The 72,089-nt window shown below is 42.3% G+C and overlaps 1 protein-coding gene across 1 annotated transcript; it reads right to left on the bottom strand.

Moving 5' to 3' along the window:
* Positions 1-17,374: 17,374 nt before the first annotated feature.
* On the bottom strand, positions 17,375-70,597 carry CALB1 (calbindin 1). Its single transcript, XM_075270339.1, has 11 exons — positions 70,465-70,597; positions 70,167-70,243; positions 64,408-64,482; positions 37,143-37,223; positions 32,825-32,881; positions 32,011-32,088; positions 23,347-23,402; positions 21,630-21,669; positions 20,666-20,719; positions 18,360-18,431; positions 17,375-18,073 (listed from the first exon to the last, which is right to left on the bottom strand). Exons 1-11 carry the CDS (start codon positions 70,541-70,543, stop codon positions 17,960-17,962), a joined length of 783 nt encoding a protein of 260 aa, XP_075126440.1. The 5' UTR covers positions 70,544-70,597; the 3' UTR covers positions 17,375-17,959.
* Between the last annotated feature and the right edge of the window lie 1,492 nt (positions 70,598-72,089).

The raw sequence follows: 72,089 nt of genomic DNA, 5'->3' as shown, positions 1-72,089 counted from the left end.
CTGTCAGGGCTCCTGGGAACCTATCTATAAAACATAGTGTAGAACACTGTCAGGGCTCCTAGGAGCCTATCTATAAAACATAGTGTAGAATACTGTCAGGGCTCCTGGGAACCTATCTATAAAACATAGTGTAGAACACTGTCAGGGCTCCTAGGAGCCTATCTATAAAACATAGTGTAGAACACTGTCAGGGCTCCTAGGAACCTATCTATAAAACATAGTGTATAACACTGTCAGGGCTCCTGGGAACCTATCTATAAAACATAGTGTAGACCACTGTCAGGGCTCCTAGGAATCTATCTATAAAACATAGTGTAGAGCACTGTCAGGGCTCCTAGGAACCTATCTATAAAACATAGTGTAGAACACTGTCAGGGCTCCTAGGAACCTATCTCTATATTGAGATTTGCAATTGTACCACATCCTAACAGTTCAGTGGAGCCGCCCTAGTGGTACACATTGTGTTATACAGCAGACAAACTAAAGAGCACTGGATACAGCAAATATATAAAGTGCAGCACAACTTGCAATACATGTGGCTCACTGGTGTATCTTGTGTGTGTTACATACATAGAGACATGCACAGCATACACAACACAAGCACACATACTTCATTATTAACCACCTACTGACTGGCAGATTGTGGGACCTTATTCTGATTTGCATCTCTTGACCCCCTTTGTGGGTACAGCCAAGTGTAGATTGTTATGTTTTGGTGGCTTCCATGAATCTTAAAATTTACTATTGCTGTGTCCTGCAAAACTGCACAATTTAGATGTTATCTCCCAGTCTATGTGCTCTCATCTAGTGGTTAATAAAGTATGTCAGCAGTTTTTATTTTCCATTATGCCTCAAGATGCCGAGGAATTATTTTCTGTCCAGAACACCTGACTGCATCACTTAAGTTGACCAGAAGGTTATCTTGTTGATGTAATCTTCACTCTTACTTTCTGAAGTCTCATTGTGCATTATTTACAATTTTTTTTGATCTCCATAGAATTATATACACAGATTTCATTTTGTATCACTGCACATGATTTTTGGGATAAGTTGTATTTTTCAATGCCATCATTTTATAACATTTATAACTTATTGACTTCATTTTATGAACTGTTTTGGGGGGGTCAAAAAAAAATTAATGACTAATTAATGAATTAACTCCAATCAGTTACATCCGACATCTGCTGCGGATAAGGCTAGTTCAGCTCCTAAGAAGTGGCCATCACTTTGCCATCCATGTACGTGACTTTCCATTAAAGGGAATTTCTCAGAGCAATTTGAAACACTAAACCACCCACCGATCCCTATGGACTAGAGGTTTAGTGTCCCAAATAGCCGTGTTATAAAGTCATCCATGCCTGTAATAAAAATTTAAAAAAAACCTTTAGGCTATGGCCCCATGTTGCAGAAACGCACCTTTTTTTGTTGCAGTTTTTGCTGTGTTTTTTTGAGCCAAAGTCAAGATTGGCTACAAAAGTACTGAGCTATATATAGGAAGTTCTTTTCCTCCTACCTTCTACTCCATCCGCTCCTGGCTTTGGCTCAAAAAAACACAGCAAAATCTGCAAAAAAAAAAAAATCTACGTTTCTGCAGCCTTATACTCACCTATTGCCTGTACTCCTAGTGCCCAGCCAGTTTTGAGAAGTAGGCCTCGGCTTCAGAGGGCATGCCCTGTAACCTCTGGCACTTGTGCAGGGGCCGGTAACACCAAAGATGAGTCTGATAAGACGCCTCAGACTCATCTCTAGGTAAGTGTAAAGGTTTACTTTTTTTTAATTGCAGGTACAGATGGATTTATAACAGGGCGATTTTGGACCTAAAGTCCCTGTTCTATAAGGACCTATGGGTAGTTTAGTGTCCCAAATCGACCTGACAGGATCCCTTTAATGTTGCGGTCTCACGTTGCAGAAATGCAGCTTTTTTGTTGCAGATTTTGCTGCCTTGTTTTGAGCGAGTAGTGAATTGAACAGTAGGTAGAAGTATAAGTACTTTCTATATATCTCCCATTCCTATTGTAGCCATTCTTGGCTTTGACTCGAGAAACCACGGCAAATCTGCAACAATAAAATGCTGTGTTTCTGCAACGTAGGGCCTCAGCCTAAGGAGGTTTCTGCTTTGCAGGACGTGGTTAAAGCTAAACTAATGGGGTTGGATAGGCATTAGAAAAGCTGCTTCACCCATGACTTGTGTCAGTAGTAGTTCAAGGCATCAGTCCTCTGTGTCACTAAGCGTTCCATGCAGCTTATCCCGCCATGTTTTCTGTTTAGCCTCCCTCGGCCGTTCTCATCTCTCATATAAACTTTTGCATGTGACATGATATACGGTTTCTCCACCGGCAACATAAGTTATGTGAAGGTAAATAATCTTGGCCAGAATCCCGGCACTTATTATGTAAATTGTATTTTCTGTAAGTGAGCGAACGTACTGCGAGTAATTACAGAGAGATAATGACTTTCTGTAGATTGCCCTGACTATGAATCACAACATCAAGAACCGTTTTCCACAATCTGATTCATTACATTCATAAAGTAAGGACCATTGGTGGAGATTGCATCTCACATTAGCGTATCGGGGAGGGAACTGTCTAAACATCATTCTGATAGAAAACTTATAATTACAGAGACAGTCACATTACTAGGCCGAAACTCAGTCCAGCCTTCAACAAACAAATTGGTTTAGAATTTTGATGGGAATTAATGTGTCCTGTAATTTGTAACAACTCTGGTTATACGTAAGACATCAGAACTGGACTATAACCCTTTCCTGTCCCTAGGATTTATAGGACGGCCAAATTTAAAAGGAATCTATCAGGTCCATTTGGGACGCTAGGCCACCCGCAGGTCCTTATAGACCAGGAGTTTAGTGTCCAAATGCGCCCTGTTCTAAATCCATCTTTGCCCACATTTAGAAAAAAAAACCCAAACCTTCATTCTTACCTAGAAATGACTCCCATCGGACTCATTTCTGTCGCTACCGGCACCTGCGGAGTTCTTCAATGAAGCTGAGAACAATCACCCTGGCTTCACTACACAGGCACTGGATGTAGGGGCATGTGCATCGAAACTGAGATGTGCTCCTCTGGCTTCAGTGAAGAACTGCATCAGTGCAAGGGATACAGCGGCATGGTGTGTATAGAGCTTTTTTGTTTATTTCTATTGCGGGCATGGATAGCTTTATAATAGAGTGTTTTAGGGCACTAAAATCCTGGTCTATAAGGATCTGTGGGTGGTTTAATGTCCCAAATTGCCCTGACAGGTTCCCTTTAAGCAGCAACCAGGCATTTCAATAAATAAGAGCTATGACCCATAGAACTATGACCCCTAACAAGATGTGTGGTGTGAGATACCCAGCAAAATCTATATATTTACTTATTAGGACCTTTTTCAACTCTGGTAGTACCAGCCATCTTCTTTGGAGTGGTCTGTTGGGGGAGTAGTATACCATCCAGGGGTAGAAATAGACCTGACAGGCTGGTTAGAAGGGCCAGCTCTGTCCTGGGGAGCCCCTTGGACCCAGTACAGGTGGTGGGTGACAGAAGGATACTGTCCATGGTGAGCTCCATGCTGGAGAACAAATCCCACCCCATGTATGAGACCATGATAGCAGTACTATCTAAAATGATTGCAATGTTCTCCAGGCCTTTACTGTGGGGGATATTACTGTACAGCGCAGTAATATCCAGGGTTGCCCATCTATACTCCTCTTTCCATTGGGTAAGCATCCAGCTCGACATAAGACAGGTGAGTACCCCTTTCTTGAGCTTTATCACCAACAATCTCCAAGAAATCAGTGAACATTTGTTCTAAAAAACCCCTTTTTTCTTTTTAACTTTCCAATGTGGCTGTTAAGTTGTTCCCGGTATTTTTGTACATCTCAGCCTATACTGTGACTACTAATCATACACATACTGTACAATCCGGATACACATAACATTGGCGTGAGACGCTCCTGCCCTAAAATATATATACATTTTTTAATGTGACTGTTAATCCCCAGTAGTACATATAGCAATTTGAATTGTGTATACTTCAACCTGTAATGTGAATGTTGATCATTTATGCATTGCACCATCCAGATCCATAGAACATTGGCATGGGGTTTCTCTGCCCTTTTAATTATTTATTATTTTTTGTAATGTGACTGTTTGTTTTACATATACTGTAGAATCTGGACACTTCGCATATTGCCACGGACTGCCTTAACCTAATTATTTTGTAAGATCATAGATGGTGGACCCATTATGATCATATGAAACTGGATTAGTCTTTATTAGAGATGAGCGAGTAGTACTCGATCGAGTAGGTATTCGATCGAATACTACGGTATTCGAAATACTCGTACTCGATCGAGTACTACTCGCTGTTCGAAGTTAAGATTCGATGCAGAACCAGCATTGATTGTCAGAATGCTATACATTGCCAATCAACGCTGGTTCTTCTCCTACCTTTAGAAGTCTTCTCCATGCAGCTTCCCCGCGGCGTCTTCCGGCTCTGAATTCACTCTGCCAGGCATCGGGCCTGGGCAGAGATGACTGCGCATGTCTGCTTGTAGTGCGGGCATGCGCAGTCGGCTCTGCCCAGGCCCGAAGCCTAGCAGAGTGAATTCAATGCCAGAAGATGCCGCGGGAACGCTGCGCAGGGAGAAGAATCCAGCCCGACCCTCACTCATGGACTTGGTAAGTAGAATTTGATTGAATGTTGCGTACCCCTAAAACGAGCATTTCCCCACATAGACTATAATGAGGTTCGAAACCCGTTCGAACAGTCGAACAGTGTGCGGCTGTTCGAATCGGATTTCGAACCCCGAACATTTTAGTGTTCACTCATCTCTAGTCTTTATGTGTATGTACCATATTCATATAGGTATATACATACTTGTTATCTGGACAAATCTTCATCTTTCCATATTGGACATTTAAACGTAGACAATATATATACATTACATGATACACATAAAATGGGTAATGTTGTTGCGATGCATTCAATATTTGTATTTTGTTTTGCCTTGTTTTTTATGATGTAGCTTATACACTTGAAAATGGCGGAAGCCCGAAACGCGTAGTGTCTCTTCGAACATAAATAAAGAATACTTACCTTGACACCTGGCTGAGCGCGGTGATCCTTTTCGTTTCTGGTCCTCATTGACATGGGTAGTAAAATGAGTTGAAGCAGAACCTATAGCAAATGGACACACTGGTCCCTGACTTAGCAGTAACCATTGAGCTGCACACACAGCACGTTTTCCTTTGTACTATTTGCAGTGGAGAGGCTTCCATAACCTTTAAATGTGCATAACTTTTCAATACCAAAAAAACTCCAGTCTCTCCTCAATTTGCTGTGCTATTGTATCGGTGAGGCCAATACAGCAATGTTCTTCAATGTCAGCTGTTTCACCAAGTCAGTAACATTAATCATGTAGTTGACTCGGAGGTTAAGAACACTCCCTGCAATACAATGACACCGGGATTTATTTTCAGCCAATTTTAAGATTGGACTTGTTATTTTATCTAAAATGGGCACAGCGAACTGTCTGGCACACCGGTCTGCGATGGCGTTATTGATACGTACCCCACAGCATTATTGATACCTACACCAACCACCATAGTGAGCAAGTACCAGATCCAAGGGCAGGGTATGGTAATATGAAGATGTCAGCTTTGTCTCTTGTGCATAATAATCATTTTATGTAGATATAGCCCTGTTTAAGTTGAGACATAGGGAACTCATAGGGTTAATACATAGCCACCATAGCAAACATTCTGTGGGGTGTAAATACAGCGTTTTTGGGTGGTGTTCTTATTAAAGGGGATGTTTCAGGTGGAGAATTATCTGTATGAAGGAAGCAGCAGAAAAGGTAATATTACATGAAGACAGTGTAACGAATACGTGGCCTTGTAATACAAGGATTGGTACATTGGGAACCCATTGTGTATAGAGGTGCGAGAACCCCTAAATATTTGTTTTGTTTCAGGCTCGAACAAGTCAACTTGCCAGTTCATTTTGGTCCGAATTTATTTGTATAGAACCACAAGTGAAATTATTCTACTCTGGGTGTCTTCAGCTTATAGGAAGTGGAGGCCAAGAGGAAGTGTAAGAAAATGAGAAACCGTTATACGCGCCTTCCTGCACCTCTTTTTGGGCTTCTTTGAAGCATCTGTTGCTCTTCTGGGACCACTTCTGAAGACACCCCAGAGTATAATCATTTAATTTCTGGTTCACATGTGGCAAACACCAAACTTTTGGAAAAATTGTGTCAAATCTGGTTTGATCCAAACCAGTTCACTCATCTCTAGTTGTTTATAGGGGTCCTCCATCTTGGCTAGATAGTAGTTTTTTCATATATGTTATGTAAGACTTCACTCTCTTTGCCCAGTCATCTCACCATCTTCCAGAATGTAAAAGAAGTGGTAGATAATAGAGAAACAGCAGCCAAACCTGACATTTTTTAGCAGGACTATCCACCTATTTATACTGTATATGCAGGGTATTAAGCCAAATGTGCACATGCACATGTATGAGAGGTCAAGAAGAATACTTAAAGGGGTTGGCCACTTTCAGACCAATATTGACAAAGAAATGTACAATAAAAAGATATACAATTTTCCAACATACTTTCTGTATCAATTCCTCACTGTTTTCTAGATTTCGGCTTGCGGTCATTCATTCTGTTACTTCTAGAGGATAAAACTCTGACTATGGTCATGTGATTTACGGTCCATCGTCATGTGATTTACGGTCCATGGTCATGTGATTTACGGTCCATGGTCATGTGATTTACAGTCCATGGTCATGTGATGAGCACACAGGTGCCGCTCGTTATAGTCACAGCACAGTATTCAGACATTTGCCTGGTAATCAGCTGTGCACCTGTGCGCTCATCACATGACCATGGACCGTAAATCACATGACCATGGACCGTAAATCACATGACCATGGTCAGTTTTATATCCTCTAGAAGTAACAGAATGAATGACCGCAAGCAGAGATCTAGAAAACTGAGGAATTGATACAGAAAGTATGTTGGAAAATTGTATATCTTTTTATTGTATATTTGTTTGTCAATATTGGTCTGAAAGTGGCCGACCCTTTTAATTAGTTGACTTAAGGTTTGTGACTGATACATTGTAGTCTGTAACCATGGAAGCACATTGTAATCTGTAACCATTAGAGATGAGCGAGTACTGTTGGGATCAGCCCATCTGAACAGCACGCTCGCATAGAAATGAATGGACGTAGCCGGTACGAGGGGGGGTTAAGCGACCGGCCGCTGTCAAAGTGGAAGTACCAGGTGCTTCCATTCATTTCTATGGAGCGTGCTGTTCGGATCGGCCGATCCGAACAGTACTCACTCATCTCTAGTAACCATGGAAGCACATTGTAGTCTGTAACCATGAAGTACATAACTATGCATAAGATCTACATTCTTTATCATTTAATATTCAGTGGAGCAATAAAAAATTTGTTACCAAAATGACATAGACGGTAGAGCCCTAACACAATTGCAGTAACTGTGAATATATACAGATTTTTATAAAGCAAATCTATTTACTTTCTTAGCCTTCAAACTTTGTTTTCTTAAGGCTGCTTTCACATGGAGTAACATTCCGCTCATTCTGATATGTAAACACGTTTCAGAGTGGGGCGCTTCAAAACAGATCCCATTGACTTCAATGGGTGCCGTCTTACGCTCGCTACACAATGAAATTAATGGGTTATAAAGCCTCCCATTGATTTCAATGTGTAGCGCGTGTAAGACAGCACCCATTGAAGTCAATGGGATCTGTTTTGAAGCGCCTCACTCTGACACGTGTATACGTGTCAGAATGAGCGGAGCATTACTCCATGTGAAAGCAGCCTTAGGCTGTTTTTCCCCGTAAGAGAAGACTGCAGGACATTTCTCCAGTTTCACATTCAACCTAAGCACAGCCAGGGTGCATGTAGGCAGGACTGGTGACAATTGGCCTCACCTTTCAGTTTGCTTACTTTGAGCCGGAATTGTATGACACAATGGAAAATTTTTGGAATGTCTTTAAGCCTTTTCTTAGAAGCCACGCCCACATGTCTAGTAAGTCAGAAAAGTGTGGCTCATATTAGATGTGCCAAGTTCTACCAAGATGCCCCAAAAGTGTGTCCCGTTTACGCCAGTGTCTAGTCATAACCACAGTAGTACATCTGGGCTTCAGGCTACTAGGATAGGGTAACTTATATACATCAACATCAATAACAGTCCCAGAAACTTCTGCAGCTGATAATCCATTCTGTACATCTGAATTTGGCTGTAATATGTGAAGCCTCTGGGAATTATACCGTAAGCTTTGCAAGGCAGAGTCTTACAGGTGAAAACTTAATTTAGAATGATAAAATTCCTCTTTACACAAGACCTGTGGTACTAATTAAATATAATGTGCAGATTATTACTTTCCTGCACTCTCCAGGGCTCTGCAGAACATGGCCCCGTTTCTTCTCCTCCTTGCAGTATGCGGCATTAGCCAGCTTTGTAAGCTTTGAAACCAGGACAAGCCCCATTTATTTTTACACATTATAGTTTAAAGGGAGTCGGCCACCACCAAATTCTCTTCTAAGTCACCTATATGTTGTATAGGGGCAGTTAGTGACATAGTGAGCATAATGTTCTTGTGATAATGTGCAATCTTGCTTCTTTTAATCCATATGCAGATGAGCTATTCGGTGCACCTGGGGCATGGCCGCTCCTGCCAAAGCAACTGTTGTCCATCACCAGGCCTGAAAAACATCTTTCATCATCCTACAAGAATGCAGGTTTCTAGATTGATTTGGGGTGGACCTATAGATGGACCAATGCCTTGATCTATGGATATACTTATTGGTGGACCTATGGCAGACCTATGGATGAGACTGAATCAGTGGGTGGACCAGTGGATACATCTATGATTAGGGGTGAACCTATAGATGGACCAATGGCTTAATCTATGGATCCACCTATAACTAGTCTTTTTTTTAATGTAGATTATGAGCCCCATATAGGGCTCACAATGTACTTTTTTTCCCCCCTATCATTATGTCTTTGTAGTATGGGAGGAAATCCACGCAAACATGGGGAGAACATACAAACTCCTTGCAGATGTTGTTCCTGGCAGCGTTCAAACCCAGGACTCCAGCGCTGCAAGGCCACCGTATTGCTTCTGACTAGTCTATGTATACATTGACCTGATGATGGACCTCTGGATAAACTTATGGACAGACCTATGTCAAGACATATTGATGGACCTGTGGATAAATCTATGGTAGGGGTGGACCTATAGATGGACCAGTGGCTTAATCTATTGATGGACCTATGACTGGTCTATGTATGTACCTAGTGTATAGATCAGGGGTCCTCAAACTTTTTAAACAGTGGGCTGGAGGCAGAGCAGGTCGCACAGACATCGGGAGCGGTGCCCTCCAATAGGTAAAGTGAAGTGCGCTCCATGGCCTGGCCCGAGCTCCCCAGGAGCTTCATTATAAATGCACGCCTGCCGGTGTTGTCGGCGGGGCCAGACAGAAGTGCTTGGCGGGCCGCATGTGGCCCTCGGGCCGCAGTTTGAGGACCCCTGGTATAGATGGACCTGATGATGGACCTGTGGATAAACTTATGGAAAGACCTATGTCTAAACATATTGATGGACTCATGGAAGGATCTTTGACCTACAAAGCACATTGGTATTTATTAATAATGAGAAATAAGAAAACCAATAAGGGCTCGGGACATAGTTTAGCAATTATTTTAATGTGAGAACACAGATCGCATGGTGTAAAACATCAGTAGGATTATCATTGCAACCTGAGGATCAGTGCAAATTACGAAGGAAATAGATTTCTGACAGTCAGTTTCACACCCTTTATATGAGATGTCTATACTTGACATCTTCATTAATAGAATTGTACACATCTGGTGATGGTAAAGGACTAAGTTATATATTTTCCATTATTGTCCTGTTTTTCGGATAAACCCCTTTAATTCCTGGCTATACAGTGCTGTTCTTACTGTGTACGTGTTACTATATGATGTCAGATGTGTGACATAAGCAGTGGAGTAGAAAGTGCACTTATCAATATCGGGCCTATAGACTGTGTGGGGCAAATGATGGCCTATAGTTGTCCTTGGAGGCAAAGCCCATGCTATAAGGATCATAGTAGGTTATACCAGCACATAACCGCAATCTCTAATTCTGCAGTAATAGGAGAGCTAGGGGTTAAGCAGGGTTATATTTTATTAATATGTTGGTGACAGACATTTTCTGTGTTGTGCATCTGTTTGTCAATGTAATGAAGGCTCGGAGTTGTCCGGCGCTGACACCACTGTCTACATTCAGCTGTCCGTCTTTTATTCTAAAACTGGCAGGTTGTGCAGCTCTGTATAAGAACACGACATATGCTCGACAGGGCGCTGTCAACCTGTCATTCTGGGTTATGCACTACCCATAGATTGTGAACAGGGCCCAAATCCTCATAAAGTGCAATTAGACAAATACACGTAATAAAAGTAAATGGACAATACTTTGCACTTACCCACCTTGACCCACTTTTTATATTATTTTATTATAGTAATATTACTATATAGTCAGGGTTGTAGCTATAGCGGACAGAGGTAACAATCGCAACCGGGCCCTAGAGCCTAAGGGGGCCCAAAGGCCTCTCTGCAATATAAGAAGACACAATATAGATAACACATAGCAAGAGGGGGCCCAATATTTTGCATTGGGAGGCGCCAGGAGCTTCAGGTTACACCTCTGTGTATAGTAGCTATATTGTTTGACTTGTTCTTCAGCAAGTTCTGTTCACATTCAGACTCTTTTTATGTTATGTATGCCATCTACATTTACATGATATGCTGGGAAAGCTCCTGGTGCATACATTAAACATGGGCCTATCTATCACCAGACAGAGGCTGACATTTTGTGCTGTGCGCCCCCACCTGGCAGGTCCATGTCAGGGTTTTTTGTTTTATGCATTAGCAAAGCAGATTGTACTATTTCATACAGAGGTGATCAAAAACATGTTCACCAGACAGTATACTTTTTTTTCTTTTAACATAGGCGCCTATGCAAGACAAATCCTAACAGAAACCTTGGATGCACAAAGGTAATGCAGTGTGTAAGGAGCCTGCAATGAGAGAAGACATGGTCAGGGGCACCTATCAAGTTCTGCACCCCAGATTTCTGGAATCAAAAAGTTGCAAAATAGGGTAGACTGTAAGGATAGCATATCGAGCTGATGCATGCCAGATTTTAAAATGTTGCCTTCGATAAAAGTTGCAGAGATTGCCATAATCTCCCTTCAGTAAGGAGGTAGCATAGATAGTGGAGTAACATCTCAGCACAGAAGTGTAAGGCTTAGGGCTAAAGGGGTTATCCAGCTTCCAAAAATTATCTGCAAGTATATACACAGTATTGTTAAATCCTCCCTGTTCTCTTGTGAAGCTTTTACTTGGCTTTATTTTACTTGCTGCTCCTTGTATCACTGTTTGTGCATATGTGGACAAACTACATTTCCCATGATTCCTCTGCCTGCTCTCACTCTCTGTGTTTCCTACTCACAGGGGAGAGTGGTGAGCTTGCAAATCACAGCAGCATGTGACCTCAGATGTGGGAATGATTTATTACCTGTGATTTCATTGCAGTGGAGAATGGAAGGGTACACACACAGTGAGTGCAGGCAGATGAAGCATGGGAAATGTAGTTTGTCCACAGATTGACTACATGTAAATAACAGTGATGCAAGGAGCTGCAAGTAAAATAAAGCTAAGTAAAGGGTGCACAAGGGAACAGTGAAGATTTAGCACTGCTGCGGATGTTTTTTGCAGATAATTTTTGGAAGCTACATAACCTCTTTAAGTTAACATTTCCATTATTACAGTATGTTGTTCTCATCCGTCATAGGATGAGCGCAGTGGAACAACGCTGGGATGACTGATACAGCTGACATTGTAGTAAATGCAGACAGAGGGGGATCTGTCTACATCAGTCATTCCAGTGCTGTTAGGCCCGGATCCAGTGGCGTAACTAGGAATGGCGGGGCCCCGTGGCGAACTTTTGACATGGGGCCCCCCCCCGACACCGAAGATCTCGACCGAGTCCCTCCTACGCATTCCTGCGCGCTCTATTATGTTCCATAGTGGCCTCTGCACACAGTATTATACCCAATAGTGGCCCCTGCACACAGTATTATACCCAATAGTGGCCCCTGCACACAGTATTATACCCTATAGTGGCCCCTGCACACAGTATTATACCCCATAGTGGCCCCTGCACACAGTATTATACCCAATAGTGGCCCCTGCACACAGTATTATACCCAATAGTGGCCCCTGCACACAGTATTATACCCTATAGTGGCCCCTGCACACAGTATTATACCCCATAGTGGCCCCTGCACACAGTATTATACTCAATAGTGGCCCCTGCACACAGTATTATACCCAATAGTGGCCCCTGCACACAGTATTATGTCCCATAGTGGCCCCTGCACACAGTATTATACCCAATAGTGGCCCCTACAGGACTAAATACTGTCACGTCACCCGCTGACCGCTATACCAGGACAAATTGTGGATAAAAAATCTGGTCATGTGCATTACAATTTAGTAACTCCATGTGCCTCATAGTAATAGCAGTTAACCCCATCATCTCCCTCACATTACCCCTGTGTGCCTCACCATAAGAGTTACTGATATGTGAGAGACATGGAGGTAATAATAAAGTATCTTCATTACTATTACCCCCATATGTCTCACATATCAGTAACTCTTATGGTGAGGCACACAGGGGTAATGTGAGGGAGATGATGGGGTTAACTGCTATTACTATGAGGCACATGGAGTTACTAAAACACAAGTAATCCCCCCATATGCCTGACATTAATAAGTAACCCCAGTACGTACCTGTGTAGCTTTAGTTTCACTTTCCTTCTTCCTTTCTTCCTCCAGTGCAGACGGCAGGAGCTCGGCAGGGATAAGCCCCGCCTCCTCCTCTCATTGGTGGGCAGAGGACAGCAGAGAAAGGGAGGGGGGAGAGAGAGGGAGCATCCTGAAGCGCTGACAGGAGCCAGTCCTGCAGCTCCTGTGTCTCAGCCATTGCTGCAGCTTCGGGGCCCCCTGTTGGTGGAAAGTATTCCACCAACAGGGGGCCCCGATCATTATACTCGGGGGTCCGAAAAGACCTCGGAGTATAATGATAGCAGCGGTAGCGGCTGTCACCGGGCCCCTAATGTCCCGGGCCCTGTGGCAGCTACTACTGCTGCTATGGTGGTAGTTACGCCACTGCCCGGATCACATCTGCGTTTGGGCCATTCCTTTTGTCTATCTCAAGCAGCACTTTTCTCTCCGCATTTTTCATGCAGAAACCACACGGACTCCATTATAGTCTATGGGGTAACTGCTTTTTATATGCGAATAGGTTTCCATTCAGGGGGTCCCCATTCGGACTCTCCAAACGGAAACCCGAATGCAGATGTGAACCAGGCCTCAGGTCCATTGCTCTCAACCTTTAATGAATGAGAACAAAGGACTATAACATCAGGAACGTGAACGTGTTTGATAAATTTGGCATAAATTATGCACTACAGATTCCAGTAAAACTTACCCCAATTCTTGCAATATAAATTTTATTAGTAATGCTCAAAATACTAAAAGTCAAATCTGACTTCTATGTTAAATCTGATCCTTTACATGTAGAGTCAGAAATTCAATCTTCCCCTCGTGATGGGATAGAACAGGAGGAAGCCACTGATAGTGGAGAATCTGACAACACCAAGGAGATATCTCTGCAAACCCCAAACCATCCCTACACGTTTCGTTACCAGTGTCATGCTGAGAATCGACAGGGGCTCCGCAACATAAACTTAATAACTAAAAATCCATCTGCATCCAAACCAACCAGCGCTCATGACCGGGAGCGCTAAAAATCCATTCTACTTTAAGATATTATACTGCAGATTCCCTGTCGAGTCCCAGCATGACCAAGTGAAGCTGTGAAGTGAAGTTTGGTAATAATTTATTTACTTATTTGTACTTTTCTGGGCTTTTTTTGTGACAAATGTTTTTTTAAAGCGACAACAAGAAATGGAATGACATTGGTTGTCACCTTTGAAATAACTTCTCATAGCTGGATATGAGGAGACTGGAGAATGAACATGGTAAAGACTCCATTATATAGGGTGATAATGCCCCAAATGAGGATTGAAAGGAATGCTTGTTCCCGATAACTGTCTCCTTCCTCTCCCATGCAGTTTGCATTGACCCATGTATAGACTCGATCACTATGTCATACCGTCGATCTGTACTTGTTACACCTGAGTAAATGGTTCTAACAACACTCCATCATTCATTTCTGGAAAGCAATATCAAAGGTGATAGCCAATATGGTAGACAAATGGCAAGTAAATGAAACACTATGATCAAACATTGGCTACTGCTCTATGGTTTACCAATACATGGCATATTTTGCAGCAATATGGAGAATAATGCCAGTAGCAGACAGCTCTGTCCTCCATGTAGTGGCTGTACTGAGTTACTGCAGGTCAGTTCCCCTTGACTCTGAATGGCCACTGCACAAAGAACTGCTATATGCTTCCAGCTCTTTTATTTGTATAGCAACTGCTGAGAACAGCTGATCCGCGGGGGCCCTAGGTGTCGGACTGCCACCAATCTATGGTAAGAATAGGTCATCTATATAATTTGGCTGGAAAATCCCTTTAAGTTGTTGAGGCATTCTTACAGTAGGTAAAGCCAGGTCAAGAAATAAAGAACAGATGGAAGGGAGGATGACTACAGCACAGGTTCTGTTAGTTACCATGAAGACAATGAACACCCCCCCCCCCCCGACAGTACTTGTCCATAGCCCTGTAATGTCAGAGGGGGCGTTCCTTACCATCCAGTAATGACGCTGACCTGTGAAGAACTCCCCCTAGTACAAGTCTATGGAGAAGTACTGTCAGGAGGGGCGCTCCTCACAGCTCAGCTAGATTGTCAGGAACACCCTTCTAAGGGTGCATGCACACTACGTAACGCCGGGCGTGTATGAGAGCCGTACACGCCGGCATTACAGCAGACTGCCGAACACTTCCCATTCACTTCAATGGGAGCGCTCGTAACAGCGGCGTTTACGAGCGCTCCCATTGAAGTGAATGGGAAGTGCTCGGCAGCCCTGCTGTAACGCCGGCGTGTACGGCTCTCATACACGCCCGGCGTTACGTAGTGTGCATGCACCCTAACAGTGGGCAGAGATAGGTGACGAAACTAACGGCACCAGTATCTCCAGCCCCAGGCATATAATGGGAAAGCTGACAGTGCATTGAATTCAGCATTATATAAACCCGCATGTACAGGAGGATATGAAAGGTCCTCTTTAAAGAGAGTAGGATGATGTGTTATCCCCTGCTCCTAGATGACATGCCTATAGCTAGATCCATGGAGAGGTCTCAGCCACTTGGCCTACACTACTTAAGTAGTGTACCCTAATGACAACCCATCAATACTCTGATAGTGGAGAGTCCATATGAATTGTGGCTGGTGGGTGTTGACCACGTGAAGTTTAATGGATACCAACATGTCAATGGACACCATGGACACGAACAATGGACACCATGGACACCAACATGTCAATGGACATCTGTTTCCATCACTTTTGGCCACTATTTGCTGTGACTGGTCTACAGATCGCTTAGATTCATATCCCATTCATACAATCTGAATGATAACAGACCACACACTTTCCAATAAATGGTTTAATTATGCAATTTTTTAGTTAACTTCAAAAGAAAAGACCAAGGCAGCTTGCAGCTTGAAACTGTACAGTTTTTTATATTGTTCTCTTTGTCACTGGTCACAAGTGTATGTTTATTAGAAGATACATTGTTCATCTCATCTGTAGTTGTCAAAGGGGCTCTAGAGTATTAAGATTTCACATTTAGTGACCTGAACACTAAGGGTCATTGGTCAATCCACAGAATATCCATCCCATGTGGGCCTAACCCTAAAATGTATGATACTGAGTAATATAACTATGATGAAAAGTAAATCCCTGAAGTGAGATCTCAGGGGATGTGGTTGTACGGACATGGCGGTTTTATCTACACACCCAGCAGATTTTATAGATGTCTTGTATTAAAGGACCCTAAAGTCTATGCCCATGTGTTAACACTGTTTTGTTTATAGGTTTAATATTTTGTTTGGTTTCCTAATATATAATTATAGCAGAGAAACAGACAAGGCTTCAAAACGTCTGCAAAAAATACAAGTAAAATGATATAATTCTGTCTTCCTATATCCACCACTAGAGGGAGCTTTTTTATTGTGTTCAATGTGTAACAGTTTCCAGAAAGCTCCTAAGCTCCCCCTAGTGGTGATTACTGGTCGACAGAATTCTGATCTTTCAATTCATTTCTATCTCTGTATCATAAAAAAGGAGCTCTGATCCCCATAAAGATATATTACAGAAATTATCAGCACAGAATTGTGAACTAATTCAGATAGAAATGGTATTGAAATGGGTTTTCCTGGTTAAGTTAAAAACTAATTGGGGCCTGGATGGGGTAAAATATATATAAAAAATGGTGTTCATCTAAGTCTGGTCCTCAATTCAGGCGATGCCCCCTTTTTCCCTCCAGTCCACACACTGCCTAGGCTGGAAGTGCAGGGACTCGGGTGACAGCTGCAGCCAATCACTGAGTTTAATGCTTACATGTTGGATACCGGCAGTGATGTATCAGCAGTGACATCACCGGTATCCATCGCATGACCAATAAAGCCAGTGATAGGAATGATATGATATTTTCATTTTATTTTACCCCATCCAGGTCCCCAAGTTAGTTTTTAAATTATACCAGGAAAACCCCTTTAAGGGTGGAAACTTTTATGCCTACATTAGATCCATATGACAAGAGTGACAGTCACATGACCATTCAACCATGTTCCCTGAGATGAAATGACAGTGTAATACCGATCACTAAATACTATAGAGCCCCTTTACCATCCTCCATGCAGCACCTAGGTAGGTTGCTTTGCCTCTAAGTACCAATTTCCAGCAATAATATACATTCTGTCCCATCTCCACATTAGTCATTGTTAGGTTTGAGCGATCAGGATCGGAAAAGATCTGATTCCGATCGGCGATCGAGTAAATTTCACGATTATGATCAGAATTCCAATCCCGACCTTTTCCAGGTTGGAGTTTATCTCAAGATCGGCTCAACCCTATCCATGTATATATCATTAATGGGGTTGAGCGATCGGGATCGGGAAAGATCGGATCCCGATCGGCGATCGAGCACATTTCATGATCGGGATCGGCTGGAAAATGATTGGAAATCGGATTTTAAAAACGATCCTGAAATCTCAAGATCGGCTCAATCCTAGTCATTGTCTTTACGAAAGCAGATTGTTTAAAGGGCTATGCACCAAAGCCATAAAAGAAAGAAATTTCTACTGATACATACATACATGTGCCGAGATCATGCGCTAGTTATGACCCTGCCGTGAATTGTGCGTCCCCTTCCTCAGTATAGCCTTTAATAACTTGTGCGGCAGCTTTGCTGAGGCCATTTGGAGGCAGGGTTTGCTAGGACTTGTAGTTCCACAGGAGTGAGAGAGCAATGGGTAGCTTTGGCTCCGATTTCGTCAGTATTTAGAAGGATTTCTAGGGCTCTTTGCATGCGAAGAATACAAGAAAACCTATTCGGCACATAGCCCCCCCCCCACTACTTCTCTGCACAAACATACATTCTGTCTCGTACAAAGACATTCTTATGCTTCTCCCCCTGTTGTTACAAAAACTGTACATTACAAACAGTATAGAAACAAATAAAAAGGAAAAAAAAAGAATAATTTGCAGCACATTCTGGCTAATTCTCTATATGCAGTTAGATTTACAGATATAAAAGAAGTTTGATGTTCGAGCCTACGTCTCCTAGCGCCTGTCACATACACTTAGCAGAAGACACGTGGCTAGTTTTCGTCGGCACACAGGACTAGAGCCAGCTCCGTTCTGTACAGCTTCCCTCCGTCTGATAAGGCCATGATGCTTTTCTTGTAGCTTGGGATGTTGCTAATGTCTAGTTCCTATTTAAAGAAGAGATAATACCTTGTAATCCAATTTGGAAATCCACGTGACCCTCCCAATTTACAGCACTCAAATCCCTTGTCGCTTAGTTTGACACGACTGTAGGATTTTTTTCCTATATTGTCCTCATTGTGGGACTTGCATGCTTGCATGCTTGCATCCTTATGACTTTGGCTGAAGATTCGCCGTTCTTCCTTTTATATCCGCCTTTATAAATTAGCCAGATTTTTCAAATCTAATTTAAAACCAAATTATCCCCTTCCAAAAATAAAGTCGGAGATTTACCTTTTTATCCTTCTCGCAGAGATCTTTCAGTAAGGCGTCCAATTCATTTTCATCTATATAGCCACTGCCGTCCTGCGTGATAAATGGAAAGTCGTCAAGAGAAAGACTCGCATTTAATGTGCCGGGCTGCCGACTTCAAGAATACGATTCATGCAAATGAGCCAATGAATAATTTTTACTGACTTTTTTTTTTTTTTCTAATGAATTCTAAAGTTTAATGGAGTTTTCTTGTTTTATACAGTCTGGTGACCATCAGTGAGATGTAACCAGCATAAGGTAAGCAATAGGAAGAAGGTAACAATGGGGACTATGGAAATGCACTGAAATGTAATGCAACGTGCTAAAGAGATCAAGAATGTAGAAGCCGAGGGATAAGTCATCATAGGAAGATAGTATGGCCATGGCTGGATATAGGACTGTTAGTGAAATATGCAAATATTAGCATTATCCATACACTTTTACTTAGCACTATGCATGGTGCATCACTCTGTTATTCCTCCTGGAAATGTACGAATAATTGACAAAGAGGTGTTACTAGGTGGGGGCGTGTCTCTGCACAATCTGATGCTGTCCAATCAGAACTGGCAGTGTAAAAGTATAGGGAGGCATAAAGAGAATGGTAACACCCAGTTGTCAATTTATTCATACCTCTCCAAGAGGAATGCCACGATGCAATGTTGTAAGAAAATGTGTATGGGAAATATAAATATCAACTAAAACTTACACAGAACGATAGGTGACAGGTTATTTTATACAGAAACATATGTATATGGATATAAGATTCAGCCTTAAGCGCTAATATCACAGTTCTGGATAAAATAGGGATTTAGGGCTATGGTAAGACATTGGAGATCATCTTCTTGTATATGAACTCCATCACCTTTAAAGGAATAGAGGTTTAGCAAGACTAAGGGTAAGTTCAGACAATGCATTGCACCGGCATCCAGCCGCGCACTCCGCTCCGGATTAGGCCCAATGAAGGGAGTGTCTTCAGGCCGAATCGCGAGGCGAAATGGCCTGAAGAATGAGCATCTCACTTCTTTTTCCGGGAGCCGGAGCAAAACGGCTTCCAGAAAAAAGACCTGAACAGCTTCCATTGATTTCAATGGGAGCCGTCTTTTTGGTCAGGGTTTTGAGGCGGATACAGCCTCAAAATCCTGACCAAAAATCGCTGTGTGAGCTTACCCTTATCTTATGTTATCTTTTTTTTATTGACTCTTGTTGTGTTACAAGTTAATGTAATGTTTGCTACAACTGTACATGCAGCTCTGTACAACCGTTGCGGCTTTGCAAATTGCAGCATGTCCATTATATCTACGGAAATGCCGACGGATTTCCCGTAGATATAATGTTAAGAGAAAGTCTGCAGAGGAAAACTCTGTGAACTTTCTCTTAAAAGCACTGCAGAAAGAACCGCAATGTGTTCACGCGGCGGTTCTTCCCACAGTGCTTTAGTGCTGCAGATACGGCTCGTGGAGCCTTAGCCTAGAGGTTTTTATGGGCTAAAAATATTGATGACCTATCCTAAGGTCATCAATATTAGATTAGTAAGGGGATGACACTCAGCACCCCCATGCAAGTGAATGGTGTGCCTGTTCTCTGTGTTTTAGCAGATGGGAGTATTACAAATCAGCTCCCATTCACTTGCATGAGAGCGAAACTGCAGTGACTCCGTTCAACCAAACACCCCTGAGATAAGCTATAAGAAGCTCAGCTTTTCTTCACAGGCCAGTGATGTCATGTTCTTAGGATACATGACCAGTTTACAGCTCTGTTCCATGTGAATGATGTTGAGCTGCAAAACAAAGCAAAACCACTCTACAATGTACGCCCATAGGCCCAATTCACATCTTGTTTGGTGATTATATTCCCCTCTCTGCATGAAAAATGCGTAGAGAAAAGTCCTGCAAGCAGCACTTTTCTCTCCACATTTTTTGCGCGAAAACCACACAGACACCATTATAGTCTATTGCAGGGGTAGGGAACGTACGGCTCTCCAGCTGTTGCAAAACTACAACTCCCAGCATGAATACTGGCTCTGCTGTTCTGGGAACTCCCATGGAAGTGAATGGAGCATGATGGGAGTTGTAGTTTCACAGCAGCTGGAGAGCCGGAGGTTCCCGACCCCTGGTCTATTGGGTCTGTGGGTTTCCTAAGGTAACCGCTTTTTTAATGCGGATTCAGTTTGGGGTCCCCAAGCGGACTCCATGAACGGAAACCTGAGCGCAGATGTGAACAGGGACTCTACATCCTGCTGTGTAATGAAATCACAGGAAAAGTTTTATATTTTAAAACCAGACACATACCTTGTCATATAATTCAAAGGCTTTGTTAAATTCTTTGCCACACATCTTTACACCCTATAAGATAATAACAAGACTGTAATATATACTGTATTATCTATAGCTCATTCATTTATGGTCATAATATGAGCACAACGAAAAAAACAACTCATAGAGTCAAAGCTGTAGCCATGAATACACAATGAAACGCCGGGAAACAAAGAACAAGGCCAAAGAACAGCAATAACACAATATTTAGTAGTAACTGAAGCTAATACATGGAGAAGGAAACGGATTTCTTTAATAGGATATAGTACAAGGTTTCTTTTATTCACCTGTACTATTCATTTATGGTTTTTTAGAATAACTAGTATGCTTTACAAGATGTGGCCATCAAATAGATTGACGTGGATGACTAGGCATGGTGGGGGGCGCGTTGGGTAGATGCTGGGGCTCTATGTGTTTAGGGTAATATCAACTGAGCACTCAAACATGACCATGCTGATGAAGGGTAGGAGCAAAGTCACTTAAAGGTCCATCTATTCCCTTAAGACATTGACGGGATTTGAGAGACCCACCCCACCCTACCTCCCCATATAGCTGTCACCAACTAAGAGGAAGACGAGACTCCATGGACTGTTATACCCCAAACCACCCACCCCACCCCCCCATACCCACCACTCCCCTCCCGAATCCAACTCCACCCCCCCACTTTACTAGCTTTGGCAATGCCAAATATCTATTCGGACGTGCCAATAAAGCTTGTTTGATTTGATTTGATTTGAGAGAAGAAACCCAGTGCCAGAAAGAGAGTCTCTATGACATGTATGATAGATATACCAGGAACAATACGAAGCCTCAATGACTTGTTGTCAGTAATGTAAGGGCTAAAATGAAAACCAAGAAAATTCTTATAGATATGGATCTTATATCTGACAACCTGGAGCTGGCAGATTTTTATCAGAATGTATAGGAATCGAATTCTTACCTGAAATTTTAGAAGAAAGTTTTCTTGGACTGGCAGCAATCTTAGGGAAACAAACAAGGGTTTTATTACTAAAGACTAAAGCAATGCATGGACAGATATAAACCTTCATAATATTAGAACATATATAAAACTGATCCACTCTTATGTTTAGTGTCAGCCTGAGGGGACAGATCATAACAAAGGGATTATATCTTTGGTGATCTGTAGGGTTGAGATGTCAGGATCGATTTTAAAATCCGATTTCTGATCATTTTCCCGCCGATCCCGATCGTGAAATTTGCTCGATCGCCGATCGGGATCCAATCTTTCCCGAAGCTTCAACCCAAGTGATCTGTGAATCCCCGTGTCATTCTCCAACCCTGTGGCGCTGAACTACACGTAACACTGTATCAGTTTTTCCAGGATTGTTTCTTTCAGTATTATTATACAATGTTTCAACTGACATAAGTAAATCAATATTATTATATGTAATACACTGGTAAAACATTAAATAAAACACCCATACCATACCCACTGTGCCCCGTTACCAATGGATCAGCATAACCACGCATAAAGGGAGTCATTTCAGCAATAGCAGTATATGATGGAGTTGCTTATTTTATAATTCCTTAATATAATTTTTTCTCATGATTCACATTCAGACACCATAAGGTCTATTGTAACGTTAGTGCTTTTCTATGAAAAAGCAGAAGCAGTAAATTGAGGTGAGGCAAGCGTAGCTTTATACCACAGTCACATGGCCTGTTTGAAGCTCAGTCCCATTCAAGTGAATGGAGCTGAACTGCAATACCAAACACAGACACTATAGAATGTATGGCGCTATGCTTATTTGAGTGACACAGCTGACCATTGGAGGTGCTGGGTACAGATTTAAAGAATACACCTAATATTTCGCCTTGTCTGTGCATCCTCACACCAGTATAGCATTGCCAAATTAGTCTGTGGGTAATGGCATAAAATATCTTCCCTGGTTAATAGATTCAGTCTATGATTGAAAGTACAGAGAAAAGATATAAAGTGAGGTTACGACTGTCTGCTTCCCAGGGAACGCTTTTTGCTAATAATGCTGGACATGTAATTGCGTAAATAGTAGCAGATTTTCCGACCATAACCTCAGCTAATGCCTATCATAAGTACAGTTCTTACCTTAGTTTCACCCTGCGGCCAGGACTTAACCCTCTCCATGGCCTTACTATAACCTGCTACCTAAAGTGACATACTGGACTAAAGAACGTATACTGTGAAGTCATTATGTCACCGCTGTCAGTCCCTGTCTACAAGTCAACTATTTCTGTACAGTAATGACTAATGTAACTTTGTGTAATCCACCACTATTAATACCTAGTAAAGATTTCGATATGGTCTCTTATATAGGCTCTCTATTTTTGGATGTTATGAATAGGCCAAAAAACAAATGTGAACCAGTGCCTACAACTCAGTCTAACCCACCGGAGGATCCTCTGGTTTGGCGTAGGCTCTAACACAGTAATGTTCCACCATAGGACCCCCAAATTTGAAGGGTACTGTGGGCTTTTATCGGTGGGTTGGCCCCAGAAATCAATTTATCCCAACCACCGCATGCTGTCACAGGCAGCCCCAAATTGTCTACCCCAGATATTAGGAAGTTGTAGATAGAAGAGCTTTGAATATTGTACAAAATATATGCTGTCCTCCATTATACAGTGATAGAAGTGCAGTGACCGACTTGTAGACTTACCTTGCCATTTCTGTAAGCCCCAACTTCCCGTCATTATTTGAATCAAACATCCTAAGCTGCACAAAAAAGAAAAAACTTGGTTGAATCATACTTGTAAGACATGTATATCGGAAAATTGCTTGACGAATATTTGAAAAATTAAACCTGCCCATTGGGGTTGAGCGATCGGGATCAGGAAAGATCGGATCCCGATCGGCGATCGAGCAAATTTCACGATCTCGATCAGGATCGGCTGGAAAATGATCGAAAATCGGATTTTATAAATTATCCTGAAATCTCAAGATTGGCTCAACCCTATTCATGTATATATCATGAATAGGATTGAGCAATTGGTATCAGGAAAGAGCGGATCCCGATCGTCGATCGAGCAAATTTCACTTTCGGGATCGGCTGGAAAATGATCGAAAATCAGATTTTAAAAACGATCGTCTCGGACCTACTGCCCATGTATATTTATGAAAATAACCCATAGCGCCTAGTAAAATACAGACTACTATCTCATGAATCTTAGTGTGACCTACGGATCTGTTTGTTCTGGTATAGGGTCTTAGACCATCTGTCTTCTTGGCTCTATTACAGAGGTCACGTTTGGCCAAGCTCAGTGCATGTTATTGGGGGAATCTGTATTGATAGCTGTTTTTTCACCAATATTTTTCTAGTTTATAATGATACATTTAAGGTTGTTCCCGCCATCTTGGAGACCTAAGCACAGATCTTCTATGGATGTAGGCTTGGTCCAATCCGTCTGTCTCTTCATGTGGTCACATTAGTGTTAGGCCAGAAATAGTTGTATGGCCTAGTCTTAGGATACGGTAGAAAGGATGATGTCCAGCAATCAAATGCATCCAATAAAACTTAACCTTTAATCAAAAAACATATTACAATAAAAACAAGGGATGATGTATGCAAAAAATGTAACCACTATCGCGCATATAAAGCATCTGGAGGATGCGTTTCGGGGAAACTCGTCTCCTTTAAAGGGGTTTTCCTATATATATGACCATCTTTAAATCTGTTGACCATTAAAAGTTTAACGTTTTTGCAAAAGTAAATAATTAAACATTTTTTGAGTTTTAAAGATTTTCTCTAAGCATCTTAGTGGTGACATCTGTTGTCTTGATCGGATGTCAGTGGATATGACCGTGACTGTAGGAACTTTCTATGTCTGGGACTTGTCAGATACCCAGCCATGATATCCTTATTGTGGACAGCTTATCAGGCAGGGACACTACATATATGAGAAGATAATCCAGCCCCAATAAGGACATCATGGCTGTGTTTCTGGCAAGTCCCAGACCATAGAAAGTATTCATGGCCATATCCATTGACAACCGATCAAGGCAACAGACTAAGATGGTTAGAGGAAATCTGTAAAACACTGCAACATTTTTCATTACTTATATTTGTGAAAATGTTTAACTTTTAATAGTGTAAAAATGTGGATATGGTTATGTTCATGGGCAGTGGGCGCTGAGCTGCAGTACCAGTGTCTGGCCACTATACAGGGACTGCTCCCTCCTCCGTCCAATGTCAGTAGTGACTCCATACAGATGATCCATGCAGGGGCCACCTCCTGTACCCTTCTAGGCTATCTCAGTATTGCTTCATCGGTATAGAGCCAGAAAGATAAGTTCTTGCTCCTATAAGTGACTCCTGTTATTGATTTGGGAAATATTTTAGCCTTTACAGATTCTCCGTAAACCCCTAAAGTACCATCTAGGTGGCACAACCCTAAGACTGTCAGAGATTTGCGCCATTGATACATCTCTTCATTGTAGAAAGGAAAGTTCCAGACGAAGACGAACAAAGACGTGATAGTCTACTGAACTTGTTTTCTTTGTGCCATTGCTGTTGGTATTCGCTGCCACCAGGACACCGTCAGCTCATCATCAGATCATGATTTCAATGTGAATAGAGGCTTTGTGGAGGAAGCGACGCCGTACTTGGCTACATTCCGACAAGCAATGACTTTGAAGAGCGATGCTTTTTAACTCCCGTCACTCGCCACCCGAGAGGATGAGCTGCTTGTGAATAGTACTTAAAATAAAAACTTCATAATATCAATAAATGAAAGAGCTGGGCGCCTCCTTGCAGTAAAGCCCCATTGTATTCTCCAGCCACAGGCTGCTCATGTTTATGCAAGGAGCCCGTCTGGCTGCTAAGGAGCTGATAAAGCCCCTCATTATTACAACAGTTGGCCTGGGATTGAGGGGATCGCACGGGAGAACGGCGATCTTACCCCGCCAGACTGAACACCTTTATACCAGAATTGGATTTTTTCTTCACATGTAAATAAGTCAGAACATTCCTAATAAAATTTACGGCAATAAGAAAGTATTAAGCGCCAGGAAACTAGGTCTCTCACAAATCCAAAAAATGAATGGGTATTATGCTGTAAATGGAGCTCTTGTACTGAATACGCACAGGCCGGCGGATTCTCGAGTGAACTTTTCTTTCCAAATGACATGCATTTTACTCATTAAAAATTAGGACACTTAATAATAGCCGAGCTCGCCTTTCATAGAGGAATATCACAATCTATAATGACTTTGCCTTTGGAGCACAAAGCTTAAATAAAAAAGACATGTCTCCCTCTACACCTATTAAGTACTAGCACTTGGCAACTTCGCTCACTTCGCAATCACAACCTATAAATGTGCCGCTATAATTATACCAGATATCGTCTAATACATCATGTTAGAAGGATGACGGCCATTTCATGAGCAGATGATGGAAATGTGTCCGCCTGAAGTTTTCAATCTATCGTATATGTTCAGCATTTCCACCGCCATAATACATGACATCAGTAAGCAATATTGTATTGGCAACAATTTGTAGTTGTGGTCACATCTAGATTTAGTACCAACACACCATGTTCAAAAGGACACACAACCATGTGTTTCTTGCATCGTAGAAGTTACTTAAAGGGGTTTTCACATCTTATCAACTTATCCTGTAGCCATAAATGGGCAGAGCGATGGGGACTATAGGGAAGAATGGATGGAGGGAAAGGGGGTAGTCATATAAGCACACCTCACTCCATTCATTTCCCCGGGACCCCCATAGATCACTGACTGCTATACAGTCATTATTTCTGGTTGTCTCATTGATATGAATGAAATAGGGCACACGTGTCTGACCATCGCTCCATTCAGAATGGAGAGCAACACAAATCCAGTCTCAGGACTGGACCCCATCGATCTGCAACATACCCACAGGATAGTGTATAAGTTAGGAACAACTTGATGTTAGCTATTAAAGGGATGGGCAGGATAAGAAAAACATGGCTGCTTTCTTCTTTCAGGAAGTGACCTCATGTCCTTTGGCTACATGGCCATAGTACATTGCAATCTCATTAAAATGAATGGCCACACCACCCTGAACGCACCCCATCTCGTCTAAAATGAATGGGGATGAGCTACAGCATTGACATGTGACTAACATATGTGATGTCACTTTCTAAGAAGAAAACATTAGCCATGTTTTCTTATGCTGTACAACTAACAGTGCATTGTTGGGTTGCCAGTAAAGGGTTAATCAAAGAACCAAGGTCTATCCCACCTGTTAGGCATAGATTAACCCTTCACTGGCAACCCTACGTTGTGATTGGTTGCAATGGGCAACGAAGACAGGTTTTTTTGGTTATCGTAAACCTGCCCCTGTGAGTGCCAACATTTACCACTGACCACAGTTTCTGACTCTCTTTTCCCTGGCTACGGCTCTGTCCTTCTGGCTTAAAGGGAGTCTGTCAGCAGAACCCAAAAGATCAACCCAACTGCATGGATAGATACTGAATCAAATAGCGTTTTCCACTTATGAATCTTCTATTCCCAAGATATTGCCATTTTTGTCAATATGAAAATGAGCTCTTTAGTGCAATGAGGGTGTTGCTGCTTATCACTTTGGAGCAATGACAACCTCCTTATAAATCAGGCAGGTCTTCCCCTAGTGACAGGATTAGGAAGACCACCATTCATTACACCAGTCTTCATAAATGCGCCTCATAATATGTGTAATAGTGTTGGATATAATATAATAAGTATATATATGATACTCATAATGTAGCAGTGCTGAGTTTGTCATAATATCACAATGTTTTGTTATTGGTTTTACTCTGGATTATTCAGTAGATATTGCACAGACAATACAATATTAAATGACATGTTAGACTCTGCTACATCTGTTCTTATCTGTAGATAAGTGCATATTGCAGATAAGACCTAAAGACCTATATCCAGCACATGTACTTATCATATACATCGCATACTCATAGTCAGACTAATGAACATTGCACTGCATTGCTCATGTCCTTTCTGGCACGCTATCTGATGGAGATATACTCCACACCTTGTGTATACCGTACAGATACCACAGAGAGAAGGAAATCACAAAGACCTGGGAATCCTCCCAATTAAACGTTAATGAAGTAAAATGCAATACACAGAATTGTGGTTAATAAGGAGCCACTAGTGCTCTGAACAATGGTCCTGGGAAATATTACAATGATGGCCTGGATTAACCTGATTTTTCCTGTTATATACTGTACATAGGGGACTTGTCGTATAAATCAGCTGATGCTCATCATGTCATCATTTATCTTAACTCTATTATTCCATAATGTCTGGAGAACAAATGTGTAAGTGCCCAAATAATCTGTAGTATGTCCTTGGCGTGTGGTTGTAACCAGGAATGAATAATGGAAGGGGCCTGCATCACCTGGTGGGGGCTACATAATAGATCACAGTAAACCTCAGCGTGGGTCTAGTAGACCGTGACTGGGCCACCAAAATCAGATAGCCTCCTCCTTCTATCTAACAAAATGCTCATTAAAAATCAGCAAGTTTTGTCAAGTGCTATCTCTGAAGAGTTGTGTGCAGTCTTATGGCTGCTATCACCATTTCGGGTGCTTGCCCCTGGGTACCTGTTACTACGTCTGCAAGATGTGTCCTTTGTTAGACAAAACTTAGTTGAGCGTGTAATGCTGCAAAGTAAGGCTATTTTCAGAAATAGAAGTGTTAATAGTGGACTTTTGCCAATTAAGTGAATGTACAAAAGAGAAGCCTAAATCTCATCAATATTTGGTGTGACCTTTGCCCTTTGCCTTGCGTCAGTTCTTCTCCAGACAGTTTTTGGCAGAGCTCAGCAGGGAGGTTGTTCCCGCCATCTTGGAGACCACAGCACAGATCTTCTATGGATGTAGGCTTGGTCCAATCCTTCTGTCTCTTCATGTTGTCCCAGACAGACTGGATAATGATGAGATCAGGGCTCTGAGGGGGCCGGATCATCACTTTCAGGACTCCTCCTCCAAAGGGTAAAAAGTCACACCAAATATCGATGGGGATTTTTTTTTCTTATATTAACTTTACATATACTTAATTGACAAAAAGAAACTATTAAAGCATTCTTACTTTGCAGTCCTACTGTACATGTTTATGTCCTGTCTATAACTTTTGTGCCACACTTTGTAAACAAAGGATCAGGTGTGTTTAAATTCACATCTCTATAGTCTGGATGCTGCCTTAAGATTGCCTGCTGATCAGCTCCAAAATTCTGCTGACCCCACTTTCAGGCCATATGGACGTCATAGTGGAGGATCCACTACTCAGGATTCCCCCCTCTATGAGTCTGTAGGAGTGGCCTTAAGTGACTCTCATTCTTTTGGACTTAAAGGGATCCTATCATTAAAAGTCATTTTTTTGTCCCTAACACGTAAAAATAGCCTTAAGAAAGGTTATTCTTCCCCTACCTTTAGATGTCTTCTCCGGGCTGCCGTTCGGTATTTAATCTGTTTTTTGTCTATATGCGAATGAGTTCTCTCACATCACTGGGGGTGTCCCCAATGCTGTGAGAGAACTCTCGAGTGCCGCCTTCATCTTCTAAAGGAATGGCCTCTCCCTGTGTCTTTTTCTGGTGGTGGCTTCAAACTTCTAGTTCTAGGGCAAAGTCGACTGCGCATGCTCGCTGGACACAAGAAAATGGCTGCTTGCACAGTATTGTAAGCGGCCATTTTCCTTGTGGCCGGCAGGCATGCAAAGTCAGCTTTGCCCTAGGCCTGAGGCCTAGGAGTTTGAAGCCACTGCCGGAAGAAGACGCGTGAACAGTTCTGTTGCAGCATTGGGGATGCCCCCAGTGCTGTTTGAGTGCTGAAGCCCGCCCCCAGTGCCGCGAGAAAACTCATTTGCATACTGATGAAAACCAGATTATATACCGAACAGCGGCGTGCAGAAAACATCTAAAGGTAGGAGAAGGTAGCCTTTCTTAAGGCTATTCCTACATGTTAGGGACAAAAAAATTGACTTTTAATCATAGGATCTCTTTAAGCACTTCTTGTGTTACTACACTGTATATAGATGACTGTGCAACTTAAACTTATACTAATAATTAGACATTCTATCAAGCAATAATGGAGTGTCTGCAGAGAGAATCTCTCACTCTGGAGACCCAGCATGTCTGTACATTACATGGACTGGTAACTGACGTCAGTGGACACTGTGTGTCAATATGGTTGTTTACATAGAATTCTATGGAGAAGGGGGAGGGAGGAGGAGACTTTTGCCTGGTAATTGATTTATTGCCTCATTTTGTGCACTGTTAGCCTTTTATCTACAAGCATAGCAGTGTTAAAAGAGCTACTGTCTCAGCATAGTGTAGTAGCAGCATTTATTTGAGTGTCTTTTCCAGCAGCCTCTTCCTCCCCCCTCCCCTCTTCATAGACTAATAGGTAGAAAGTAACTCTCCTGAAAAGTGAAGGAATCTAATTTCTTTAATAAGATATATTATAGAGTTTCTTATATTCATCTGTGCTATTCATTTATGCAAAGTTGGAGGTATGCCTCAAGATCTACTAGCAGCCATTTTTCTTGGCACATTCTTCATTTCTATGGGATCTCAGGATCCTCTTCTGCAGATTCCATTTGCCATTGCCTAAAACTATAATATCCATGTACTAGGAAAATCCCTTTATTAAAAATTTGCATAATTGTTACATGGATTTGTTGAGAAAATCTCTAACAAATAATTGATAGCAGATAAATGAAGAAATTCTAGAAATCATTTTCTATATGGCCCCTATAGTTCATTCATGTCACTGTATATGATGTAGGCCGGGTCATCAGATCATCTAGATATGTAATGCTTTTATTGCTGATTCAGGTTTTTATTGCAGATTTCTTTTTTCCAATTGTAAAGCAGTAAGGCCAGACACAGAAATATCTGCATATCCAGTGGCTGCCAAGTTCTCACTGATCAAATTCCTCTATGACCTTGGCAGTGACCAAGCTTTGCCCTGTGGCAGAGAAGGTAGAGAGAATATTCTATTCTGTATCAGGGAAATCACTAAATGATGTATAGGTCAACTTGCTCAAGTAAGCAAACACTTCCATTGTGTCAGGCACAGTTCACATCTGTGTTTGGGTTTCCGTCACTTGGGGACCCCCCAACAGAAACCTATAGATATAAAAAAACGGTTACCTAAGGAAACCTGCGGACCCCATAGACTATATCGAGGTCCATGTGGTTACCCACATGAAACATGTATAGAGAAAAGTACTGCTTGCAGAACTTTTCTCTCCACATGTTTCGTGCGGAAACCAAGTAAAAACCACATGGACCCTACTATGGTCTATCGCAGTGATGGCAAACTTTTTAGAGACCAAGTGCCCAAACTCCAAGCCAAAATCCAGTAATTTATCACAAAGTGCCAACATGCCAATTTAACCTTAATAATGTGCGGATCCACAATTGCACACAATTACAGACCTGCAAAATATGGTCATACGAATGGGGCTTTATAGAGCTTTCTGCTCCACTGTGACCCCCACACAGTACAATCTGCTTCACAGTGACCCCCACACTGTACAATCGTCTCCACACAGTATAATCTGCTGCACAGTGGCCCCCACACAGTACAATTTGCTCCACAGTGGCCCCCACACAGTACAATTTGCTCCACAGTGGCCCCCACACAGTATAATCTGTTCCACGGATGGGTGCCCAAAGAGAGGGCTCTGAGTGCCACCTCTGGCACCCATGCCAAAGGTTCGCCATCATGGATCTATGGGGTCTACGTGTTTCCCAGGTAACCTTTTTTATGCGTATAGGTTTCCGTTCAGGGAGGGGGCCCAAGTGAACTCCCCGAAAACAGATGTGAACCAGGCCTTAGAATATATTTTCTGGTTGCCAGATTACCTGACTATGTTTACAACACCAGCCATGACTACACTGTGGGGTGTGAGCTTAGGATAGCCGAGGGGCCGCTACACTACACATAGCAGTTTTGAGACCCTAAAAACAACATGTTGGTGGCCCCAAACTGGGTAACAGTTTCTCTTTAATGCTGGGTCACTCTTTTGTTGAAGAAAATGTCCCAATGAGAGAGTTGGTTAGTTTTGTCTAAAATTGGGTCAACCATGCCAAAGCAGTTTAAGGGAACCACCAAGTCTTCCCCAACACTATACTTACTAGTCCTCCCAATACCTACCGTACCAAAGTCTCAGCTGCTATATTGTGGCTGAACCAAAATTCATGAGAATACAGCATCTTATACTTTACTGCTCAGTGGTGACATCATCAGAAATAAGATCAAAATGGCGTCTTACTGAATACAACACACTATATCTTCCCAAAGCCCCCTTACCCCTTCTTTAAAAAAAAGAGGACTCTCACCATAATCTGTGTGTATTCCTCTAGCTTTGAGTCTTCGTACGGTTTGTTTGCCTTCTTTAACAAATCTTTAAGGAAATTCTGTCAGGATAAACAAGAGTTACATTTCAGAAGGGTAAGCATTTTCTGTGAAGGAGTAGAAAATACGCCACCGATCAATTCCCCGCAGGTGACTAAGGTCACATTTTGCATTGGAGATCAGCCAGCATGAGAGCCCAAGAAATATTACAGTAGTTTGGCTAGGACGGGACAGATCCGGCAGCTTTTTGTGCTATACCTTTGAATTATTATATCTGGCTGACTAACATGAATATCCAACCCCACAAATCCTGTACAAGATATATGAGGCCTGCTGGAAAAATCTGCATATGATATGAGACGATTTACCTACAAGGAGACAATGCAAATAATATAATATAAAGGTATAATATATCAAATAGGAACGTTGCTCTTTTTTCTGCCGTTGCACTAACTCTTTTAGGAGGCAGTCATTAATAAAACATTTTTTGCTGAACATCTTAGGATAATCTATATGGTGTTGTCACATATGTAAGTTCTGTCATGGTTTCTATTTCAGGCCATAAACTGTGTCTAATATTGCAGTTTAGCTCCATTAAGGGAAATAGGACCGAGCTGTAATACCGGACATGGCCTATGGGCAAGAGTGGCGCTGTCTCTGGAAAAATAAATCCTTTGCAATCCCTTTACGTTCAAAGCTGTTATGAGAATTATTATTAGCTTGCTTGATTGTCAAAGTCATGATCATACCCTAACAGAATATATATATATATATATATATATATATATATGGCATTACCTTCAATTCCTCTGTTTCTATATAGCCGCTGTGATCGGTATCATACCTCCGCCATGTCTGTAAAAATAAAATTGTTCATATGAAAATAGTTCTATGAATGTAGTGCTACTATATTACTATACTATATAAGCGTATTGATGACATTGGCTCAGTGGTTAACACTACAGCCTTGCAAATCTGACCAAAGACAACATCTGCAAGGAGTTTGTATGTTCTCCTTGTGTTTGCATGGGTTTCCTTCCACACTCCAAAGACATACTGATAGGGAATGTAGATTGTGAGCTCTATAGGGGGCAGTGACCATAATAACAACCAAAGCCATTGTGTCTATGGTGGTCGGGGCTGTAAGTACCATCAAAAAGGGTTTGAAAAAATATCTTTGAGAGTTTATAGGCCATCATAATGCTGAGAGGTGCAGAAGATGACACTCATGGGCACAGTACACATCCTTAAAAAGTATTGGGTTAAAGAGATGATGCTGTTATGGGCACATCTCTTGTCCTGTGGGTCCCCCAACTCTCAGTAGGACTGATAAGGTCAAAGTTGTGTTTATGACTAATTGACCAATAATCCCGGGTAACTGTCGTCGTCCTAATGAATTAGGCTGAGTGCCAGGCGGTAAAGAAGTCACACCAATCTATATGCTGGTATTAGTTCCTCTCTCAGCTAACGCATTTTTATTTAAGTCCACGGGGGTTAAATAGTAGCAGAGAAAGTAAGTGATATAACAACAATGTCAGTCTTCATATTCATTCCTGATTGGCACAGTACATTTTAAACAAACAGAAAAAGTTGAAGCAGTTCCACATAGAGCCAGCTGCTCCCGGTCCTGTGTGGTAACCTTGGGGAATTGTCTTCTGGCAGCAAGCCAAGCATTGGTTTTTCTTGCACCTATTCTGGATGCAGGCACCATCTTATCATATAACATTATACCAGTTTCAAGCATAAACAACTATATCTAGCATTCAGCCTTAAAGGATAACAATGTTTTTCATACATTACATGATTATAACCTTCACAGGACAATGGGCCTAAAGTCTCCTTATAACTGGAAGGCCACTGTGCTTGCATGACCGGCACTCCATTCACTTCTATTGGGCTGCTGGGACTATAATCTCTGCCAATGGCCACAGCTCCATAGAAGTGAATGAAGTGCTGGTTACACATATGCACAAGGGAGGCTTTAGGGGGCCTATCGGTCCCTCATCGGCGGGGAACATGACGATCAGCCGCTAGTGATCGGATACTTATTTCCTGTCCTACGAACACCGGATACATGGCCATAGTAGCACAAGACCTTTATGGCCATATCCCCTGATCAGGAAGGACACAGCATGTCTAAAGGGCAGTTGTGGATGGTGGGAGCTAGAGCAAAAATTCCAACTGCGCCCAAATCAGTGGAGCATCAACTATTGAAAAATTCCCCGAGTTGGAGTTGGTGGGGATGGTGAAGGGTTCTCTTTAAGAAATCATCTTTGAGAAACACTTTGAAGGGGTATTGGTAATAATTTTCCAGTAGGGAAAGTAGGTAGAAATTTTTGGCCCTATGGTCTGATGCTGAACATCATATGGATGTCTTTTCTTTACTCTTGAACTGCTGGGGTGTAAATGTGAAAAAACAAAGCCTCAAATTGTCACCGAAACCTTGCTCTATCTCTTGATTTTATGTCTCGATCTTACTTTAGATATTTAGGTATACGGAAGCCAACTATATGGCATCTCAGGGATGTTGTGCACGGGCCCTATCAATGAGAATTGTACACAAAACACAGTGTACTTTTTTTATAATAACTGTCCAATCAAGAGGATATCCTTGTCTTTTTTCCAAATTTTAAGACAATGGACGAAATGGAAGACTTTGGGGGAAATGAATGATTCTATAAAAGGTGCTCATAACAGAGAGTTGTCAAAATTTGCAACATAATTCTGATATATTTTTAATAGTAAACTCCCCAGAATGCTGCAGTATATTATTAACCCAAAAATCTTTCATATGACTGGTTGTAATGCGGTGAGTCAGATACGGATACAGTCTGGGTGCTCGGTCAAGAGGCTTCCGATCAATCTTTGATTTAAGAATTTTAATCCATAAGCTTTACTGAAGCGAATGATGTTCGATAATGATACAGCACTGACATGCGAAAATAATAGAAAAAGCAGTTTAAGGGGTGGATTTCTGGAAATTGGTAGTTGTGCAGCTGTTCTGCTCTCAATGGAAAGCTTTAAGTTATAATTTCAAGCACTTCCACCTAAAAGTCATTCATATAATAGCCAAAAAGTTTCATTCTCTTTTTCTAGCCCATAGCAAATAGTAAACTTAGTTTGGGTCGCTTGCTCTCGTCTGACTCTAAGGAAGAGTCTTCATAGGTCTTCCCAGTTATAGTTTAGTATCTAATATCCTTCTAAGGATAATCTGATGGTTCTTATCATCCTGATCCAGTCTAGGAGATGGCATTGTACACAAACACAAAAACATCTGATGCAAAGGCATCAGATAATTCATTAAACTGTATTACACCGGGTAGGCCAACATGGATGCAAAAATATACTTGACAATACTAGCACGTATATTATACACAAAAACACACTGTCGGCTGAGTGGTGTATACAGACTTTGTGCCATATACCCAAAGTAGGCTTCAACCAACCAATGGGAAAGGTGGATAAGCCTAAGTAGCCAATGGCAAAACTTGATGTACAAATACACTGCAGGATGAGTATAATAGTGATAAGAAAATGTATTGGGGCAGCTTTGGTAGATAAAGGGGTTTTCCAGGAAACCTTTGACAAGCCCTTGGGCTGTAAGTGGCACAGGGTATTGGATTCCAGGCTGATTCTGGCCCTGGGTCACGTTATCGGAACCAACACTCTGGAATCGATCCTCACTTCTCTTCCGTTTTCAAAGTTAGTGTCAGTGGTGTAAACTACCTCATCCCTACAGCGAATTCTTGATAGTGATAGTTACGGATCTAAGGAGTTTAATCCACCTTAGTGTGGTTAGGGTAATCTGTGGGTCTCCTTGGGTTATGGGCCAGATGGAAGTTGTAATCTCAATACTGATACCAGTGCTTATGGGCCCCCTAAGGCTCCTGGGCACTGGTGCGACTGCACCCCCTTAAGTTACACCCCTGTGCTATGGGGAGTTCAGGTAACTAGTGGTGAAAATGGGAGTAGAGAGAGGAAGCAGAGTGATTTGTGGATCGGATGATAGTACTGACAATGTGACCTGGGGTTGGAACTATCCCAGAACCTCTAAGTACTGAATTTAAAACTACCGTATATACTCGAGTATAAGCTGATCTGAATATAAGCTGAGGCCCCTAATTTTACCACAAAAAACTGGGAAAACTTATTGACTCGTGTATAAGCCGAGGGGGGGAAATGCAGCAGCTACTGGAAAATTTCAAAAATGAAAATGGTCGGAGTTTTTGGGTGCAGTAGATGCTGGGTGATGGGGAAGGGGAGGAGGTGTTTTGGTTGTCTGTCTGCCCCTTCCCTGAGCATGAGAACTGTTTTTTCCCCCCACTTGGAATTCAGCCTGGCTGACTATAGGGGATCTGCAGTGCTCCTATTAACCCCTTCCCGACGGAACAGGAGCACTGCAGATCCCCTATATTCAGTAGACCGGGCACTGTCAGACACAGGGATACCTAATGTGTATGTGTGTCACAGTCATTTTCTACTTTTATATGTATTCTAGGGAAAGGAGGGATTTACAACTTTTATTTACTTTATTTTTTTATTATATATTTTTTAAAGCTTCCTTTTTTTTCACTATTTTATGGGAGATTCTATACATTACTATTGTGGCTGGTTATAGACCCTCCCTCCCCCCAAAAAATAAATACTTTTTTTTTTTTTTGCTTGACTCGAGTATAAGCCGAGGGGGCCTTTTTCAGCACAAAAACTGTGCAGAAAAATTCGGCTTATACTCGAGTATATACGGTAAGTAAAAAAAAAAGACCACCTAGCACCTTTAAAACCTTTAGTTTAATAAATTTCAATTGTTGTTTTCCTTTGGCTAGGGAACCCCTTTAAAACAATGAAATTTACAATATAATGTACATGGGAATGTATTATCAGTGATGGCTTTGTATCTTCTGGCGAACTTAGGCCGGACTCCATTGCTACAGTCACTGATCAGATTTAGACATTATATATACATAAAAATTTTGAAAACATTTTTTCAAAATACAAAATACAAACGTAATTTTTTCCTATTACTTTTAACCTACATAGTTGATCGGCACGTCAGATTATAAAGGTATGATAAAGATAAATTATGTTTTTTTTTCCAAAGAGAACGTTTCTGAGATACCTGCATGAACTCCTCGCTTGACTTCAGCTGCTGTCTAAAGAACAACAAAAAATTCTCCTCGGTCGGCAAGATCTGGGCGAGCTGAAAAAAAGGGCAGATAATGGAAATGAGATGCATTTATTACCAGAGAGCCTTCACTCCACACTCATACATTGTGCAAGATATTTCCAGCCAGTAGAGAAGCGGATGGGGAAGCATAAATCTTCTCTGCTATGGATGGATGTGTCTTACTAGCTACTGCCCTTATTATTAACTATAGAAGATCCAGAACAGAAAACACTATTACTGTATATACATCAGGGCTTAGTAAACTTTACATAATGAACTTCCTGCAGACGGGTGCCCAAAAGCTGCAGCAAAGGGATAAACTAATACGTAGAAATTTAATATATGTCTGTTGTATATGTGCTTGCTAAAAATCCAGTATGGTGTAAATCAGATGCAAGCTCATTATTCAGAATGGAGATATACACCCGTAAGGAACTGGCATAGATTTCCTGTATAACTCACGCCAGAAAAATGGTGTGAGTTATGATAAATATGTTGGGCTGAGGAGTCTCTGCCCCTCTCTCGCCCTCCTTCTGTCCACATTTTAAGTGGCAATGGAGGCACCAAATGGGGATCATCAAAAATAGAGATAAATAACATTATCAGATCCTCACGTTAAAGGGATCCTATCATTAAAATTACATTTTTTCTCGATCACACGTAGGAATAGCCTTAAAAAAGACTATTCTTCTCCTACCTTTAGATGTCTTCCCTGTGCTGCCATTCGGTGGAAATCCCGGTTTTTGTCTGTATGCAAATGAGTTTTCTTGCAGCACTGGGGGCGGTCCTCAGCGCTCAAACAGTACTGGGGGCATCTCCAATTCTGCGAGAGAACTCTCCAGCACCGCCTCCGTCTTCTTCAGGAACGACCTCTCCCTGCATCTTCTTCCGGAGCCTGGTTCAAACTTCTACGCATGTGCAGTCGGCTCAGCTGTCGGGCCTCGGGCAGAGTCGACTGTGCATGCCCGCCTGGTGTAAGTGGCCATTTTCTTGTGTCCGCTTACACAGTAAGCTGGAGTAAACAGCCACAAAAAAATGTCAGCTCTGCCGGAGTCCCGATGGCAGAGCCGACTGCGCATGCGTAGAAGTTTTAATCCAGCTCCCGAAGACGCAGGGAAAGGCTGTTCCTGAAGAAGATGCAGGCAGCGCCGGAGATTACTCTCGCAGCATTGGGGATGCCCCCAGTGCTGTTTCATTGCTGGGGACCGCCCCCAGTGCTGCAAGAGAACTAATTTGCATAGAGACGAAAATCGGGATTTCTACCGAACGGCGGTGAGGAGAAGACATCTAAAGGTAGGAGAAGAATAGTCTGGCGGCATGAAAACAAATGTGCTGCACAGAGTTCGACAGAAAAATTAAAATGACCTCTTTGTAATATTATCTAGTGAACATTCAGACACACATTGGTTGTTTTCTGTATTTTATATCCGCTTGGAAACATTGGAGGCAACTGTCCAAAACTGAGTTTACCTATATTTTATATGGAATTAAAGAAAAGATTACAATAGTTACTGACCTAGTTAATGCATTGCTTGTGTTCATGGCAAATGAGTATGCAAATGAGTTTTCTTGCAGCACTGGGGGCGGTCCTCAGCGCTGAAACAGCACTGGGGGCATCTCCAATGTTGCGAGAGAACTCTCCAGCGCCGCCTCCATCTTCTTCAGGAACAACCTCTCCCTGCATCTTCTTCCGAAGCCTGGTTCAAACTTCTATGCATGCGCAGTCAGCTTAGCCGTCGGGCCTCAAGCAGAGTCGATTGCGCATGCCTGGCTGGTGTAAGTGGCCATTTTCTTGTGTCCGCTTACACAGTAAGCTGGAGTAAACGGCAACAAAAAAATGTCGTCTCTGCCCGAGTCCCGATGGCAGAGCCGACTGCGTATGCGTAGAAGTTTGAATCCAGCTCCGGAAGACGCAGGGAAAGGCTGTTCCTGAAGAAGATGCAGGCAGCGCCGGAGATTCCTCTCGCAGCATTGGGGATGCCCCAGTGCTGTTTCATCGCTGGGGACCACCCCCAGTGCTGCAAGAGAACTAATTTGCATACGGACGGAAATCGGGATTTCTACCGAACAGCAGCGCGGAAAAGGAATAGCTTTTCTTAAGGCTATTCCTACGTGTAATCGAGAACAAATGTGATTTTAATGATAGAATCCCTTTTTTTTTTAAATTGTTTATTTATGAAAATTTGTAACAATAAAGAAACACAACATGTCTACCAAGCCAGAGGAGATCACAAAGAACAGTACAATAGAAAATGACGAAATTGCAAATGGTAAACTAGGTAGAAACAAAAAAAAAAAAAAGGGGAGACAGGGAAGACAAACCCAAACCAGACAAGACAAGGCTGGGGAAAGGGAGGGAGAAAAAACCAGAAGTTCCAGAAGGCGGTGGAATTACAGAGGCTGGGTGGCCCAGAACGAGTCCCACAGATCCCAAACGGCGTGAAACCGCTCCTCCTCATCGTTAAGCACGGCTGTTAGGTATTCCAGGGAGCGCGCATTCCTGATCCTGCAGTATAACTCCTCCAGGGATGGGGGTGCTGACTGACGCCAATATTTAGCAATCAAACACCGGGCAGAAGTGAGAAGAAACAGAAAAAGTCGCAGGGCCGGCTTGCGCAGTTTCAGTGGAGGGAGATTAAAGAGATAGGTTTTAGGGGATAGAGGGAGGCAAATGCCGAGAACCCGGCACAAAAGGTCCTGAACCTGAGTCCAGTAAGGGAGCAGGGAGGGACAAGACCAAAACAGATGAAAGATGTGTGCAGGGTGTGCACCACATCTCCAACAGCAATCCGGAATAGAGCTATCAAAGGAATGGAGGAGAGCCGGCGTGTGGTACCAATGCATCAACATTTTAAAGAAGTTTTCTTTATGAGTCACACAATTCGAGGTCCTGAAACCCCTGCTCCAGATAAGGGACCATTCTTCTGTCGAGATAGGTTGACCCAGATAGACCTCCCATCGTGTCATATACGAGTGTGCAGGCGGGATATCAGGTGAGGGGTCAGATAAAAAGCGATATATATCGGAAACCAGTCCTCTAGTTCCAGTGCTAGCTTTACAAATTCTCTCAAACGACGTAGGGACAGGTGCCACAGGACCCCGAAAGATAAAAGAAGCAAGGTGGGAAATCTGAATATATGTGAACTCACTGGACCCAGGAAGGCCAAAGCGGGATCGCAATTCGGCAAAAGACAGCAAAGAACGAGTCCTATGATCAATAATATCAGCGAGCCGAAAGAGGCCCGCCTTCAACCAAGGGCCCGCCACAGGCCCAGTGAGTCCAGGCGGAAAGTGGGAGTGCAGAAGGAAGGGCGTCATAGACGAGCTGGGGGAAGAAATAGGGAAACGGGACAAACAGGAGCGCCAGACATCCCTGGTAAGTGCCATGGGACCCAACAAGCTAGCTCTAGGGGGCGAATATGGATTAGACCATATCAATGAAGCAGGATGATGCGGAGCCAACCACAGCTTCTCAATCTCCATCCACTTAGAATAGGCATGAAGAGCAGACCAGGCCGGAATCCTACGTAGCTGAGCAGCCCAATAATATAACACCAGGTCAGGAAAAGAAAGCCCTCCCCTCGACTTCGGAGTCATCATCAGATGTCGCGAAAGCCTATGTCTCCCTCCGGCCCACACAAACCGAAGAAGCGAGCCCTGTAGCGCCCGAAGATCCTTAAGAGGAACAGGAATCGGGAGGGTCTCAAACAAATATAGCAATTTAGGCAGCACGGTCATCTTAACCGCAGCTATGCGACCAAAGAGGGACAAAGGCAGACCCCGCCACCTGGTAAGAAGGGCCTGAAAATGCCTATAAAGTGGAGGGAAATTCGCCTGATACAATTGAGAGACAGACCCAGTCAGATGTATGCCTAAGTATTTTAAGGAGGAGGACCTCCACGTAAACGGAAAGGAGGCCTGAAGGCCAGCCAAGGTAGAGGGGTGAACGCGGACGGGGAGCGCCTCAGTCTTAGAAGTATTAACCTTGTAACCAGATAAACGGCCAAATTTGGTAAGAATAGCATGAAGATTGGGAAGGGAAACGTGAAGATTAGTAAGGGTAAGGAGAATATCATCCGCAAACAAAGAAAGCTTAAACTCTCTGTCACAGACTCGAACCCCAGAAACATCAGGGCACAGCCGAATGGCCGCCGCCAAGGGCTCAATGCAGAGGACAAAGAGGAGAGGTGATAGCGGGCAACCCTGTCTAGTACCGTTATACAGGCGAAACGGAGGGGAGGAAGCATGAGGAAGCTTAATCGTAGCAGAGGGGGATGAGTAGAGGCTCCGAATGGCCGACAAAAAGGGTCCCCGAAAGCCATAAGACGAAAGAGTCTCAAAGAGAAAGGGCCAGCCCAGGCGATCAAACGCCTTTTCCGCGTCTAAACTGAGTACCAACAGCTCCGACTCAGAGCGCGACGCAACGTCGATTAGATCAATAGCCCTCCTAGTATTGTCACCACCCTGACGACAGGGGACAAACCCAATTTGATCCTTATGGACCAAGGAGGAAAGACACATGTTCAGTCTAGAGGCTAGGAGCTTGGTAAACAGTTTAAGATCCGCGTTCAAAAGCGAGATAGGCCTGTAATTACGACAATCAAGATGATCTTTACTGGGTTTCGGGATGAGTGTGAGGAAAGAGTGGGAGAGAGAATCCGGGATGGCCTCACCTGCCATAAAAGCTGAAAATAGCGAGACAAGATGGGGGAGGAGCTCTGCCCCAAACACTTTGTAATACAGGTAAGTGAGCCCATCAGGGCCAGGAGATTTCCAATTAGGAAGCTCCTGGAGAACCTGAGAGACTTCCTCAGTCGAGATAGGCATATTAAGGCAGGCCAGGTCATCGGAAGAAAGTGTGGGGAGACAACAGGAGGACAGAAAATCTTGGAGGAGTGCAGAGCGTTCCGAGGGGTCTGCAGGAAGATCCGAAGGGAGAGAATATAGTTCAGAGTAATAAGCGTGAAAGAGACGGGCTATCTCCTCCGGGTCGTAAGCCACCGCGCCATCAGAGCGTCGCAAAGCGTAAGCCGAACCCCGAACGCAGTTGGCGAGCTAGAAGGGTATGGGGTTTATTAGCTCGGTCATAGTAACGCTGCCTAGTGTACAGTAGCAATTTAGAAGTTTTTTGCAACAGCGCTTCCCGAATTTGAGCCCGCAAATCAATCAAAGTTCTAAGGAGAGCCCTAGAAGGGCGAGACACTAGGTCAGCTTCCACTTGACGCAACTGGGACCGTAAGTCCTCGAGGCGGGCATTAGCATCTCTCTTAAGTCGGGTACCTACAGCAATGCAATGTCCTCTCATCACGGCTTTATGAGCCTCCCACAACGTCGCAATCGAAGAAACCGAACCCACATTAAGATCAAAAAAAGTTTTAAGGTGTTGGCGAAGCTCTTCACGGGTCTGTGCCTTCTGAAGGAGACTCTCATTAAGCCGCCAATGGCAAATCCGGGTGGGGACAGGACCTGTGCGTAGCTCTATGGAGACTGGCGCGTGGTCTGACCAGGTAATAGAGCCAATCGAAGCGTTCCTAAGGAGGCGCAGAGCCAAGGCATTGCCAATAGAATCCCTTTAAGGTCTGATTTGTTCTCCTGTTTCACTAAATCGCACTTTGTTGACTTTATCAAGAATTGTTTTTCAGCAAAACCACTGAGTTTACCACATTTTTTACTGTTTTCCATCAGGGTTAGGATTGCTTGAGCTGGTCTGATCTCTTTTTGTTAGCATAACCTGTTAGGTGCTAAGATATTTGCAAGGGTTTTTGGATCTGTGGAATGTAATTTATACATGTTTATGGAGAGTTACCCATGGTGATAAAATTATATTTATGCCTAAATCATCATTTTTATTTTTCACATTTTCCACTACATGTTGTATTTTGCAGGCTTTAATTTTTCATGAAAGTCTTCCAAGACTCTACCCAGGTAACCTTTTTCTAAGAAGTGGTAATCTAAAATGTTGGATCTCTCATAGTAGATAGGATTCCAGTTCTTTCTCTGTCTTTTGTCTTCACTACTCCTTGGCTCTCTCCTCTCCCTGTACCTGTATTTGTACAATGTCAGTGAATAGCAGTAAGGTATCTCAGTCTCAGAGGTTTACGTTACATTAGTAATTCAGCCAGCAGGAAACCCTGGCGGCATGAAAGCAAATGTGCTGCACAGAAAAATTAAAATGACCTCTTTGTAATATTATCTAGTGAACATTCAGACACATATTGGTGTTTTTCTGTATTTTATATCAGCTTGGAAACATTGGAGGCAACTGTCCAAAACTGAGTTTACCTATATTTTATATGGAATTAAAGAAAAGATTACAATAGTTACTGACCTAGTTAATGCATTGCTTGTGTTCACTGCTATAGCACAGGATAATTGTATTCCACAAGACCTAATACAGATGTCACAAAAATACTAAATCCTAAATATGACACCCCTCAGGTTTTAGATTTATTATATGAACCCCCACAGTGTCTAGCTAAAGTACCACTTAAAGGGCACTTCCCCATAAAACAAAACTACCCAAACAGGCCTTGTATTTTTTTTTATCTCTGTCAGGTTATTGTATATTCTATACAATTAATCCTTGTTCCTTTATGCAGCAGTATGTGCATCACTAACCAAATTCACTATACAGGCCAAACCCTTCATCAGCTTGGCATCCATACTGGTAGCCATACAAACACCATTACAGTCAGTGGGGTCCCCCGGGAACCATTATTGTATTTGGATGGACCATTTTTCCGTTGGTCTGGTTCCGTGACACACCAGAACAAAGGACAAACAAAGGACAAATTGTTGCAAATGTGAACGCACCCTATACAATCTGAAAAACAAGAAGGGGATGAGTCAAGGACCTCCATTTAGTGGTGCAAAATATAACAATGGAAATCTGCTTTGTCACGTGGAATGGCAGAGAGTTGAAAAATGATACCCATGTGTGCCAGTGTATGATACACTTTGGGACTTCTAAAGAAAATGACAACACATGGTTTGTGCAATAAAGAGAAACATTACTAAGTGAATTTATTAAGGCACGGAGAGGATTCAATTAATGAGTCCTTGCAGAGAGTGAAATGACATCTGTTCTGCTCTGCGACTAGAAGATTTCCCCTCTACCTGTGTAAATCTTCCAGAGACTGTGAATATAAAAAGTCATTCATAGTTCACATGACCCTGGATGAAAGTAAACTCCTGGTATACAAACATCTGGGAAGCTTGTATCGCTCTGCAATTATACTTTATATTGCTGAAAATGTGGAAAGTGAAACATAAACGGCAGTCAAGTCTCTGAACCTCCATCTGAGCACCCGCCATTGACACTGTAGCCTTAGGGTGACTGAGAAGTTAGAACCGCTTGTAGTGAAAAGTTACAGGTTAACTCCTTTGTTTTTGGATTGTGGAACTAGAGAGATTTGGAATGGAGTCTAAAGAGGGGAGAAGATATTACACATTATATCCCTTGGGTAAATGGCACAGCAGGCCCCCTGCCCTTGGTTAACCCATATTGTTTGGTGTGAATGAGTGCTGTGCTCCACTACATAAAGAATGTTTTTACTGCTCATATCTCAGATTGGTCTGAGAGGTCCAGGGCTTGGGAGACCTAGGGAATGGCCAAATTCTCTGTTAGACAATGCCCTGACTGCTATAGAGCTCTTCTATGCCTTTGTTGACCAATAGCAGTCATTTCTTTATCTCAGTGATTGGAGCTTCCCCACACAGACAACCTATAGCTGTGAACTACTAACCTCACCTTCCCAACCACCATAACCGCATAATGCCACACAACATGTACACATGTAGTAACTTCAAATATAATGTGTTACAATGTGTTGCACATACAAATCAGTTTACAATGAAGTCTATGGAGAGGGAATGGGATGGGAGGACAAGAGAGACAGAGGGCAGAGTGAGACATGAGAGACAGTCTACAATATCTAATGTGTCGTTTCTCTCACAACAGAGTTAGATAATAATTCACCTAATAATCCATGTCCATTGTAAAAAACAAACAAACAGTCACTATATAGTGCAGAGGGCATCTCATTGCTCTGCCATCTTGCTGCCGCCAGGAGCCGTATTCCTCCTCCTCCTCCCATCTCTATAGATTTCTGTTGCCAACTGCTTAAAGTTTAACACATTTCTGTGTATAAGTTTGATTTGGCGAAGGAGGTGTGAAATAAGTGAAGAAACTATTATACCCTGCAGTGGCGTAACTAGGAACGGCGGGGCCCCGTGGTGAATTTTTGACATGCGACCCCCCCGACCGACGCCCACCGAAGACCCGACCGAATCCCCCCCCCCCCCCCGCATTCCTGCGCTCTCTATTATGCCCCATAGAGGCCCCTGTGCACACTATTATGCCCCATGGTGGCCTCTGCACACAATATTATGCCCCATAGTGGCCACTGCACATACTATTATGCCCCATAGTGGCCCCTGCACACACTATTATGCCCCATGGTGGCCTCTATACACTCTATTATGACCAATGGTGGCCTCTGCACACAATATTATGCCCCATAGTGGCCCCTGCACACACTATTATGCCCCATAGTGGCCCCTGCACACACTATTATGCCCCATGGTGGCCTCTGCACACACTATTATGCCCCATCGTAGCCCCTGCACACACTATTATGCCCCATGGTGGCCTCTGCACACAATATTATGCCCCATAGTGGCCTCTGTACACTCTATTATGCCCAATGGTGGCCTCTGCACACAATATTATGCCCCATAGTGGCCCCTGCACACACTATTATGCCCCATAGTGGCCCCTGCACACACTATTATGCCCCATGGTGGCCTCTGCACACAATATTATGCCCCATAGTGGCCTCTGTACACTCTATTATGCCCAATGGTGGCCTCTGCACACAATATTATGCCCCATAGTGGCCCCTGCACACACTATTATGCCCCATAGTGGCCCCTGCACACACTATTATGCCCCATAGTGGCCCCTGCACACACTATTATGCCCCATGGTGGCCTCTGCACACAGTATTATGCCCCATAGTGGCCTCTGTACACACTATTATGCCCCATAGTGGCCTCTGTACACTCTATTATGCCCAATGGTGGCCTCTGCACACAATATTATGCCCCATAGTGGCCCCTGCACACACTATTATGCCCCATAATGGCCCCTGTACACACTATTATGCCCCATAGTGGCCCTGTACACACTATTATGCCCCATGGTGGCCTCTGCACACAGTTTTATTCCACATAGTGGCCCCTACACACACTATTGTGCCCCACTATGGACACCCATGAACAATTATTATACTCTGATGTATTTTCTGACCCCAGAGTATAATAAATGGAGACTGAAGAGGGGTACCAACATAAAGTGACAATGTTACTTATCTCTCCCTGGCTCTGCTGCAGTCCTCGGTGGTGTCGGCTATCTGCAATAAAGTCCAGGAGGTCACATGACCTGGGGCGCAGGCCCCGGTCATGTGATGTCAGGGAGAGTCACAGAATTAGGCCCGAACCTGCCCAGAAACGTAAGTAACACAGTTTTTTTATGTTACCTTACCTCCCCTGGACCTCCGATCATTATACCCCTGAGTATAATAATGATGTTTGTGGTGCCCGCGGCATCACTTACAGATCCCAGCCACTGCCAGGATCTGTAAGTAAATAGGGCCCATTACCGGCTGGTAACGGCCAATTAAAAAAAGAAACAAAACACAGCGGTACCCCTGCAACCCAGTAGTTACACCACTGATTCCCTGCACTATTCATTTGTGAAATAAGATAAAGTTTTAAAACCTTAGATATGTTTTTAACTTTGCTACTGTACATCTGTATGTTCATCTAGTCATTACAAGGATTGTCCAGATAAGTTGATAGCTATCATTTGAAGCACAATAGGGGGGATTTATCATGACGGGCAATTCCTATGCCAGTAGTGAACTCACCAGTACTGGAGAAAGAGGCATAAACCAGCTGGCCCGAAAACCAATGGCTCTGTTCTCTGTGTAATGGCTGAGCTGAGTTACTGCAGATCAGCTACAGTTCAAGTACATGAGAGTTGAGCTGCAGTAACACAGTCTGGCCACAACACAGAGAATGGCACTCTTTGCTTCTGGCTCCAATCTCTAGTGAATCCCATCCACAGATTGTAGAAAAATACCCGCAGCAGAAATGCTACAATTTCTAAAACCATTGCGTTTTTGGAAATCGCAACATGTGGTTTTATCATATTTTTACATCAATTTCTGCAATAATTCTGTGTTTTGTCATAGTTTGGCAAGAATCTTGACAAAACTATGACTCAGTTGCAATGTGTGAATACACCTCAGTGAATAGACGAATAGACTTTATGGCAAGAATGGTTTGTGGTTCATTATTATGTGTAAACCTGCAAATATCAGGAATATACATAGAAGAGTAGATGACTGGCAAACTACTCAAGATTGGTAACAACTTAAGTAGAAATCCCTAGGATGCCATTGTCAGCTCATGGCTTCTGTTTTGCAAATAGTGTATTTGAATGAAATACTACAAGGACCCAGGAAGATAATCCAGTGTGACAAGGCTCATTTCCAAAACATTTGTATAAACTGAATGAATTTATGATATTTGCATACATGCTTGAAGAGCTTTACAGCCATGACATAGGGTTAAGTTCAGTAACATACACACACAGTGGCGTAATTAGGAATGGCGGGGCACCGTGGCGAACTTTTTACATGCCCCTCCCCCTTCCTGACCGACACCAAAGACCTCGACCAACCGATCCCCCGCCGCATTCCTGCGCGCTATTATGCCCCATAGTGGCCCCTGCACACAGTATTATGCCCCATAGTGGCCCCAGTACCCAGTATTATCCCCCATAGTGGCCCCTGCACATGGTATTATGCCTCATAGCGACCCCTGCACACAGTATTATGCCCCTTAGTGGCCCCTGCACACAGTATTATGCCCCATAGTGGCCCCAGTACACAGTAGTATTTCCCATAGTGGCCCCAGTACACAGTGTTATGCCCCATAGTGGCCCCAGTACACAGTATTATGCCCCATAGTGGCCCCAGTACACAGTAGTATGCCTGATAGTGGCCCCTGCACACAGTATTATGCCCCATATTGGCCCCTGCACACAGTATTATGCACCATAATGAACACCCATGAACAATTATTATACTCTGGGGTGCGACTGCACTCTCTGCACCCCCTCAAGTTATACCCCTGGCAGGGGCTCTGGGAGGGGACAGCTAGGTGACAGTAGCTATGTCCAATTCTAAATAGGGGTGAATCTTCAGGGCGTTACACTTAACCCTTTGAAGGGATGTATACAAATACTAAACATGATAACAGCACTGCCCACTACAACCAACCAGGTAATGAAGGCATCGAAGCATCTGATTACCAATGACAAAGCCACTGCAATTGTTTTACCTTGTTATAGTTTCCATAATTGTCTTCAAGTTTATTCATTTCACCTCTATTTGCAGAGAAAACATATGACAAGGAGTCTGAGGAGGACCATATTCTGTGACATGGGACTAGTTCCTGAATCATTTGCATTTGTATTTATCTGTGAATATAGCGACTGGCTTACTGGCATAAAGCAATTTGCATGTTAAGTTCAGACCCTTTCATCTGGCTGCAGATGTGTAAGGCCGGGGCCGATACAATAGTTTAATTATTTTTTCCATAACTGGTATAAGAGCTAATAAATGTCTGAATGGCCTCCTATACTCCCGGGTGAATGGCAGATTTATTGACCTCATTTCATGATACTGTACGTTCGCTGTCCCCGGGTACTAGTCATTAATGGCCAAATCTCGGCTCATCTTCCAACAGAATGGAGGCTTAGATTCTGTCTGCCTTGGAGTGGAACACAAACCACCTGGGGCTATTTCCAAGGTCCTTACAAGTCACTTTCCCTGCACACTGAGGATTTTTTCTCAGCCCTGGATCTATTGATAGAAATATTTTAATGAGAAATCAACAGGTTGATATAAAGTGGATTATACATTCAGCCTCACATCCTGGAATCTGGAATATGTTAAAGATAGAACATTTCAGGCATGTAATAGAGTATGTGCCACAGCTGTATAGTCTAATGGATCTGCATGGAAATGGGTGGGAGAGAAGTGTAAAAAATTAGACTCGGGGCTGTATAGAGGATAAATATTATATAAAGCGTCTTAGGGAAGAAATATAGAAGTCTAACGAAAGCGCAAGACACATGGAAGGAAATGTTAAAGGAGATGTCCAGCGATATACAAAGTTGTTGGTTGTGTCCCAAATGTGAATTCATAAAATTTACTAAGGTATTTTCATTCTGAATACTGCTCTGTCTGTCTGATACCCCAAGACCTTTCATGGTCCTGAAAGAAGTCTCTTCTCCATCTTCTCTAGGTCACCTACAGAGTGTGGCTGTGGCTCACTTCATCAACTAGCTTAGCATTCTTTTTAAGGAGGAATAATAGAATAAGGGGCGCACCCCGTTGGAGATATTCTTCTATACAGTGGTGTAACTAGGAAGCGCTGGGACCCAAGGCGAACATTTTACTTGCCTATGACATCACCAAACAGGCCCACAGACTGCTGGAGTGCAGGAGAGGTAAGTAATAGAGATGAGCGAACACTAAAATATCCGAGGTTCGAAATCCGATTCGAACAGCCGCACACTGTTCGACTGTTCGAACGGATTTCGAACCCCATTATAGTCTATGGGGGGAAATGCTCGTTTCAGGGGTACGCAAAATTCGATAAAATTATACTTACCAAGTCCACGAGTGACGGTCGGGCTGGATTCTCCTTGAAGTCTTCTCCCGGCGCAGCGTCCCTGCGTCTTCTTCCGGCTGGAATTCACTCTGCCTAAGCAGAGCCGACTGTGCATGCGCGGTCATGCCCGGACATGCGCAGTCGGCTCTGCCCGGCCCGACGCCTGAGCAGAGCCGACTGCGCATGCAGTCTGCGACTGCCGGATGCCTAGGCAGAGTGAATTCCAGCCGGAAGACGCCGCAGGGATGCTGCACGGAGAAGACTTCTAAAGGTAAGAGAAGAACCAGCGTTGATTGGCAGAATGTATAGCATTCTGCCAATCAACGCTGGTTCTGCATCGAACCTTAAACTTCGAACAGCCAGTAGTGTTTGATCGAGTATGAGTATTTCGAATACCGTAGTATTCGATCGAACACCTACTCGATCGAACAATACTCGCTCATCTCTTCCGCAAAAGGGGAAGCGCACGCAGCCGTGAGCAGGAGCGGGGGTCTTTAAGTAAATAGGGCCCATGATCTGCTGGGGTTACTCCAGCAGGTAACGGACTGTTAAAAAAACCCCAAAAAACATCAGGGGCCCACGGAGCCCCCTAATGTCCCGGGCCCTGTGGTAGCCACTCCTGCTGCTACCCAGGTAGTTACGCCACTGCTTCTATACAAATCTGGAACAAATCTCAGAGTCTGTATAAAGATGTGTTGCCGCCATTGTTTGCACTCTCGTCTTGACTATTGTTACTCTCTACTAATCGTCTTCCCCATGGAAAACGCTTCGCTCTACAGCCTACTCTTATTGCAGCAGCCAGGCTCATCTATCAAGCTAAATGCTACACCGGTCTGTGCCAGTCACTGCACTGGTTGTCTCTCCTTTACGGAATACAACTTAAAATATCACCCTCATCCCCAAATCCCTCAGTGGTGCTGCACCTCCTTACATCCCCTTCCTCATCTCCGTCTACCACCCTACATGTGATTTTCATTCTGCAAATGACTGGAGACTACCAACCTCTATTGTCAGGTTCTTCTATTATCATAGTCCTTCCTTTCACCCGTACACTATCCCACAGGACTCCAAGCCTTTAAGTGTTACACTGTATGTCCAGGCACTTTAGATATCTTCATAAAATGACACTTGTGCATGCACTTCTATGTCCTGTGTCACCCCATCCACCTTATAGATTGTAAGCTCTTGTGAGCAGGCCCCTTACTTCTATGGTGTGAATTGATTTATTACTCTGCAATGTCTCATTTTCTCTGGACATGAACCCTATGCAGTATGATTTGCACCAAGGGAGGGTCCATATGGTCTTATCCTTTCCGGACAATGCTCTCCATATATGACCGTAGTAGAGCACCTATTTGTTATAGTGTCCGGTATAATTTACTTTTGTAGATACTTTGGCTTCTTTAGAAATATCTACTTTGGTTCATTACATTCTTCATTAAGTCCAGATATCTGAAGAATTACAATATGTCTAAAACACAGATTTACTACCGGGAGAAAAGGTTATATTGAAAAATCAATAAGAGTCTATCTAAAAGAGATTTGTTATACAGTATGCAGTGCGCACAATTGGCACGGCTACATGTAGAGCATTGACGACACTTTCCGAATGATCACGCAGCTCTACATACCAGCGTTCACTGGAAATGTTAGTTTAAGGTCCAATATTCAGAATAAAGAATATTCTTCTGCCCTTTTTATAATACAAAGAGTCTAGTGACCCCTATACAGCATATGGAACGTTCCTGTGACCCATAATACATAGTGAACTCCAATGACCTGTATATAACCCATTGCTGTCTAATGTACTGCAGGACAAATAGTTCAACTGTGCACAATAAAATTAAAAAACCCTAAGGATCCTTCAAATGGTGAAGGAAAATGGTACCCAAGGGTGAGGCAGCTCCGGGGTTAAGTCCCAGGCTTGACCCTTGCTCATATAATAAGAATTGTCATTTCTGGCCTGGCATTTATAGAAAGAGTCAAATTCTGGAAACATTAGTGTAACGCTAGGTCCACACTCGCCTTTCTGCCCCAGATTCTGCTAAAAATCGCCAAAGCGAACTGTCCAGCAAGGAAAAGTCCTGTAGAAATCGTGTGAAAACTGTGCAGCCCCCATTACAGTCTATGGGGGCCGCGGGTTTCTATGTGTAACCACTTTTTAAGCAGAAAGGGTTTCCGTCTTTCGAGTCCCCAAGTGGACCCCGAGAACGGAAACCCGAACACTAGTGTGAATGTAGCGTAAATTGTCATGGGTTATTCGTTATAGAGCAGGAAGAGCTGAGCAGATTGATATACAGTTTTTTTTGCCAAATAAATTAGAATAACATGTAAATTATTTATTAAAATTCTTGATCAATATGCGCTCAGGAGTCCAGTGGGCAGTGCTACTGTGAAATTGACAATGTACATAGAGAGTGAGAGAGCTGTCAATCACTGAGTAGGACCGCCCACTCGACTCCGAAAGACAGAATAAGCTCACACAGGGTTTTTTGGATTGGAACATGAGGCGGAGGCCGTCTCAGGTTCTGATCCAAAAACCGGGTAGCCATGACTGAAAACTGCTGCACTGCATCGACATCCAGCTGCGCACTCTGCGCCGGATTGGGCCCAATGAATGGGCCTAGTCCGGAGGAGGGAGTGTCTTCAGGCTGAATCGCGAGGCGACTCGGCCTGAAGAATGATCATCCTCGCTCCGGAAAAAAGACCTGAACAGCTCCCATTGATTTCAATGGGAGCCGTCTTTTTGGTCAGGATTTTGAAGTGAATACGGCCTCAAAATCCTGACCAAAAAACTCAGTGTGAACTTACCCTAACTCTAACCCCATAATCCCAAACCCTAACACCACAACACTATATATCTATACATACTGCCCGCAGGACATGTTGAATTCTAGTCTGCACGGATGGATACAACTATAGCAAGTTATCCAAAGTCAATGTTTGGACTCGGCCAGGGGCGTAACTACCGTGGTAGCAGCAGTAGCAGCTGCCACAGGGCCCGGGCCATTAGGGGGCCCGGTGACAGCCGCTACCGCTGCGGGTTTTTTTTTTTTTTTTTTAAGTCCGTTACGGGCCCTATTCACTTGCCGATCCTGGCTGGGCCGGGTTCGGCAAGTGACACCGCGGGGCCCACAGAGGCTATCATTATACTCGGGGGTCTTTGCAGACCCCCGAGTATAATGACCGGCGGACCGGAGAGGTAAGGTAACATAAAAAACAGTGTTACTTACCTCTCCGCGATCCTGCCAGGCCTCCGTCATTCGTGTCTGACGTCTCTGACGTCACATGACCCAGGCCAGCTTCCCGGGTCATGTGACGTCTGACGTCATTAAAGCTGGACAAGAGCGGCAGCCGGCAGGAACAGGTAAGCAACTGTCTCTGTTCTTTTAATGGTTTTAATCCCCCGGGTCTCCGATTATTATACTCTGGGGTCTTTTCAGACCCCAGAGTATAATAAATGTTTATAGGTGTCCTCAGTGGGACATATGGGGACACTATAGGGGTTAATACTGTGTGTGTAGGGGACACTATGGGGGATAATACTGTGTGCATTGGACACTATAGGGGTTAATACTGTGTGTGCATTGGACACTATAGGGGATAATACTGTGTGTGCAGGGGACACTATAGGGGTTAATACTGTGTGTGCATTGGACACTATAGGGGTTAATAATACTGTGTGCATTGGACAATATAGGGGTTAATACTGTGTGTGCATTGGACACTATAGGGGATAATACTGTGTGTGCAGGGGACACTATAGGGGTTAATACTGTGTGTGCAGGGGACACTATTGGGGATAATACTGTGTACAGGGGCCACTAATGGACATAATACTGTGTGCAGGGCTTACTAAGGGACATAATAGAGTGCGGAGGAGGGGGTCAGTCGAGGTCTTCAGCATCGGTTTGGGGAGGGGGGGCCCCATGTCAAAAGTTCGCCACGGGGCCCCGCCATTCCTAGTTACGCCACTGGACTCGGCTGGACTTTGCGATGACGGTAAAGGTATAACCTATTTTATAAAACAAGGTACGGAAGGTGTGAAATCTCATTCCGGACTGCGTAATCTCCTTCTCAGAAATATTCATGCAATTTTAAGCTTCAATAGTTTAGGTCTGTGAGGTAAAAGTGGAATTGTGCGTCCACATAACCGTTCACTACTTGGTCTTTTAATCTTCTTAATTCGCGAGCACCACATCTCAGCAGAGTGACTTTCTCATAAGCTTCCAGGCATGGCCTATTATTCTGACCTTTAACAAATAATTTCTAGCACACTGACTCCATGGCCTTTTATTTCTGAGCAACACATATACCACATCCTGCTAAACTGTAGGAAAGGCAAGGGAAAAGAAATGGCTGTACATGATGTTGATATTGAAAGTTTGTAATGGTTTCTGCAATGTCAGATTTTTTTTTATGTCTTGCATCTTACTCTGGGCAGAATGTCAAAATTTGGTCTTTGCCTGAAATACCTTTTAATTCCTATCTAACAGAGAAATAGGGTCCCATAGATAAAATAAAAAAACCTCCCTTAAAGGGGCTATTCGGTACTAGAATTTTATACTTAGAACAGACCATCAATATTAGAACAGTATAGGCCTCACTGATCAACTATTTGGAGAGCTTGCGGCACTTGGGTGAGCTTCACTGACTCTTTTCAAGGGATAATCGTACACATCAGGGAGACTGTTCACCTACATACGCAGTACGGAGACTTACAAGTCATTCTTGCTCCGCTAGGGATTCTGGGTAAAAAATATGCAAATCTATTCTCCAGGATGTAATTAGGAGAACAGTGCACTCTCTATGCCGCCCTCTAGAGGGCAACATCCTGATTATCCCCTGACCCTGGTTTATAGTCTCTCACTCTGCCAAATCAGTATCCCTACACTATGCTGAGGAGGCCCAATAGGCCGAAACAGCGCTGTCCATAGCTGGGAATCTGTTCCTTTTGGAATAGAAATACTAATTTGGCAATTAAATCCGCATCATGATATTAGACTTTTTAACTGAGTCATGCATGCTGTTAAGGATGCTGCCCTCTAGAGGGCGGCATACAGAGTGCACTGTTCTCCTAATTACATCCTGGAGAATATATTTGCATATCACAGCCACTATACAATGTATGGCGCTGTTCTCCGTAACCATTGAAGAGGTCACAGCAATCAATACCGCAGTCCCTGAAATCCCTTTTAAGGCCACATACCACAGTAAGCGCTATTGCCCTCATCCTATTGTCCTGACTTGGCAGCAAAATACTGAAGATATTAAGAGTGAGATAACCCGATAGTCTGAGAAGGCTAACCACTAACCATTAGCTAAGGTCAGCCAAATGCTTATTTGCCCCCGCCTCTTCATACCAATGCATACTCAGTTTGTCTGGAAGTGGCTTATTTGCCCTCCGAGTCAGGCAAGTTAAAATCCAAGTGCCCCTTCCCTGTGACATCTGCCATCGGGAAGAGTCAAGGACCCACCTTTAATAGGTGGAAACAAGGAATTTTGTGGCTTGCCTAATGCTTCACCTTAAATAAATGCTGCTTTTTGTTTTCCTCAATGGTTGCTCTTTGGCTCGCCTCCATTAGGGAGACTGAGGTAGTCTGAGACACGCCCCCTGCCTTATCATTGGTTGATAATACAGTTCTGCCTCCTCTCATTGGTTGCTGTGTATGAATACAAGTCTATGTTGATCTCACCATGATATCTATGAGAGAATGATGTGTAATCTATAGATCACTAAACCACCAGAGACAAATAGAAGATTATGCGGATACTGAGGCACATGAGGGATCTCCTGAAGAATCGCTTTACACTTGGCTTAATTTTGGGGGTTAAACTCACCAGCGCTCAATAAAAGAGCTTTATGTAGACAATTTGCCTTGAGAGCTATTTATAAGGCAGTCGATCTTTGCTTTACAAAGTGGACAAAAAAGACAACATATTTCAGGAAACGAGTGCGTTGACCTTGTAGAAAACAAATGACTGCAGACCTGGCTGGGAAAAGGAAATGTAAAAAAAAAAGAATGACCTAAAAAGACTTCATGGCAACGATTAACTGAGAGACTAACCGTGCCAAAAACAACAGAAAACAGGACTAACAGCAAATGTCCGCCATCTTATCGATATACATAGAATCAGTCACCATGTACATGGCTACATTATGGTTGGGCTTGGTACAAAGCTGTAATAGAGCTGTCATTCAGCGGTATACGGCCTATATGTTTATGGGTATTTCCATCAGACTCATTGTTATACAGATCTGTACAGTAAATACACAGGCCTCTACCTTCATACGGAAGGTTTTTGTCCTGTGAAATTTATACAAGATCCTAAAGAAAAAATAAATAAAATCTTTGCTTGTAATACAGTCCCATATGTCAAGAGCCTACCGACAGCAGAATACTCTTGCTTAATCTGTATTTGGTGCACATGGGGAATGGCTGTGTACACCAGAGCACCCATTTCCATTTGTGGTCGTCTCCCACTACTGCCCCTCAATAATAAACAATGACAGATCCCGATATACTCATCCACAGGCAGAAATGGGTGCTCCATCTGTCATTCTTCTCGCTCCGGTGTAGGCCCAAATGAATGGGCCTAATCCGGAGGGTGATGTCGCGAGGCGGACGCAGAATGGGCAGCTCGCTTCTTTTTTCCTTGAGCTGGAACATACCGCTCATGGAAAAAAGGAAGCTAGCGGTCTACAAAGACCTGTATTGTGAGGGGGCGGATTCTGAGGTGGATTCGGTGTCAGAATCTGCCCCCTCTTGTCCCGTGTGAACGAGCCTTCAGGGGGCATTCACACGATGTAACGCAGCACTGATTCTTGCATGATATCTTGCGTAAGAATCAGCACTGCAAAACAGAATCCCATTGACTTCAATGGGTTCCGTTTAGCGCGCGTAACACATTGAAGTCAATGGGATTCTGTTTTGCAGCACTGATTCTTACGTGAGTTATCATGCAAGAATCAGTGATGCATTACATCGTGTGAATATCCCCTTAAAAGGGTTCAGGACAGTGGAGGTCGACACTGAGGACCTCCACCAACCAGCTGAAGGAGATGGCTCTGTGTAGTGGCTATGCTGGGTTACTGCAGCCCATCTCTGATAAAAGTGAACAAAAGCTGATCTGCAGTAACCCAGCATGACCACTACATGGAGGACAGCGCTATCTCATACTCACTCTGTTCTTCACTCTGATCGGTGGGGTTCTGGGTGTCGGATCCTTGCTGATCTAATAATAATGACCTATCCTGAGGATCCGTTATTAATACCATTTTCCTGGAAAACCCCTTTAATTTGAGCATTCAGCCTGAAAACATGCCCAGCATTACACATATAGACCTAAACATGCGGTACATCGTACAAGTCCTATAGATGGATCTTTTTATATCTGGCCATGTTAAAAAGAATGAACATTGAGCAGATAGCTATGAGTATGATACCCAGACCTCCAAATAGTTCTGTCCATATAATAAATGTGTCAAATTATTTTTTGTGTATAAAATCTATGAGCTATTTGCTTACGTAACATTGACTCTTTGGCAGATATTGAACGGTGTAATGCATCTTATTTAGTGAAAGATTCATGGACTATGGCTTGGAGATAACATAGTCTGCTAAGGCACCATCACGCTCACCACAGAAGTCCAATCCAGGGCTCCTCAGTAACAATCAATAGCACGGTTGGCATGTTATAATCATTCATTGGTTGACAAATCTGTACAATATAAGGATGCAAAGAATGAAAGTACAAGGTGAATGTTACAGCCTATTCCTAGACATTGTAGTACTTATAATAGGCCTGGTAGTTATAACCCCCCCCCAGGGCACGCCAATGGATTCTCACATAGATGATGGTGTCAGGCACAGTCGTGCAAAAAACTATTGTGCAAGCACCACAAGTCTCTACGAAGTACAGGATTTCGGGGTTGTTACTGCCAGTGACATGGTGTAATGATCTAATCTGATATCGGCAGCCGTATATCTGTCAGAATGATCACAACAGTCACCAGTGTAAAGTACAGTAAGTACAAGAGGGCAGGGGTTACACAGTGTGGCGGTAGACGCCTTATGTTACAATGGGGCTGGTGTGTTTAATGCAATTGTTCGTTAGTTATGCTGATGGACTTTAGGAAAATCACCGGCGGCCATTAGACATATGTCATACTGTATATGTTATACACAAGAGATATACAGGAGGTATACAGCACAGGTTAGTAGTAACACCAGTCTCTAGGTCAGTAAAAAAGCCCTTCATACACCCTAATATCCCACTATATACCAATCGTATAATCTCACATACAATCCCCAATAAATTGACCTTTAGAGATCTTCATAGCCATTATAAGAGATGAGTGAATAGTATTTGATCGAGTAGGTATTTGATATAATATTACGGTATTCAAAATACTCGTACTCATTCGAATACTACTCCTATTCAAAGTAAAGATCCGATTCAGAACCAGCATTGATTGGCCGAATGCTATACAGTATAGCATTCGGCCAATCAATGCTGGTTCTGCAGCAGGCTCGTCTTTGCTAGTCGGGAGAGCTGGCAGCTTGCGGTTATGCGGGAGCTGACTTTTGCTCATAGAAATGCATTGACCAGGAGTCCGAAGGAGGACACCCCCGAATGGAATATAAGCACTGTGCAGTTAAAGCGCATGGACCCGTCATAGTCACAGTGCTCCTCCTAAACACTCTCTTCCTGCTACTCGTGGACTTTAGTTGAATAGTGGTTTCCCCTGAAACACGCATTTTTTCCATAGACTGTAATGGGATTCGATATTCGATCGAGTAGTTGAATATTGAGGCTCTACTCGAAACGAATATCGAATCTCGAATATTTCACTACTCACTCATCTCTAGCCATTATGTCCTGTATACCTCCATATACTACATAATGTCAGGGTAACACAATATTACCTGATATACCAGAATACAGTCAATAACCCTCTATATTATCTCTCACACCAAGTCGTTTTAACTCTATATTACCTCACACAGCACCATATGACCAGTATATCTCTATATTATATCTCAGACCACCATAAAGCCATTATACCTTAGTATTACCTCACAGACCACAATGTAGCCAGGATAGCTCCAAATAACCCCAGCTATCAAACCCTTATCTCTGTACTGCGGATAGGGGACATGGCACAACCTCTTTTACTGAGCACCATCATTTGTGTGTGGATGTCCTTGGTATTGCAGTTTAGCCCCATTTACTTGAATGGGACTGAGCTGTTGATGTACTATTTGACCAATGAATGTGAGGTCATTGGCAGAGGGAAGAGATCCCAAGCGGTTTTGTACTATTCTAACTTTGTGTTTGTTATGGTTATCGCATATGTGAAACAGTTGTGTGCGCCATAGAAAACATGATAACAAAAAATCCTTGTGGGCATTGCATACTGTATATAGCAGGCAGGGTATACAAGTACTGTACACTAGGAAAGATGGATGTGATATAAACATAAAGACATCGCTATAATATGATCTTATACATTATACATGAAACCAGAGACATACTTGTATAGATGTATGCACTATACATATTTATGCACCTTGCTATGGATGCTGTACTGCAGTGCAGGTTATCATATACAATGTATAGGATTTAACGTTTGATATTGAAATATGCAAGACTTTCAGGTCTGCTGTTCGGTGAGAGATTAAATAACGCAACGTCCATGTATATTACAGAACATACTTGGCGATGCATCTGTGAGCGCCGTTCTATAATCCTATATTATTCATAGCTTGGTGTACGTCACAATTCAGGGAATATAAATCCACTATATTTCTTTATAGTTAGGAGTAGTTAAGAAATATTGACATACAATCTTAGGCTGAGGCCCCACATTGCGGAAAAGCAACTTTTTTTGTTGCGTTTTTTTGAGCCAAAGCCAAGAATGGCTTCAAAAGGAATCTGCAATATATAGGGAGTTGTTATACTTATACCATCTTCTGCTCTATCCACTTCTGGCTTTGGCTCAAAAAACTGCAACAAAATCTGCAACAAAAAAATCTGGACTGCACATTGCTACCTGTATTTCCCAGACTGAATGTTGTCCGGAGACCGGGGCTCCTTATATGATAGTGATCAATGATATTATATATTAATCCCTGCCTCCCTATACTGTATATAGCGTGCCTTTATTTAGCATTGCCTTGTAAAGGGCTAATGTAAACTATTTAAGACTAGAGATGAGTGAGTACTGTTCGGATCAGCCGATCCGAACAGCACGCTCCATAGAAATGAATGGATGCACCTGGTACTTCCGCTTTGACGGCGGCCGGACGCTTAACCCCCCGCCTGCCGGCTACGTCCATTCATTTCTATGCGAGCGTGCTGTTCGGATCGGCTGATCCAACCAGTACTCGCTCATCTCTATTTAAGACTATTCTACAAAACCAGTCTCTTTCTAGCATCGTGTGCCAGTTGAGAGACTGTTACATCTGCTACATCTGCCATGGTGGTCTTATAGATGAACCGTTTACCACTCGGTTTTTGCAGGATGGCATTGTTTTTTCCCTGACAAAGACCAACCACCCGCAGTTTCTGCCTTGTTCTACTTGCTCCTTTAGGTCAATGTCAGTGGCCACGATCAATTGTGGTCTTCCTCTTCTTCCTCTTTATCAGCTTAACAACCACAGAAATACAAGACTTGACTTAAATGTATTCACAGAACCCTCATTACCAGCGGGTACAATTACAGAGGAGGACGGTGTCTATGTACAGGTGCCAGATATAATAACTGCTTGTTATGGAGCCTGACTGATAATGGATGTTTACAGAATTCTACATGGTTGTTATATGGTGTACTGTAATATTAGATTTAACCATATCCGGTTATTAGAAGACTTACAGTCTACAAGCTCTGCTCTTCTTTATAACTCTAAAATATATGTATTATGTCTGCAATGTCGGACTAGGGTTCCTTTCATTGAGCTCACTAGAACACATAATCATGAGGTCTAACCTCCATTTATATATATACTGTACAGGTCTACTATTATTTGTATTACCATACCTTGTATGCCAGTTTTCTGCTGTTGAAGGCATTAAAAAAGACACTTTTCAACAACAAAAACGATGGTGACTTTGGCCATTTTCCATTATGCATGACACTTTTGTAATAAATGGGCAGAGCGGGCAAGATGCCTTGGATCAATAAATTTAATATAACTGGTACAAGTTATAGCTGAAATCTACAATAGTTCCTGATGTTCAATTTTGACACACTGGACCATCCGACTTGCCAAAATTATTAAGAGGGCGGAGACAGGGGCGAAGCTATAGGGGTTGGAGTGGCAGCTGTCACTGCCGGGCCCTGGACTATGAGATGGTCTCAAAGATCGCTCTGCCACATGAATTATACCACTTTTCTAGATGGCACAGGGAAGGCACAAGTTTTGTCCAGGGGCTTCCAGCTATGCCTCTGTCCAGAGCCTTGTCCGTTTATTCTGGTGTATCACAAGCCAGCACTGTAAGGTATAAAGGCTGGTGCATGATATGCCAGTCTTAATATATAAATCCCATAGTCTTTGCTGTCATTATTGCACACAATGCACATGTCATGGGAAGGGTTTGATTCTAATATCAGCTCAAAATAGGGTTGTCTTTTGTGGGTATGTACTACATTATTTGTGGGTGTATACTATATTATTTGTGAGTGTGTACTACATTATTTGTGGGTGTGTACTATATTATTTGTGGGTGTGTACTACATTATTTGTGGGTGTATACTATATTATTTGTGAGTGTGTACTACATTATTTGTGGCTGTGTACTATATTATTTGTGGGTGTGTGCTATATTATTTGTGGGTGTGTACTATATTATTTGTGAGTGTGTACTACATTATTTGTGGCTGTGTACTATATTATTTGTGGGTGTGTACTATATTATTTGTGGGTGTGTGGTATATTATTTGTGGGTGTGTACTATATTATTTGTGGGTGTGTACTACATTATTTGTGGCTGTGTACTATATTATTTGTGGGTGTATACTATATTATTTGTGGGTGTGTACTATATTATTTGTGGGTGTGTACTATATTATTTGTGGGTGTATACTATATTATTTGTGGGTGTGTACTATATTATTTGTGGGTGTGTACTATATTATTTGTGGGTGTGCACTATATTATTTGTGGGTGTGTACTATATTATTTGTGGGTGTGTACTATATTATTTCTGGCTGTGTACTATATTATTTGTTGGTATGTACTATATTATTTGTGGGTGTGTACTATATTAGGTGCTCAGAACTGTGTCAGACTATGTGCCCACCACCAAAGGCTCCTTGGGTACTCAGGTGAGCCGGTGTATCAAATAAACATAATAAGCACTATATAAAATAAGGATTCTCAAGCATCATTGTATAATATACATCACCGTCCTACTTAGGAGAACTATACCATCCAATGGCTCACTTCTTAGTGGGGTACTTTGACTCTTGTACATTCATCAGGCCAGCAGGATGAATACTGTGCATGCAACAGGCTATGAAAAAAGGTGCATACATGGTAGTCAACCTGCTGGGTGCAATGGCCGCACAGATGTGCCATGTATGCTCCGAATCCAATTTCAATGCAGAATACTGGCATGACCTGTAGGACTCACGCAATGCCAAGGTTGAAACATTAGGTGGGATTTACTAGTGAGACCGGGAGCACTAGCCATGCTAGGGACTGTCCTTGGTGCACTCATGGCATAATTTTAACTGCAGTAAAGGGAGACTACTGTGGGCAAAACCTTTTTTAAGCCATTTATATATCATAGTGGGCTTTTAGTGGCATAGTGGCCTACCCAGTGCTGCCCCCTAACCTAAGGATTGATGGGTCATGATATGTAACAACACATAAAAATGGGTCCTCCAGCAAATATAGCCACACACCAAGGGAATTGGTTTATTTGCAGGTGATTTTCTTAGACGCAAGATCACACTTCTGTATGTAAATTGTGTCACTAATCCCCCCCCCCCATACGACAGTATATAAGTATATGTATATGAACTGCAAGGAGGGTTCTGTAAGATCTCACATGTCTCGAAGTGCCCTCCTCAGTGCTGGTGGTTATTCTGTAATCTGTGGGTAAATTTCCCCTTATTCTAGAACGTACAGTACTGTGGCATCTTTATATTTTTACTAAATGTCTTTGCTTTATTATGTCTTTACTCATTGGCTGAAACAGATCTCCTGGTGCTCAATAGATAGGCTAACTGAGCCTGACAAATCCTATTATTTGTCCCTATTTTGAGGACATGTGAGTATCTGGTTAGCCTGTACATAGTAGCTGCATCACAATTCTACTCATTTCACCATGTATTCTATGAAGGCTTATGGATTTAAAGGGGCTGTCCAAGACCTCAAGTGTTTTGGATATGGATGTCTGCCAAAAGCTGTATATAGTTTGAAGCAGCTCTGCTCCTATTCCACCATATGCGCCTATTGAAGTGAATCGCTCTATAGGATACCGCTTGAGAATTGCAGCTCTACACCTTTTCACTTGAATAGGAGCAGAGCTGCTTCTGATTATATACAGTGTATATAGCTTTTGGTAGCCAGATCAGCTGACTGGTGCAGGGTCTAGGTGTTGGACCCCCATCAATCAGATACTATGGATTCTCAGTTTACAAAACACTTGGGGTGCTGGATAACCCTTGTAATGAGAAAGTTACATCTGAGAGCCAATGTAAGTCATGCCATGGAGGACTCTGAGAGTGGAGGACTCCACGACACAATGTTTATTACCGTATGCATATAATAAGAAATAGGTTAATCCATAGTACCCTGGAGTGAATCTATTTCCAAATGCAACATTTTCATCCCGAACAGGGATTGTACTGGCCTGGGCGACATTACAGGACCAATGTAAGACTCTTGGTTGGCCATCCATAGGGGCAAGATATACAACTATATGAGATCTATTACATGTATATCAATATATCATTTCCCCAAGCTCAGTTTTCCAAGTTTACAGCTTCTGCCTCATTATTTGCAATACAAATGCTCCAAATTGCTTTGTATCTTGTCTAGGGATGGCACATTTTGTAAGCATTACTTTAATGTCCTTGAATTTCCGTCCATAAAGAACAAATAAGATCATAATCGAATTAAAATTCTCTCTGCTATGAAATACTGTAAAACATAAGCTTGTTTTGACGTAGGGCCGCCATCCCGTGTCATATTACCCTGCTTTGAGTTATTTCTTCTTTCCATAGGGAGAAGCACAAAAGCTTTTGCTCTGAGAACTTACATGAGACAAGATAATGAATGTGCTTCATTTATAAGGCTCCTTGCTAATTTTCTGGAGTACTGTTCATTTTCCTCCACAAATGGATGAAAAGTCACTAATTCATCCTATACAATTTCCCTGCACATTTGCAGCTGCTTAGCCCATGGCGTATGAGCAAATCCTAAACTGCATAGATCATTGTATCATTGGATCTTACCTCTACTATTCCGATCTTTCCATCGCTGTTCTGACCATATTGCTCCACAAAGGCTTTCATTTTATCTGATAATTCCTATAAAACAAGAAGTGATTGTGAATTTACTGGAGACTGAAGCACAAGTGACCTGCATGGATACAGTATTGGACACTATATACCTACAGTTGTGTCCTTAACTTAGCTCTAATTTGGTTAAGGACTCCAATTTCCCATTATACCAATGGTGATATGTTCATGGTACAAAGGGGATATAAAACGTAACTTGTAATAAAACTACTATAAAATGGCTACTGAAAATTGGATCTTGGACGCACATGAAGAAGAGTAAAGGATGTATTTGTATTTCTAAGTAATTGTGTTTTAAAGGGATTTTCATAGGATAGGTCAAGCATATCAGATCAGTGATTGCCTGACACCCAGCACCACCACTGATCAGCTGCTCAAGGTGGCAGCCTCTTCAAACAGCTGATTAGTGGGGGTGCTGGGCATTGATCCCTGCTGGTCTGATATTGACCTGTCCTAAAGATAGGCCATCTGTATGAAACTCTTTACCAAGAATGGGACCACAAGATCATTCGTGACAGGTGAATTAGGTTGTTGCGTGGCTAGATGGGAATGCTCCATCACATACTCGAGGATAGCCCACAATCTCTCATTGCATTGTTATAGACATTAGTACAGTTCATGTGCTGTGTACACATACTGTCAGTCCTCACATAACAAACTAACGTATTAGCATATTGAGGACTACCATGTTAGCAACAGATAACCTCATTTTATAGGAGAGAGATGAGATGAGATTTCTTAAAGGGTTTGTCCAAGAGTCAAGAAAAATGGATTTTGCTGACCTATCCTCATGTTAAGCCATCAGTATCAGATTGGTGGAGGTCGGACACCTGGCCCCCACACCGATAAGCTGTATGCAAAGTATAAAGCCAGAGGCAGCTCTATTCCTATTCAAGGGATGCAGTTCCAAAGTACAACCACTACAATGTATGGAGGTAGAAGCTGTATACAGTGTACAGAGCTCTGTGTAATGTAGTAGTGGCCCCGACATATTAAAGCTCTGCTCACATACACTGGGACAGGAGGTATTTGGTGCAGGGTCTGGACGTTGGTCATCCATAGGTCATCAGTATCCATTTTGCCTTGGTCTCGGACAACCCCTTTAATGCATTATTGTAAATATGATCATATGACAAGGTGTTCCCAATAGATGACTGGCATGGGAATGTTCACGTGCTGGAATGTCCATATAGACTTTTGTCTGTATATTATTCCATACTGAAATACACCTGGAAACCATATGCAATCTGCATCCCTATTAAAACACGGTTTCTACAATCCTGTTCACATGCATCAGAAAATTTCCATGATAATAAGTGGCCTGTGACTCATTTTGGGTGACATGACAATAGTGAATCTATCTAAGGGTCAACTGTGTCTGGTGGTGAAGGCTCTGACCAGGAGTCCCAAATTCCATTAACTATTCTAGTAGATGTAGTATCCATACATGGCCACTACCCCATTCACTCCTATGGGGCTACGGGCCACACATGCACACTACAACTCCAAAGACATTAAGTGACACTTGTAATGATTGCTGGGGATTCCAGTAGTCAGATACTTTTAATAGGGGATAAGTATCTGTCTACTAGAAGTGTCACTAAATGCTTAATGTGAATGGAGATTCTTATTTCCCATTATCTGGACGTGTCTGTAGCAGGACAACCTCTACCTGTAAAAATGGAAGTGTATTTGTATATAAAATACATCTTACTATCTGGAATCAAGTGTACCATGACTATAGTGGTTAATGCAGAGCCCATGACCTTTCTTTCCCACCTTCAGACTGTTCTCTGCTTAGTTCTTATAGCAGTCACTCACTTTTGTGGTAGAATAACAAAGTATTGCCGGAGTGTGACTGCCATATGGGACTTTTCATCTTGTAAGAGGAATTGCCAAGAAACTTTCAGTGCCGCATAGCTCTACAAGGTCAGGAAATTGTAAAGCCGGACCATTAAGATAAAAACACTAATAATTCATAGCAAGATACCTCAAGATTCCTTCAGGTAACAGCCAATGTTCTGAAGAAATTGTAAGTGCAGCAACAACTATAAGGCATGTATCTGTGTCAGGTTATCAAGTATAGTATGTATCTAGATGAAGTGGTTTATAGGAATGATGGATATGGTCATACTATATGTATTCTCATTAACCAATGATGGAAGGTGCCATATTTCTTTCTGCTTTATTTGCACTTCTGATTTCCTTCCTATCTGTTCTGAGACGCTCCATTCAGTTTAATCTGGTATTCAATATCAAGATTATACAAATGTCTCAGGAGTGTCCAATAAACAATGGTCATAAATGGGTAAGGTGTAAATATGCCATATAGTCATGATACTGGTCTCTAGCTAAATGGTGAATAACCTTTTGTATTGATATGTGAAGATACTTGGATAAATGAGAGATGGGAAGTGGTGGGAAATACATTAAAGCAGGATAGTAGAAGAGGAATGACAGGGAAGGGATAGGAGGGTATAAAGAAAGAACAAGGCTCAAATAAGAAAGGGGGATAAGATAAGATAATCCTTTAATAGTCCCACAGTGGGGAATATATTATGGAAGTAGACACACATATGCTGAGAGGAGAAAATATACTAGGAGTCCATAGCAGCTAAGGAACAGAAGAAGAAAGAAGGAAGGAAGGATATAGATAGTAGAGTGGTAGATGGAAGATTGGAGGATTGAATGGGAAGAGAAGAAGGAAGATCAATAAAAAGAGAAGAGGATAGAATAAGAAGACAGATGTAGAGAGCATAGTGGAGAAGTAAAGCAAGAGAAAGGGTAGAGGAAATAAGAGATGGGAATGGAGAGAGGAGAGGGGCTGGAAGATGAAAAGAGGAATGAACAGGATGAATGAAGAAGAGGATATAAGGGGATTAGGTGAAGGGTAGGGAAATGGGGAGAAAGGAGGAAGAATACAGGGGAAAAGAATTAAAAGAAAGAAAACGGCAATGATAAGGGAAGGGAAATAAGAAAAAGGGAGAGATAAAGGATGTATACAAGGGAAACAGAAGGGAAGAAGAAAGGAGAAAGGTTGGAAGAAGAGGAGTGAATAGGGATAAAGGCGTGGATAGAAGAAGGGAGGGGATAAGGAAGAGATAAGAGAGAGTGAGAGCAGAGATATGGGAGAGGAAAGAAGGGAGGAGTAGGAGAATAGAATTAAAAGAAACAAGTGGAAAGTGTAGAAGGGAAGGGATAGAAAATTGGGAGAGGAAAGGAGAGGGAAGAGGAAGGGAAAGGTAGAAGATGGGTAAGGGAAATAAGAGCAGGGAATGGAAGTTAAAGAAAGGACACAAGAAATACAATGAAAGAGCACAGAGACAAAAGATAAGAAAAGAAGGGAATGGAATGGTACAATACAATAGATGAGCAAGACCCTATAAGAAAAGACCTATGGAAATGAGATAAAGTCATCAGGAGATTAATGGAGGACAGTGACATGATACCAGAATGACTTCTGGAAAAAGATTAGTAGATCTTCCCTTGCAAAGAGGTGAAAAAAGACCACGTGAGAGGATCAGGAGATTAGAAAGACTGACATAATGACCAGATGACGATGGGTCATACACACCCTGGCACAATAATGTCCCCAATTCCTTTTTTTCTCATTCAGTATTGAATATTTACTCTGATCAATGGATCGACTACAAGAGCCCGGCCGTATATAAAACCTGCTAATTAGGGAGCCTGGAGGATTGTACATCCTGATCATCAAGGTCACCCATTTAGCAGCCTGGCATTTGGATATATGTGATCTATATGCATCAGTGAGTCACAGCCCTACAACCTAAATGAACAGTTTAATAAGCCTCCAGGTTCAATAAACATTTACATAAGTCTTACAGAATGACTTTGGAGGAGTTATACTAAGTGACTCTAAATCTGCCGTACCTGACTAATAACTCCATACTAGTAGGTGTCATTGTGACTTCTAAATGCTCCATAATAATTCAGCATATCGATTGTTTAATATTGTATTACAGCTCAGCCCCTCAAGCGATAATCTCAGGACGTGGCTACAGACAAGGGGGGTTATCTGTGTACTTAAAAAACACAGAAGGCTCCATAGGTAGACTACATGCAATACTCTCTCTGAGTATATGCCAACCTGTAGGGAAATGGTGAGGTTAAATATTGTCTTCCCCAGAAGCAGCTCCTACGATCAGTAGCTGGAAGCAGATATCATCACCATGTAGTATAACTCTGCTGGAGATTTATTACATATAGGAAAGAACTAAGAAGAAGCTTTTGGGATATTACTTTATAAAATGTTGTTTGGAAAACTATTACTACTGCTATAAAGTTATCTATCTATCTATCTATCTATCATATAATATCTATCTATCTATCTATCTATCATATAATATCTATCTATCTATCTATCTATCTATCTATTTTATTTATCTATCTATCTATCTATCATATAATATCTATCTATTGATCTATCATATATCTATCTATTGATCTATTCATATCTATGAATGCCATATCTATCTATCTATCTATCTATCTATCTATCTATCTATCTATCTATCATCTATCTATTCATATCTATCTATCTATCTATTCATATCTATCTATCTATCTATCTATCTATCTATCTATCTATTCATATCTATCTATCTATCTATCTATCTATCTATCTATCTATCTATCTATCTGTGTATCTACTTTTAAATCTATCTATCTATCTATCTATCTATCTATCTATCTATCTATCTAGCTATCTATTCATATCTATCTAGCTATTCATCTATCTATCTATCTATCTATCTATCTATCTATCATCTATCTATCCATCTATGTATCTACTTTTAAATCTATCTATCTATCCATCTATTCATATCTATCTATCTATCTATCTATCTATTCATCTATCTATCTATCTATCTATCTATCTATCTATTCATATCTATCTATTCATCTATCTATTTATCTATCTGTTTATCTTTCTATCTATCTAATTCCACAGGGTTCACATAAACAGAAGTCAGTTTTTAAAAATGTACTGTCTATATACTAGCACTAAACAAAAGTACAAAAATGGACAAAAACAACATTTATATTTAGCAAAATAAAATAAATTAGCCACTTGTCAAACAAAAAAAATCTTGCAAATAAAAAACTGCAGTTTTCTTGCATTAATCATTTACTATAGGTTCAATGCATACATTCCCTGTAATCCGCAGATATATAGGTGACATAAGTCCAGAGCAATCTCTGAAAGTCATGATGTGATCTCTGCAGATTTACAATGCATCAAAAGCCACAGCTAAAAATACCATGTCATAGGGATCAGGCTTCCTACTCCTCCAAGTATCTATTTTAAGTGTCCACGGTTAATTATTAAAAGAAATAATAATTTCATCAGGATGGATGGTGACTGGTGAGACATTCAGAGCAGAAGGCTTTTAAACACCAAGTCATGAGATAGATTTCCAGGCTGGAGATATAAACTCCTGCTAAGGGATGAGACACAGGAGCGGCAGGCTCTAGAGGATGGTACAAGTGACAAGTGATACTTTAAGTAGATGCTGCAGTTAAACTTAAATCGATTAGCTTAGTTTTGGAGGATGACCATGGACATCAATGCATTTGAAGCTTGTGTAGCTGGGACTGATCTAACATTAGACATACTACTAGTAAATTCACATACAGCTTAGCGCCACATATATTGTATAGCCACATACCAGTCCAGCTTTCTTCCTGGCTTGCTGGAGCTCCTGAATAAAGTTCTGCAGTTCTTTCCCTTCAATGTACCCATTGCCTGCAAACAGATACCAAGACACAATGAGATCCACTCCAGAGCTCTGAGAGTAATAAGACAACTAACTAGGAGATGGCATTTAGTCCAGGAGGTAGACTGGAAACGACAGCCATAAGAAGAGAGACAGCTTTAACCTTTTCTATGCCAGGGCATTGCACCTCTCTGGCAGTGAAATGGTTAGGCAGGCAGAGGATATAGCTTAAAGGGTAGAAGATATTCACCATCTGTATCATAATGACGCCAGATTTCCAGGAACTGTGTTGCTGAGATTTCCACTCCTTGGAGATGAGTCTCTGCCATAGTGTTGTGTGCTGAGGCTGCTGAGGCTGCTGCTGTCCTTGGTGCTGAAAGTAGCTGCTGATTGACTTGAAGTTGGAAGCAGCTCCAGCAGAGTATATATGGCAGTGACTGTGACAGCAGCCCTCCCCCTGCACCGCCCCACACACTCCTTTTATTCCACTCCTATGTCACTTTTATGTCTACTTCACCTTGACTTCTTCCACCTCTCCTGCTTCCTTATAGTGACCTTAAAGGCAAGGGTCAGCACAAAATCACTCTTTATAACTTCATGGAAAATTCAACTCTAACTACTTTGGTTGCAAATATTCTGTATAGCTCTGTTTTGCTGAGCACAATAAATTTACCCAATGCCCCCCTCCAAAAAAAGATAAAATAAAACTATACGCTCATTGTGACCTACAGGGAATTTTGGTAAATAAGTGATTGATGAGATTTTAAATTAATGTCTGAAAAAGAGATAATTAATAATGAGGTCCAAAGAAATTCTACAATTTGGGGGAAACCATCAGTAAGCAGCTGAGGTGCTACAGCTAGAAAGTTTAATACTGGCCAATATAATTTGTCCTCAGACTGTGACATTGAACATGCAGTGAGGGTTTACATGTTCACGTTTAGGCAAATATATGTTATTTTTGTATTATGAAAAGTTGTACAATCTTCCAGTATACTTTCTGTATCAATTCCTTGCAACGTTCTAGATCTCTGCTTATTGTTATGTATTATTTACCTCTAGTGGATAAAAAACAGTCCATGGTCATGTGATATACAGTCTATAGTCATGTGATATATATTCTATGGTCATGTGATATATAGTCTATAGTCATACGATATGCAGTCCATGGTCATATGATATACAGTCTATGGTCATATGATATACAGTCTATGATCATGTGATATACAGTCCATGGTCATATGATATACAGTCTAGGTTCATGTGATATATAGTCTATGGTCATGTCATATACAGTCTATGGTTATATGATATACAGTCCATGGTCATGTGATATGCAGTCTATGGTCATGTGATACATAGTCTATGGTCATGTGATACATAGTCTATGGTCATATGATATACAGTCTAGGTTCATGTGATATATAGTCTATGGTCATGTCATATACAGTCTATGGTTATATGATATACAGTCCATGGTCATATGATATACAGTCTATGGTCATGTGATACATAGTCTATGGTCATATGATATACAGTCCATGGTCATATGATATACAGTCTAAGTTCATGTGATATATAGTCTATGGTCATGTCATATACAGTCTATGGTTATATGATATACAGTCCATGGTCATGTGATATGCAGTCTATAGTCATATGATATACAGTCTATGGTCATGTCATATACAGTCTATGGTTATATGATATACAGTCCATGGTCATGTGATATACAGTCTATGGTTATATGATATACAGTCCATGGTCATATGTTATACTGTATATTCCATGGTTATGTGATATACGATCCATGGTCATGTGATATACAGTCTATAGTAATATGATATACAGTCTAAGATCATGTGATATATAGTC

This window comes from Leptodactylus fuscus, chromosome 4 (genome assembly GCF_031893055.1).
Source record: "Leptodactylus fuscus isolate aLepFus1 chromosome 4, aLepFus1.hap2, whole genome shotgun sequence".
In the NCBI taxonomy this organism is placed as follows: domain Eukaryota; kingdom Metazoa; phylum Chordata; class Amphibia; order Anura; family Leptodactylidae; genus Leptodactylus; species Leptodactylus fuscus.
This window is presented reverse-complemented; position numbering and strand designations above follow the sequence as displayed.

Excerpts from the sequence above, each read along its gene's own strand:
- CALB1 (XM_075270339.1), bottom strand. The coding sequence starts at position 70,543 with ATGGCAGAGACTCATCTCCAAGGAGTGGAAATCTCAGCAACACAGTTC. Across the intron at positions 37,224-64,407 it reads GAAAGATCGGAATAGTAGAG|CTCGCCCAGATCTTGCCGAC; the intron begins GTAAGATCCAAT and ends CCTTTTTTTCAG. Across the intron at positions 32,882-37,142 it reads CAAGCGAGGAGTTCATGCAG|ACATGGCGGAGGTATGATAC; the intron begins GTATCTCAGAAA and ends TTATTTTTACAG.